The 63551-nt window shown below is 52.2% G+C and overlaps 3 protein-coding genes across 7 annotated transcripts; 2 read left to right on the top strand and 1 right to left on the bottom strand.

Annotated features, from left to right (window-relative positions):
• Nucleotides 1–5898: 5898 nt before the first annotated feature.
• On the top strand, nt 5899–20341 carry HEPACAM (hepatic and glial cell adhesion molecule). 2 transcript variants are annotated; one of them, XM_017342768.3, is made up of 7 exons: nt 5899–6401; nt 14456–14797; nt 16222–16503; nt 16812–16911; nt 17414–17487; nt 17788–17855; nt 18322–20341. In XM_017342768.3, the coding sequence occupies exons 1-7, from the start codon at nt 6317–6319 to the stop codon at nt 18622–18624; spliced, it is 1254 nt and encodes a 417-aa protein (XP_017198257.2). In that variant the 5' UTR covers nt 5899–6316; the 3' UTR covers nt 18625–20341. The 2 variants fall into 2 exon arrangements, with proteins under 2 accessions (XP_017198257.2, XP_008258097.2); XM_008259875.4 differs by having other exon boundaries at nt 5901–6401; nt 17785–17855.
• Nucleotides 20342–31723: 11382 nt separating this feature from the next.
• ROBO4 (roundabout guidance receptor 4) lies at nt 31724–45157 on the top strand. Of its 3 annotated transcripts, none has more exons than XM_070047919.1 (18): nt 31724–31982; nt 32314–32643; nt 32875–33032; nt 33204–33324; nt 33564–33691; nt 33837–33948; nt 34229–34341; nt 34922–35090; nt 35246–35431; nt 35546–35588; nt 36888–37024; nt 37139–37402; nt 42256–42363; nt 42499–42658; nt 42805–43041; nt 43135–43493; nt 44394–44582; nt 44686–45157. In XM_070047919.1, exons 1-18 carry the CDS (start codon nt 31913–31915, stop codon nt 44694–44696), a joined length of 2895 nt encoding a protein of 964 aa, XP_069904020.1. In that variant the 5' UTR covers nt 31724–31912; the 3' UTR covers nt 44697–45157. The 3 variants fall into 3 exon arrangements, with proteins under 3 accessions (XP_069904020.1, XP_008258111.1, XP_008258115.1); XM_008259889.4 differs by having other exon boundaries at nt 31731–31982; nt 33790–34018; XM_008259893.4 differs by having other exon boundaries at nt 31733–31982; nt 33790–34018; nt 42520–42658.
• A 1292-nt stretch (nt 45158–46449) lies between these two features.
• On the bottom strand, nt 46450–63180 carry ROBO3 (roundabout guidance receptor 3). Of its 2 annotated transcripts, none has more exons than XM_070048058.1 (27): nt 62809–63180; nt 59689–60015; nt 59243–59400; nt 58386–58506; nt 58152–58290; nt 57730–57857; nt 57342–57466; nt 54952–55123; nt 54477–54682; nt 54173–54254; nt 53727–53892; nt 53385–53551; nt 52800–52921; nt 52407–52632; nt 52187–52308; nt 51751–51922; nt 51421–51606; nt 50593–50616; nt 50469–50511; nt 50160–50299; nt 49681–49875; nt 49382–49517; nt 49016–49228; nt 48154–48305; nt 47933–48043; nt 47575–47736; nt 46450–47216 (listed from the first exon to the last, which is right to left on the bottom strand). In XM_070048058.1, the coding sequence occupies exons 1-27, from the start codon at nt 62969–62971 to the stop codon at nt 46927–46929; spliced, it is 4248 nt and encodes a 1415-aa protein (XP_069904159.1). In that variant the 5' UTR covers nt 62972–63180; the 3' UTR covers nt 46450–46926. The 2 variants fall into 2 exon arrangements, with proteins under 2 accessions (XP_069904159.1, XP_069904154.1); XM_070048053.1 differs by having other exon boundaries at nt 46450–47192.
• Between the last annotated feature and the right edge of the window lie 371 nt (nt 63181–63551).

Below are 63551 nucleotides of genomic sequence, written 5' to 3'. Positions count from 1 at the left end.
GGAGAGTTGGGGGGATGGGAGTGAATCCTATGGTTGGTGGGTGGACACCATTGAAGATCCAGGAGAAGGGACACAATGGGGCCTTTCATGGGTTGGGGCGTAATGTGAGGCTTCCCCATGAGTTTTGAACCTGTTTGTGTTTGAGCACTGAAGCTTTATAAGAACAAAAGTGCAGAGATGTTTTCTAGAATGTCCTCCTGCATCTTAAGTAGGTCAGCAGAAGCTGGGTCTTTCCAGCCTTTTAATGCCCATTAATTTCTCCTCTTTGTTCTCTGGAGAGTTGCTGAATAGGGCACGTTTAGCAACCATGGACACAGGCCTGAGTTCCTCTCTGTTTCTGAGGGGGTGGGAATTCTATTCAGAAATCAAATATTTACTCTCAGCATAAAAGGCTTTGATGTTTTTCTGTTTTCCAGTATGGAAAAGGGAACGCCTCTCTCTGCCTTTCCAAAATTTACCCAGAGCCCCATGCTGTCCTGAGGTCAGTATTTCTCCCAGCAAGCCCCGCCTCCTTTGGAACACCATATCTCTGCAGAACCCTTCTGTTCCAAGAGGCTCGTGTTTATAGAAATCTAGGGGCAACAAACCCAAAGTTCAGGACAAAGGTTCTGGGAGGCATAGGAGGCACCTTTTGACCCCATCTCCATTTTCTAATTGATGTTTCTCAGAAGAGACCCGGAGTAGGGCCACCTAGGAGAGCTTTAGAAAGAAAAAAAGAAAAGAAAAAAAAAATGTCCTTGGGGAGGGCCATTCCTCACTGTCCAGGACCACAGAAAGCTTGTTTTGTTCGGAAGGGAGCTGGCTAATCTGTCCCTTGTTTGGGCCCTGCCTCCTCCCAGCACAAAGCCTCACACAAATTCCTTGTTTCCCAGGCGATGGGCCACAGCACTACGCATTCCCTGGCTGGCCTTTGCCTCCAGAGTCCTTGCTCCATTGGAGCAAATTGAATTCATGCAGGGATAGCTTCAGCACCATTCGCACATCTATATATGGAACAAAACCCCCAAATTCATTCAGCTATGGTAGAGGGCACCAGGGGAGGGCAGAGGGCCCTGTTCCATCCTGAGCTTAGAGAATAGATCAGGGTGTTCTCCTGGTGAGTTAGGGAGGTGGTCAGAAACCTCAGCTCTGTTGGTGACCACCTGGCTCTCATCCAAGTCTGCCATTTGAGTAGCCGAGTGACCTCAGGAAGTCGTCAGCCTCTTAAAAGTTCAGGTCTTCTTGTTTGTAAAAATGGGATTCTAATCTCTATCTAAAAGATACTGGGAGAATGAAGTGAACAAATATATGGGAAGTGCCTGAGAGTCAAGTGAGGAGAAGATTCCATACACTCAGACACACAGACACACACACGCCAAGAGCAGAGAGAGGGGGAAGAAGGTATGGTGTGAGAATCAGGATAGGAGTCTGGGGAATGAACCTCCCCTGTCCCTTCAGAAGCAGCCCTCGGCCCACATACCTGATGGCAGGTGGCAGGTAAATATCACAGCTCCCTTGCCTCTTTGGTGCCTCCCAGAGTTCCTAACAGGATTAAGCTCTGCCTATATTAGTAATTTACTCAACAGGTTACGTAGGCAGCTTCCTCTTTCTATATTTCCTTCTCCCAATATACTACAGGTTGATGATCCCTAATCCAAAATCTGAATCTTTTTGTGTGCTAATATGACACCACAAGCGGAAAATTCCACACCTGACCTCATGGGACAAGTTGCCATCAAAAAAGCAGGTGCCTTTTTTTTTTTCTTGTCCCAAAATTCTGTTTATTTCTCATGTGGAACAGTGTTTCTTTTTGTTCTTTGATTCTGTAAGCTCAAGGTCTAAACTTCTACTCCGTGTGGCACATCTACATTTTTTTTCTTGCTGAACAAAATGCCTTCCTTCTGAGAATTTGGTACCATCTGTTGGAAGAATGTTTTTTCATTCTACTACCAAGGATCATTTAGAGTTCGGTGGAGGAGACAGATATGACTCAATTAATAACAGGAAGTGAATTAAGGGAAGGAAAGGGAAAGTGCTAAATATAAAAATCACCACCAATGTGACTGCATGAGGGCAATTCGAACATCTCTGTAGCGGGATTATCTCTTCCAGGAGTTTAGTGGCAAAGGAATAGGCCCAGTGTGTGGGGACACTCCCAGCTCAAACTGTACAACTAAAAATGTTGCTTCATTTCTCTGTGTTTCTCTGTATATGTGTGTTTTACCTTTTTTGGCCTCCACTGTTAAATATCTTGATTTTTTTCCCCCTTCTATAACTTCTTCTTGCTGGTTTATTTGTTTTGAAGTAATTTTAGGAGTCCTGGGTCCAATAGTAGACAGCAGTTTAACTGGGCAAATACTCAACCCATCTGCCTGTCCATTTCCTCCTCTGAGTAATGAAGTAGGGACAAGGCCACCTCAGATGTCTCATGCTACAGGATGTGTCCACTGCTCTGTGACTCTCCTGCCACTCCTTCAGTTCTTGGAAGACAGAGCCCATTTTTACAATTCTTCTATCTACTTTTCCATCCACTTGTTTGTTTCCGGTTCCCACCGAGGTATGCATAGGATGGTAACTCAGTTGAAATCACCAGCTTCCTCCTTCCCCCTTCCTTCTGTGCTAGAGACTTCTGAGTGTCAGTTGGCGGATGGGTGGGGGAGCCTGGGTGGGGGGAGTCTGGTCTCAGCTGCAGTGGCCCTGTCTCGGTGCTCTGCGGATAGCCCTGAATACAGCAGGCCCCGGGCTGCCAGGGGTGCAGGAATGAGGACTCTGATCCCAGAGCCCCAGAGGCATTGCCAAACTAGGAAGAGGGGCCTGAAGCAACTGCATGCAGTACAGGGGCCAAAAGAACTGGGCCATGCTGCTTGGAAGAGGATGGCGCCCAGGAAACAAATCTGCTGGAGAGCTCAGAGGAGGAAGGAGCCAGGGCCCTGGCTAGGCAAGGGTGGTACAGCCATCAGTCAGACAGGCAGTCTGCGCCATTGTTGGAGCAGCCACTTTAGGCACAGCCCAAAATTAGGTCCCCTGAGGACACCCAGAGGAAGGAAGGGTTATAATCCCCACTGCTTGGAGAACCTAGTAGGCCAAGGAGGACATGGCCACAGTAACCACAACTTCTGATTGAAAAATCAGACAAGCAGACTAACAAGTATAAATGTATTTCTGACATTAAAGAAATGTAATATTTTAATCAAGAAATTCCCTTAAAAAAAAAAGTCAGCATCACCAACAGTTGGGACACCCACACCCTCAGGGAAAACCCAAAGCATGCAAGTAAGACCCGCTGAGAGCAAAACGACATGTTACACTTAAGAATAAGCTGACTCTGACTGTTGCCCTGTGTCTCTGCAACCCAGCTGCCTATTGGATCAGTGTTCTCCCCTCAAAAGTGAACCCCAGTGATTTCTGCAAATTCCCAAAAGGGTGCCTCATGTGTGTCTACAAACCAGTCCATCATTTGTAGTCATCAGTTGGTGCCCTCGTGGCTCTCACTCCTCCTCCCCAGTGCCCCATCATCCCAGCTGTTCATTATTCTATCACACTGCTTGAGAAGCCCTCTGAAGGAACGGGGGCAAGTGCAATATCCACCAACTGGTTGTTGAACACCTACAATGTGCCCCTATAATAGGCATCAGGGATACAGAGACAAATAAGACCCAGTCCCTAAGTCAGTTATCTGCATATTAGGAGAGAAAGACACACAGTGGCCCATTACAAGCTTCCATAGATCTACTTATCTGAAGCTACCAGAAGCTGGACTGCAAAACTGCTCACTCTACACTGGGACATACAGTTGCTGTGATCTTCCACGTGAATTTCACAGCCTTCCAGAGGAACAGAAAAAAAACTAAGTATCAACCTATTGCAGTAATTCCAGTCTGCCCCAACCATTTTGTTTGAAAGCACAAGTCCATATAGTAATTCACTTCCCCAATGCCCATGAACCTGGGCCAAAGCCAGGAGCTGGAAACTCAATCCAGGTCTCATGTGGATGGCAGGTACTCAATTACATGAACCATCACTTCTGCCTCCCTGGGTGCACATCAGCAGGAAGCTAACATCAAGAACCAGGTATCAAACCCTAGTACTCCAATGTGAGATATGAGGATAACTATATTCCTAAAGTTGTACATATGAAATTTGTATTCCTCAATAAATAATTAAGAAAATTTTAAAGAGAAATTGAACACTGACTTTCTCTTCCTTTCCATACTGCTGTAACAACAGCAACTCTTCCAGAGGCAGGCAGGTACCTTGAGTAGTCTAAGGAAAAGTCAAAGACAGAGATGCAAAGGGAGGAAGAAAACCTCATTTGTATATTCCAGATATTGTTTTGGAATTCCTTCTGTGAAGTTCAAAATCAGCACTTCCCAATTGTTCTCCCCTTGCCTTGGCATAGATGGGATGTGCTGTGATGCTTCAGTGATAGTAACTTGGCCTATTCAGGCTTTCTTTAGGATGGTGTAGTAAGTATTTAGAGAGACAGTTACTATATTTATAAAACTAAGACCAGGGTTAGAGACGACCAAGAGGGGAGTTAAGAACTTTAGTTTCATCAAGAGTGTAAAGATCTGGGGCCGGCGCTGTGGCGTAGCAAGTAAAGCTACCACCTATAGTGCTGGCATCCCATATGGGCATTGGTTCAAGTCCTGGCTCTCCTCTTATGATCCAACTCTCTGCTATGGCCTGGAAAAGCAGTAGAAAATGGCCCAGGTCCTTGGGCCCCTGTGCTCACATAGGGAACCCAGAGGAAACTCCTGGCTCCTGGCTTTGGATTGGCACAACTCCACCACTGTGATTGATTGGGAAGTGAACCAGCAGATGGAGGACCTCTCTGTGTGTGTTTCTACCTCTCTCTGTAACTGCCTTTCAAATAAATCAAATAAATATTTTTAAAAAAATATTATAAAGATCCATGGGACAGGCCGGCGCCGCTGCTCAATAGGCTAATCCTCTACCTAGCGGCGCCGGCACATCGGGTTCTAGTCCCGGTCGGGGTGCCGGATTCTGTCCCGGTTGCTCCTCTTCCAGGCCCGCTCTCTGCTGTGGCCCGGGAGTGCAGTGGAGGATGGCCCAAGTGCTTGGGCCCTGCACCCCATGGGAGACCAGGAGAAGCACCTGGCTCCTGGCTTCGGATCAGCACGGTGCGCCAGCCGCGGCGGCCATTGGAGGGTGAACCAACAGTAAAGAAAGACCTTTCTCTCTTTCTCTCTGTCTCTCTCTCTCACTGTCCACTCTGCCTGTAAAAATAAATAAATAAAAATTTTTTAAAAAAGATCCATGGGACAGATATAAAAAAATAAAAGTTGTAAAGGTCATCTCTTTAAGAAAGAATTTGGTAAGCATGCTCCTATCCCAGAACTTTATCTACCTCCCTATCAGCTCCTCCAAGACAGCAGTTGTTTATCCCATTTTACAGATGTGAAATCAGAGGCTCAAAGAGGTTGTGAGCCAGTCCCAACACCTCAGTGACTAAGGCCACATGCCCCTGGCCACTCTTGCGAGAAGGGGCCAGGGTAGAGATGATTCTCCTCTCTGCAGCCTTGAGAGAGGGGGTCCCTCTGAGCAGTTAAGCTGACAGCCCAGGAAGCTGGCTGTTGGGGCATTCCCTTCACTTTGCTCTGACATGTGCTAGGAAATTGGCTGGAATCAGGGTAGTGAGCAGAGTGGCTCTTGGAAAGAGATTCCCAGCATCTATGATTATGCCATAGCAGACCTTCCCACCAGGACAAAGTCAGGTGTGAAAATCAGATAATTCAAAGCCATTTTCAGGTATTTATCCTTTGGGATGGAATGGGGATTTTGCATTTCTTCAGCTGTTCTCTGGAGTCTCTCCAGCTTTTTAAAAGCTCCTCCCCCTCCCATTGCAAAGCTTATTGGAGGTCTGTCCTGGCACAGACCTTCCTTCCCAGGAATCAGGAGTGTGAGGTGGAGACAGGAGAGGTTGGGACACAAGGGCCAAGTTGAGAGTGTGTCTCAACCCAGTGCCTTCATTGAGCCCGGATCTTCATCTGCCCTGGCAGTGGAGCTTAGCACAGACAAGCCACGAACTGCTGGGCCACCACTGCCCCCCACTCTGGCACCTGCCTTGCAGATTATCTCTTAAGCAGATAGATACCCCCTTCCATACTGGGGATGTAGAGCTTGGAAACTAGAAAATGCTAGGTCTGAGAGAGGGGAAAGAACAAGCCCAGCAACACACAGAGCTCTGTGTATTCAGAGGGAAGTTGGCAGAGCTGTGTTCGGGCAGAGAAACTCCGAGTGGTACAAAGGGACGTGCTCAGAGTGGAGAAATCATGCTAATTGTCTGCACCAGAGCTGGAGAACGCCACCCAAAATGAAGAGAGAAAGGGGAGCCCTGTCCAGAGCCTCCAGGGCCCTGCACCTCGCTCCTTTTGTCTACCTACTTCTGATCCAGACAGGTAGGAGACCAGAAGGGGAAGAAAGGGGCTGGAGAAAGGCCCCAGGGCTTGCAAAGGAGAGGGAGGGGAGGGTGGAGGGCCCGAATGCCTTTGGGGTGGGAGGAGGGAGAGAGCCCAGCTGTCGTGGGAAGAATCTCAGTGAATCCAGGCATTAGCGTTGAATGTATTTTTTCATTCCGTGAGCCTCTGGCCGGGCCCTGGTCCCCCTCCCCTCAAAGGCGGCATGACTTGGGAGCTCCCACGGCATTCACTGCATTAGATGGAGGGCACTGGGCCATGTCTTATGGGATGACTTGCTGGCGTGCGACAATTCGGCATTCTTTCCAAGGGATAATGGTGGGGCTTGGAGGGAGGGGCAGGGGAAATCTTGGTTTTGTGCCTCCCCGGCCCCTACTCTAGCTTCATAGAGTGTCAAACAGATAGGGAGATGAACGATGCCCTGGAGATAATGAGCCTTCTGGTTTGGCGTAGTTCATACCAACCTATCTGCAGGTCACTCTACTATGCCACGGACACGTACCTCCTGTAGCGCCCCCTGCCAACTCTTTGGATAATTGATCTTATTTTAAATGCACTCATGTATTTTTGTGTACACACACACACACACACACACACAATACAGAGAGGCCAGGAATTCACAACTCAATGGGCAGACAGATGCAGCGATTGTTGTGATAAAATGCAGGAGCTACTGTGAGTCATGTTTGCAGAGAATGCATAGGAATCAGGCCATCTACCAGGAAGCTAGATCTGGCCACGCAGGGTGAGGGTGGGGATACCAGGAATGGCTTCATGCTAGAAGGAATGTCTACATGGAATTTTAAAGAATGAGAAAAATAGGTAGGAATGTGAGTGGGCATTATTGTTGGGGAAATGGGCAAAGATCAACAGCTTGAAATGGCACCATGTGTTTAGGCGGAGCCCAAGAGTTCACCATTGCAGGGGAGGAAAACGTGAACTGCGTTAGGCAGCAACCTCAAAAACCATACTCAAGAACCTGTAATATCACCTGTAAATGATGGCAGGGAAAGGGAATCCATTGGTTGTTAGTTTGGGGGTTGGCAAGGTTAAGCTACTCAAGTAGCACCAGTCTGTGGTGACAGGAAACTAGAAGAAAACAAAATAAGAGAGGAAGCTTGCACTGGTCACCCAGTGCTGCTGTGATAAAGCACCAGCAGCTGGGTGGCCTGAACAGCAGATATTCACCATCTGAGTTCTGGAAGCCAGAAGTTGGAGCTGAAGAAGCAGTGGGACCATGTTCCCTCTGAGGGTGCAAGACAAGGGTCTGCTACATGTCTTCTTCCTAGGGTCTGCTAGTTCCTTGGCTTGAGGCAGCTTAACTTCAGTCTTCACATGACACTCTCCCTGGTTGCATATCTGTGTTCACAATTCCCTTTTTATCAGAATGTATGCTGGAGTAAGCCCACCACACTCCAGTATGAGCTGATCTTATTAAATCTGCAATGATCCCATTGCCAAACAAGGTCGTTTTCTGTGGGACGAGGGGTTTAGGACTTCAGCATATGAATTTTGGGTGAACACAATGGAGCCCCTAACAAGGCTATTGCAACAGTATAGGAAAGAAATAACACAGACTGGATTTGAAGTAAGGGTAGGCAATAAGGCCTATTGATATGAAATTTTGGAGGTAAAGTCAGGACCCAGGGATTGATAGGAATTGGGAAGATCCAGAGTGGGTGGTAGGGTTTCTATGTAAAACTGTAAACAAAAAATGAGGTAGGGTTGAGTGACATGGTGGTTAGTATTTTACATATTTAGACTGAAGCCTATGAGGCTTCATATGAAAACATTAAACAACCTGAAGCTCAGTGGCAGAGCAGTCAAGGTTAGGAAGAGGCATTTGGAAGCTGTTAGTGCATAGGTGAGAGTTTAAAAAATGAGAATCGTTATTCCTTAAGAGGAGGGAAAAATGGATTGAAAATGGAACATCAAGTAACCCCAAGATTGTAAAGGATGAAAAGCCCATTGAGGAGACCAAGAAGAAGCTGTTAGAGAAATAGAAGGAGAACCAGAAAGTCAAGAGTTGAGTTTTCAGGAGTAAATCAACACCATAAAATGCATCAAAGAGATCTTGTGTAATAAGAACCTAAAGTTAGGAGGTTACTGTCTCAGTGTAAATTGCATTGAGTTGAGGAAATAATGAGAAGGGAAGTTATGGAGACAGTGAGTAGAGAATGAGACGGGCACAATCAAACATACAAAGTGGAGATACCCATGCAAGGTCTTTTAGGTCATTAAATGGTAAGGAAAACAATTACAGGAAGATCCGGTCATCCAGTGTGACCAGGCAAAAGCAGAGGATGACAAAGGGTCTTCTGTGTGAATAAATATAACTTCATATATACAACAAAAAATCTAAATATAAACTATGCTAAAATACCAGTGGTAGCTTATAATAGGTGAGAGAGAAGTGCAGTCTCAGGTCATTGTACTGGTATGAACTAAAGAATAATAAGAGGTGAGATCCTATAAGGAATCCTTGTCATTCTTAATGTTTTGGTTATGAAAATGCTAGTACACATGACAAATAAATTCTGAAATTTAACTTCTTGGCATAAACTGTGTGATAGTCCAATGTAGTTTCAGACTAGACCTGGAATAAGGAAGGGCCCTGATTCATGATGGTAGAGCCGATGGTGCTCTACCGATTATGACTTTTGACATGTTTATTTCTTTTCTTTAGTTTCATCTCTATTTCTTTTCTTTAGGTTTATTTCTATCTCTTCCATGTAGAAAATTAAAACGATAAAAAGAGGAATGGTAATGTTCAAGGGAGAAAAATCTCCCTTCAACCAAGACTATAAGTGGCACAAATTCCTCTACTAGTTCTATGGTTTGACTTAGTCACACGCTATCCGTAACTGAAAAGGGAACTGGGAAATGTAGTTTTTAAGATGTGGCCCTAAAAAGGGCACTGAACCGTGTGACCCTAGCTCCTGAAGATTTACCTTAATCTTTCGAGCAATGGTAGTGATCACTGAACTGGCCTTAGGTAAACAATTATTCAGTCTTTGATGCTATGACCCGGATGTGGACAAATGAGAATTTCCTAAGTTCATTACATCACAATTCTTGGAACATTCAAAGAAGGCTTTTCCTGTGGCTAGGACATTAACTGAAAGACATAAGCATAGCATGGCATAAACCTAGATCATCTACTTTCAAGGTTTTACTTGCTAGAATCCTATTAGTATTCCATTCTCTAGGGACCCAATAGGAACAAATCCCTTGCCTGGGTTCCACCCCTTTTATTTTGAAATTCATTTCTGTGTAGTAGGTGCTACCTTTTTTTGGTAATTGAAAATTTCACACAGGAAAATGCATTTAGAATGAAGATACAGTATAAACAGCATAGTTCATATACTTTAAAAAGTAAACAAACTCATGTAATCAGTTTCCAGGTCAAGAAATAGAACACTTCAGTAGCCCAGAATCACCCATGTACTATTTCAATTACTACCGTCCTCCCTGCCGAATTATAGTGGAATACTAACTTCCAATAGATTGGTTTTGCCTATCATGAATTTTATATAATTGTAATCATTTGCATGCTTTCAACTGTCTTCCTTTACTGAACACCAAGTTTCATCTATCTTTGGTCTCATTGCTGTGTTATTCCATTGTATGACTACACCACAATTTGTTTGTCTATTTAACTTTCATAGACACTTCAGTCATTTTCAAACCAACTCAGTCAACTCTGCCCCATTGGTGCTTCATGAATTGAGCATTAAGGTTTCAAATACATGACTTTTGGTGAACAGATAGGGACATTTCTTTTACAGATATGCCTACGAGTAGAATTGCTGAGTTGTAGGGTATATATAGTTGTATGTTTATACAACTCATATGTAGTTGTATGTTTAGCTTTAGTGGAAACGACCTAACAGTTTTCATAAGTGTTTGTTGCGATTTATAACCCCACCAAGATGTATGAGAATTCCAGATCATCCACATCTCCACCAACAACTGTATTTTCTCTTTCATTCTGACTCTTATTTCTCTTTCATTCATTTCATTGTATTTATTCTTTCATTCATTTCCACTTAACTATTCTAGTGATTTAATATTGCATTTCCATGATACTTATGCAGTTGGTCTTTTTTCATATTAATCATTTGGATGTCTTTTTGTATCTATTTTAAATATTTTGTCCACTTTCCTATTGTTTACTTTTCTAAGAAATCATTTAGGAGTTTAAATACGTATTTTGTATTTGAGTTCCTTATAGTTTATACAGATTGCCAATATGTCCTCTTGCTCTATGGCTCTCCATTTCGCTCTCTAACTGGTACCTTTTAATGAACAGAAGCTCTTACATTGTGTCTAGCTGATCATTTTCTTCTTTTATAGTTACTACATTTGTGTCTTACCTAAGAGATCTGTGTCTACCCCCAAGTCATGGAGATATTCTCCCATGTTCTCTTTTCTAAATGTCATTGTTACTGTTTTACCTTTAACATTTAGATCTACAGTCCATCAAGAATTGATAATTTTTAAAATTAAGATGTGAGGTAAGGGTCAAGATTCATTTTTTTTGCCCTATGTGGCCTAGTACTGTTTATTGGGGGAAAAAAACACTCCCTACATTACAGTATCACTTTTGTCATACATTGTATGATCATATAAGTCTATTTGGGGATTCTTTGTTCTGTTAATTTATGCTCATGCCAATATCACAAAATAAACTTCCTGGAATTTTGAATAGTATTATTGTATTAAATTATAAATCAGTTTGGAAGAATTGACAGTTTAACGATGATTGTTCCAATCCACAAACATGGTAAATCTCTGCGTCCCCTCTTTTTTTTAATGTTTATTTATTTTCATCTACTTGAAAGGCAGAGCAACAGAGAGTGAGGGACAGAGAGAGAGAGAGAGAGAGGAGAGAATCTTCCATCTGTTGGTTCATTCCCCAAACACCCACAGGAAGGCTGGGCGAGGTCACATCCAGGAGCCCAGAACTCCATCCAGGTCCCCCATGTAGTTGGCAAGGATCTAAGTAAGTATACCATCATCTGCTGTCCCCAGGCTGCATTTGCAGGAGACTGAGTAAGAAGCAGAGTGGCCAGGTCTCCAATATAGGATGCAGGTGCTCTAAGCAGTGGCTGCCCTCTGTATGCCATCTTAATACCTATTAGCTAGGTGAACATCTACATTCCTTAGAATGTAGATAAAAAGTTACCAACCTTTGCTTCCGTTTTATAAGGGCCTTCTTCACGGTTTCTGTGTCCTAGTTTTCTCCTATATCCCTGAGTGATTGCACTGTAAATGATGTCACACTCTCATAGGCCCTTATAGGCCTCAGCAGGATTACAACGTAAGAATACAACATAATAATCCCAGCATGACACAGTAAGTAATGCACCTGTACAGCAACAGCAAGGGAGGGGCACTGTTTTCTCAGAGCATCATTAATTAGGAAGGATATTAAAAATCAAAAGCAGAACCAGCATGTTTTTCCTTTCAGAGAGCCAAGCTGCGGGCTGCCCTTGAATTACTGTATGCAATTCTGGTCACCACACCTCAAAAAGGAAATGATACAGTCAGAGAAAGCTTAGAGAAGGGTATCTCTGATGGCAAAAGGACAGGGGGACTTCTCCATGGAGACAGACAGCAACAAAACAAAACCTTTCAGGTAGAATGGGATAGAAACGCAGTCCTGGGTCATAGAGAATGCGGATAAAGTGACCAAGTATGGCATCCCCTCAGTGACATTTTTTAAAGGTAAACTCAAGGCATATACTGGGAAAGGAAACTTTTGCCCAGCAAAGGGAGCACCTAAAAATGATTAGATGTGGGTGGGCATTTGGCCCAGCAGTTAAAGATGCCCATGTCCCATATCAGAGTGTCTGGGTTTGAAATCTGCCTCTGGCTCCTAACCCCAGCTCCCTGCCAATGCAGACCCTGGCAGGCAGCTGTGATGGCTCAGGAATTGGGTTCCTGCCACTCATGTGGGAGACCTGGACTTCATTACCAGCTCCTGGCCTTGTCTTCATCCTCTGTTCAGGGCTGCTTGTGTGCATCTGGGGAGTAAGCCACTGGATGGGAGCTCTCTGTCTGTCAAACAAAAAATTAAGTACATGATGAGTTCTTTAAGGAAAGAGAGTTACACAAACTAGGGCTACATGTAGGAGTATCCTAACACTTTAAAGCTCTGACAGTCCTTGGCACCACAGCAGGTCAAAATCCCACGTGAGGAGGGGCCACCACCTAACCCAGCACGCATTGTTTAGGTTGACAGGAACATCTTGCTGAGCTGTTTATTTCCTTTTGTTCAGCCTCTGGTGGGAACACAGACTTTCTAAGCAACGATGCCTCAGAGACAATGAGCATGTTAATAGCTTCTCCAGGTTGAATACTCCTGGTCCCCTTTATTTTCACTCTGGGCGGCAGTTAGCCATTTCCTCATTTCTGTGTCCTGCTTTGGCTCCTGTCCCAGGCTTCTGTGTCCTTTGAAAGCTGTGGAACCCTGAACTTAACACAGACCCACAGACCGGGGTTGGCTAGCATTCTTGGGAAATAGCGTTTGCTCAACAAAATGCTCTCTTTGTCAGCCTCTGAGGGACTCCTCCTTTGCTTATGAACTCATATGCATACCATGTTCATGGGCACGAGGAGTGCACCACCTAGACAAGGTGGCAATCCGTAGGCTGCAGCTTCTCCAGTGTTTTCTTCAGAATGAATCGACTTTAAGTTGCCATAAATGGCAGATTTGAGGGGGGGAAGACATCACAACAGGACAACCGGGAGTGGAACCCGGGAAGCTTAAGGTAGGTCAGAGAAGTTGGCAAGCAAGGAAGAATCCCTTCCACCTGACCTTGGAGCTGGGGCTGGCGCTGCCCAGCCCCCTGGAAGAGGGAAAGGAGAACCTTCAATGTTTGCTACTTGGGGGTCACACATAGATTTGCTGAACTCCAAGATGACTCTGCATATATAACCCTCATGCACATTCCCCGCTGCTTCAGATTGGGTCCTGAGAAAGGGGTAGATGTTTCCCCACGTATCTGATCATCGACGTGGCCTTTCATGAAGCACCATGATTTTCTCAGGGCCACCCCACACCATACATACCAAAGCCCATTTGCTGACACAGGGAGATTTGAAAGCTTGCTTTTCTGAGCCAAACCAAGCCTGGGAAGTAGCAGCTGCTAGGCAGGAAATCCCAACTAGCTAAGCACAGAAACTAAGAGTTGGAAGAAACATTGAGGGTCATTCGGCCAGATGAATTTCTGTCTGATGGACCAAGCCATAGGGACTCCAACTCCCTGCCGTCCCACTCCCCAGTCAAGAAGGTCTGACAAATTCACCCTGAGAGCTAATGACCTATGAGTTTTAATGGGTAAGGAGTTTAGTCTGCATTACTCTTGATGCAGCTCAACAACAAATAAAAGTACCTGGAACATAGCAGGTGCTCAACAAATATTGCCTTAAAAAACACTTATTTATTTGAAAGTCAGAGCTAGAGAGAGAGAGAAGGGAAATCTTCCATCCCCTGATTCATTCCCTAGATAGCTTTAATGGCCAGGGCTAAGCCAGACTAAAGCCAGGAGCCAGGAACTTCATCCAGGTCTCCCATGTAGGTGGCAGGGGCCCAAACACTTGGCTTATCTTCTGCTGTTTTTCCCAGGCCACTTCCAGGAAGCTGGATTGGAAGTAGAGCAGCCAGGACATAATCTGGCACCTATCATGGAATGCCAGCATTGCAGGCAGCAGCACAATGCCGGCCCCTCCATTAATATTTCCATGAACAGAGCACATAGAGCACACAGAGGCAATGAAGAAAAGTGCCAGAGAGCCAGAGGACCAGATGGAAGAAGGACTGGGGGGCAGGGATTGGCTGTGAGGGAGACCAGAGGGCAACAGAGCCAGTGGGAGAGGAGATAGCACCGACAGAGAAGAAGCAAGGTCTGGCAGGGAGTGAAGGGCCCAGAGAGGTGGGGCTGTGGGGGAGCAGAGGGCTTAAAGGTGGGAGTGGGCTAAGGAACCAAGGGCCTGACACTGCCCTCTTCCCCATGGGCTCCTGGTCGCAGACCCCCTGGAGGGGGTGAACATCACCAGCCCGGTGCGCCTGATCCATGGCACGGTGGGGAAGTCGGCCCTGCTCTCTGTGCAGTACAGCAGCACCAGCAGTGACAAGCCCGTAGTGAAGTGGCAGCTGAAGCGGGACAAGCCAGTGACCGTGGTGCAGTCCATCGGCACGGAGGTCATTGGCACCCTGCGGCCCGACTATCGAGACCGAATTCGGCTCTTTGAAAATGGCTCCCTGCTTCTCAGCGACCTGCAACTGGCGGACGAGGGCACCTATGAGGTTGAGATCTCCATCACTGATGACACCTTCACTGGGGAGAAGACCATTAACCTCACTGTGGATGGTAAGATGCCCTGGCAGGGAATGAGGCAGGGTAGGCACCTGGGTGGGGGCAGGATCTGCCCAGAACACCAACTAGACCCAGGGCAGAGCAACACAGAAGACACCTGGGAGCTAGGAGTGAGCCAGTTGGGTGTTAGAAGTTGGCAGGGGCCGGTGCCGTGGCTCACTAGGCTAATCCTCCGCCTTGCGGCGCCAGCACACCAGGTTCTAGTTCCGGTCGAGGCGCCGGATTCTGTCCCGGTTGCCCCCCTTCCAGGCCAGCTCTCTGCTGTGGCCCGGGAGTGCAGTGGAGGATGGCCCAAGTCCTTGGGCCCTGTACCCCATAGGAGACCAGGAAAAGCACCTGGCTCCTGCCATCGGATCAGCGCGGTGCGCCGGCCGCAGCGCGCCGGCCGCGGCGGCCATTGGAAGGTGAACCAACGGCAAAGGAAGACCTTTCTCTCTGTCTCTCACACTGTCCACTCTGCCTGTCAAAAAAAAAAAAAAAAGTTGGCAGGTGCAGCTAGCACAGGTAGAATGTTTACTAAGTGGCGGAAACTATTCCAAGTGCTTTGTAGATGTTAACTCATTTAATACTTGAAGTAATCTAGAAATAGTTAATATCATTATCCCCATTTTGTTTTTTAAATTTTTTAAGACATTTATTTATTTGAAAGTCAGAGTTACACAGAGAGAGGAGAGGGAGAGGGAGAGGGAGGGGGAGGGAGGGGGGAAAGGGAGGGGGAGAGGGAGAGGGGGAGAGAGAGAGAGAGAGAGAGGTCTTCCATCTGATAGTTCACTACCCAATTGGCCACAATGGCCAGAGCTGAGCCAATCCGAAGCCAGGAGTCAGGAGCTTCTTCCGGATCTCCCACGGGGGTGCTGGGGCCCAAGGACTTGGGCCATCTTCTACTGCTTTCCCAGGCCATAGCAGAGAGCTAGATCGGAAGTGGAGCAGCCGGGTCTTGAACCAGCAGCCACATAGGATGCCAGTGCTTCAGGCCAGGGCATTAACCCACTGTGCCACAGTGCTGGCCCCATTATCCCCATGTTGCAGATGAGGAAATTGAGGCACAGAAAGGTTGAGTGACTTGCCCAAGGACACACAGCTAGCAAGTAATAGAACCAAGGTTTGAACCCAGACAGTTGGAACTGGGCTGGGTCCAACTAAAATATCTTCGAAGTTGTGTGGTCTGGGGAAGGTATTTGGAAAGAAGGGAATGGGGATAGGCACCACAGTTGTCTGGTTCAGCATTATACTGCCTAGTGTGTACTCAATAACCAGCTGGTGAATAGATGAATGAGTGATGGGAAAGGACCAGATGCAGGATCCCTGGTGGGTCCTAGCCCACAGGTTGCGCTGTGATGTGTTGGGAGCTAGGGAGCTGCAGAGCAGAGGGGAGAAGCTTTGCCTTCCATGACTCACAGTCCCACCCTGGGTCTCAGTGCCCATTTCGAGGCCACAGGTATTAGTGGCTTCGACCACTGTGCTGGAGCTCAGCGAGGCCTTCACCCTGAACTGCTCACATGAGAACGGCACCAAGCCCAGCTACACCTGGCTGAAGGATGGCAAGCCCCTCCTCAACGACTCGCGGATGCTCCTGTCCCCTGACCAAAAGGTGCTCACCATCACCCGCGTGCTCATGGAGGATGACGACCTGTACAGCTGTGTGGTGGAGAACCCCATCAGCCAGGGCCGCAGCCCGCCCGTCAAGATCACAGTGTACAGTGAGTCAGTCTCCTCGCCTGTCCTCCCGTAGGACTCGAGAGCCCCTGAGACGCAGGTGCCTGGGGACTAACGACATCCCAGAATGTGTCACTGGAGAGGGAGTGAGAGGAGGCATAGATGGGCCCACCACCCATGAGGGACAGCCAGGTGGACTCTAAGCAAGTGCTGCCTTCACCTAGCCACGCTGCCTGGCGCGCCTTCGCTCTTCCTTCCACCACAGAAAGCTCTGCTCGCTGCACCTGCTGCCCTCCGCACCTGCTGCACCCTCTGAATGCTCTTCCACCTCTTTGCTTTTCCCTCTCCCCAGGAAGAAGCTCCCTGTACATCATCTTGTCTACAGGAGGCATCTTCCTCCTTGTGACCTTGGTAACAGTCTGTGCCTGCTGGAAACCCTCCAAAAAGTCTAGGTAAATCTACAAGTTCCACATCTGGAGTACCCTAACCCTTCAGTCCGTCCTAACCCCAAGATTGATTCTTTCCTTACATCTCTCTAAATGCCTGTCTTCCCAGGACCCTGCATGTCTTCTTGGGAGATCTGTCTTTGCATTGTGGACTATGCTCACCACCCACCTCCGGTCAACCTCAGTACTATTAAACAATGGTTTCATTTTCCTTGGTCAGGCTATGGTTGTGTACCTTTCAAGTCTGGTTACCTACAGCTTACCGATCATGACTCAGAGATTCAGACTGGGGAAAGTACCTGCCTGCCGGCACAGAGCTAGCGGCAGACTCATGATGCAAAGCTAGATGTGACTCACTCCAAAGTTCATGAACTACCTCCCACTCTGACATACCCAACCCACCTTCCCATCACAAGGCTTCTATTAGACCAAGAGATCCCTCCCTGTCTGTCTCCCCCGATTTTCAGTAAATAGTTCTGTTCCTGAGAGGGGCTGGATTGGTTTGCAGGAAGAAGAGGAAGCTGGAGAAGCAAAACTCCCTGGAATACATGGATCAGAATGAGGACCGCCTGAAATCAGAAGGTGAGCTCCCAGCCGCCCACTCACCCATCCCATCGGCACTCAGGTCAGTGGGCTGCCCGGCAAAGGCAGAACTGGGCCCCAAGGAGCCAGCTCTGCAGGGCTCCTTCCCCCCTCAACTGCCAGGAAGACTGCAGAATAGTGAGAGGTGCTGCCAAGGTAGGACCCCAGGGATTCAGTTATGTCCACGGAGGTTGTGGTGGGGCCTTGAATAGCCACCTGGGGAGCAAAGGGCCTGGGAGCTGGCTGGCAGAGAGGGGCTGTACCCGGGCCAGCCGCCCCACTCTTTCCTCTCTGCAGCAGACACCCTGCCGCGAGGCGGAGAACAAGATCGCAAGAACCCCATGGCATTGTACGTTCTGAAGGACAAGGTGAGCAGTTCTGGGCCCCAACGCCATGGCAGGTGCTAGAGGGCCCACAGTTACAATATCCCTGTATAGTACCCTCAGAATAGACCTGTGAAACATTTTTGTCATCCCCACCTTCGAGATTCGGAAAATAAGGCTGACAGAGATGATGAAATGACCTGCCCAGGAGTAAACAAGTAAATAAGTGGCAGATCTAGGTTTCAATTCCAGGTCTTCGAACACCAACTCTGATTTCCCCGCTATTGCACAACTAACGGTGCCCCAGGTTCTGAGAGACAGGTGGAAAAAGCAGAAATAAAGACACAAAGCACTCAAGAAAATCCACACCTTCGCTGTACTATCAGGAGGTGGGCGCGTGGAGGGAGCTGCGGCTCCTGGGCGTCAGGGTTTCCACTGCCCTCTAACACGACGCGCGCGCCCCCTGACTGCGCCCGCTGTCCACTGACCCCTGCCGCGCGGGTCCTTGCAGGACTCTCCGGAGCCCGAGGAGAACCCCGCGCCGGAGCCTCGGAGCGCGACAGAGCCCGGCCCGCCCGGCTACTCCGTGTCGCCCACAGTGCCGGGCCGCTCGCCCGGGCTGCCCATCCGCTCGGCCCGCCGCTACCCGCGCTCGCCAGCGCGCTCCCCTGCCACCGGCCGGACGCACTCGTCGCCGCCGCGCGCCCCGAGCTCGCCGGGCCGCTCGCGCAGCGCCTCGCGCACACTGCGGACTGCGGGCGTGCACATGATCCGTGAGCAGGACGAGTCGGGCCCGGTGGAGATCAGCGCCTGAGCGCCGCGGGACCCCGGGGGACGCGCCCGCGGGCGAGGGGAGGTCCCGGCAGGGCGCACGCGTCTCGGGCATGGTCGGCAAGAGCATGCGCGGGTGGGCGCAGCGGGGCGTGGATCTGGTGGTGAAAGCCGTTCCCGGCGGTGTTCTCAGCGGGTATGGACTGTGCCCTCTTAGGACCGTATAGAGTTTTAAATCTCCAGCTCAATCCCCAGAAGGGTCTTATGGACACTAACACCAGTAACCTAACCCCCTTGACTGTCCTGGCTCTGCCCAGGGAGCTCCTACGCTTTCCAGCCACCCCATTGGCTCCCAAAAAGCCTTATTCCTGGGCATATTTTTGACAACCCCAAATTAGAGAGGCCACCTGCCCCAAACGCACAACTGTCCTAAACTACGAAGAAGTTTCGCATACTGGCGCTGTTCTGAGCACCCGAGGAATCATTGTGAAGGGAGTGATTTGGGGCCCCTTCGCCGGGCACCTGCTGCCTGGGGATCTGCGTGTTGGTGAAGCGCGGTGGGGGGGGGGGGCACAAGGACATTTTTCCTCCCTGTCCTGACCAAGCCAACTGTGCTTGACCTTGACCTCCTCCCAAAGCCTCCCTTGGCAGCAGGACAAGTCTTTGTGTCTCTGTTCAGGACTAAAAGGGGGGGGGGGGGTGCTTACTCAGACAGGGAGTGCCTTCCCACTCAGTGCCCTGGCAGAGAGAGCCAGAACGAGTAGGGGAACTGCTTTTCACCCCTGGCACTCGAGCCCTCTCCCTAGCTTCCCTCCAAAACAAGCTTTGCAAACAATCATTACACCTGAGAAGGGTGTTGCATTTTTCTCCATCTGTCAGAGAGTAAGGTTCTCATCTCCAGAGACATGGTGGGAGGAGGGGGCGGAGCATTCAAGACCACGTGGCCCAACCCCTGGCCTCCTGCCACCCCCCCCCCAGGACCCCCCCCCCCCCGGCGCTGCTCCCAGATGCTGGCATCCTTAATCACACCACCGTAGAACACAGAGGGACTGGGTTCCTGGGCAGCCAGGCCATGCCCATGCCATACCTCTTGAACAATTAGTAGGAGAGGCAGTATTCTGCATGAGGAGAGAGGCGATTTAAAAGCTGGAAGAGGAGGGAGGCTCTCTGGGTGTTCTGTCCTCTCCCTCCTGGTGCCTCCAAGGTCTTCCCACCCCTAACCCTTCCCCATCCTCCCGAGGTCCAGCTCTGAGTCTCCACCATCCCACAGAGCAATCCCAAGGCCCCAGCTACCCACCACCTCCACTGGTGCAAGTTTTGTCCCAGCCCCAAGGGCCCCCTCGGCCCCACCCTGGTAGCACACCCCTCTTGGCTCCCCTCCACACTTCCCCAGCCCCACTTGAGCAGTAGTCTTCCTTAGCCAGAACCAACCCTGGCCCGTAATGAGATAGCGCATGTAGGGGAAAGTTGCTCAGATGGGTGGAAGAGGCAGGAGCTGGAGAAAGGGTACCTGCTGGTCAGCCTTGAAATGCAGGGGTGAAGGTTGGGGTGAGATGAGAGCACGCCGCACCCTGGTGCTGAGTCCCTGAAGGGCAGCTTCCCAGGCTCAAGCCAAATCTGCCTGAAATCTGTGGGGGTATGGAAGGAAGTGGTTTCTCTGTTTTGTTTTGTTTTGCTCTTCATCTTTGTATTACTAGCATCTAGTGGGTGCCTAGCACACCCTGGGTGCTCAATAAACTTTTGATGAAATGAAAGGACAACTTTATTCCACTTAAGTGAGGAGAAAAGCAGCTTGAACATGCCAGTCGTTCCCCTTTTCTCTTTTCTTCTTCTCCCTGCTTCCCAAACTCCAAAACCATCACTCACTCACCCATTCATTCATTCATTCATTCATAAGTTCTTTCATTTATTCAACAAACATGTGTTTCTGTACCATGGACCACTTCCTGTGCTGGATGTTAGCATGCAGTGTAGGTATACCCTGACCTCCGGTAGAAGGCAGCCTCTTGGAAGAGAGGTAAGTAAGCACCAGCACTTCCCCAGGCTCCTTTGCCCGGGTGCCCCTTAGTTAGCTGGTTACATATGCTGTGTAAGAAGCAATGGCAGAGATAGATGCAGTTTGCTCTGGAAGCATGTCGGAGATTAGAGGGTAGTCGGCAAAGGCATCTTGGAGAACAACCCTGAGCTTAGTCTATTTGTGTTTTATTAAGATTTATTTAATTATTTGAAAGTCAGAGTTACACAGAGAGAGGAGAGGCTGAGAGAGAGAGGCCTTCCATTTGCTGGTTCACTTCCCAATTGGCCGCAACAGCCACAACTGGGCTGATCTGAAGCCAGGAGCCAGGAGCTTCTTCTGGGTCTCCCATGCCGGTGAGACATGTAGGGACCCAAGGGCTTGGGCCATCTTCCACTGCTTTCCCAGGCCATAGCAGAGAGCTGGATCGGAAGAAGAGCAGCCAGGACTTGAACCGGCGCCCATATGGGATGCCAGCACTGCAGGCGGCGGCTTCCCTCACTGTGCCACAGTGCTGGCCCTGAGCTTAGTCTTACATTAGTTATCAGGCTTAAAAAGAAAAAAGATGGAGGATGCTTTACAAGCACGTGTGAGATGCATGAGAAATTTAGGGTCCGGAGTTATGTCGGTGAGTGATTATTTCAGTGCAGTATACAGAGGGAAAGTGAAGAAGGCTGAAGATAGATTTCAGTTATGTGACGATAGGGTCAATGGTGCCCACCAAGGAGGCTAAAATGATGCAGCCAGTGAAATAGGAGAATATAAGGGAACTGATGATGTCACGTAATCACAGAGGGTTTCAAGAAAAGAGAGCATGCCGGAAGGGTAGACGGGGTTACGCCGGAAAAGGAACTCCCACGCACATCGCACTTGGCAATAAGGGGATCAGCTTTCCCTAAGCGGTTTCGGTTGTGTAGTGGGGGTGAGGGCTGGACTGCAATAGGGGACGCTCGAGAGATCTTCCTGTTTCCAAACAACTAGGTCTTACTTAAATTAAATTGATTTGGTATCACTGACCTCTGAGAGATGGGGAAAATTTCAAGAGGCCAGAAACAAAACAATTTAAAAGTATAATGAGTGCAGGGACCAGCGCCGTGGCACAGTAGGTTAATCCTCCACCTGTGGCACCAGCATCCCACATGGGTGCCGGTTCTAGTCCCGGCTGCTCCATTTCTGATCCAGCTCTCTGCTGTGGCCTGGGAGAGCTGTCTGTAACTTTACCTCTCAAATAAAATAAATAAAATATTTTTTAAAAAAGTATAATGAGTGCAGAGTACTCACACAGTGTGGAATTACCCAGGGGCAAATGTTTATATTGCGTTGTAACGGGATTCTGGGCTTGGGTCAGTGGCAAGGTGGGGAGAACTAAACCTGAGACTTCTGGATGAAGTTGGTATCCAAGAAGGGATTCTGTAGGTAGCACCCTAGGCTCCTCACAAATAAAAGTGCAAATCTCCCTGGAGAAAAAAAAAAAAAAAAACACCTAAAATTTTCAGGGATTAAGACCAACCAAAGATGAGTTAATGAAAGATCATTGAACACACAAACAATGAATGAAAGCCAGCAGATACATGAAGAAATAGATTTAAATCCCCAGAAGCCTTGAGGTATTTTAACTATGAGCTATAAGATACTTTTTCTGGGAGGCAGAAAGAAGTACAAAATAAAAATTCCAAAAATGAAAAAGCAACAAGAGACTATTAAAAAGCTACCAAATTGGAAAAGGAACAAAACAGAACTTTTTTGTTTTTGCTTTTGTTTTTGACGGGCAGAGTTAGACAGTGAGAGAGAGGCAGAGAGAAAGGTCTTCCTTCTGTTGGTTCACCCCTCAAATGGCCGCTACGGCCGGTGCGCCACGCAGATCTGAAGCCAGGAGCCAGGTGCTTCTGCTGGTCTCCCATGGGGTGCAGGGCCCAAGGACCTGGGCCATCCTCCACTGCACTCCTGGGCCACAGCAGAGAGCTGGACTGGAAGAAGAGCAACTGGGACAGAATCCAGCGCCCTGACGGGAATAGAACCCAGGGTGCTGGCGCCACAGGCAGAGAATTAGCCTAATGAGCCGCGGTACCGGCCACAAAACAGAACTTTTAGAAAGAAAAACATAACATAATGAACGAAAATAAATGAAAGTGTTAAACAACACATTAATTATAGTGAAGAGAAGGTTAACGAATGGAAAGATGGAGCTGAATACATTTTTCAGAATAAAGCACAGAGAGACAAGGAGATGGAAAATTTGAATAAGAGAGGTTAAAGGACATGGGGTGGGGCTGGAATGAAAAGATATAACATAGGGGCCAGTGCTGTGGTATAGCAGATAAAGCCGCCACCTGCAGTGCTGGCATCCCATATGGGCATCAGTTAGAGTCCCAGCTGCTCCACTTCGATCCAGCTCTCTGCTATGGCCTGGGAAAGCAGTGGACTTGGGCCCCTGCACCCATGTGGGAAACCTGGAGGAAGCTCCTGGCTCCTGGCTTCAGATCAGCCCAGTTCTGGCCATTGTAGCCTTTTGGGGAGTGAACCAGTGAATGTCTCTCTCTCTCTCTCTCTGCCTCTCCTTCTCTCTCTGTATAATTCTAACTTTCAGATAAATAAATAAATAAATAAATCTTTTTTAAAAAAAGATATAACATTTAACAAACAGCTTGGAGGAGATGCTGGACAATGGGGGGGAAGCCATATTATAAGAGTTAATGACAAAAAATTTCCTGGAACTCATGATACAGACATACACATTGAGGAAGGTTAAAAATTAAATACATTAAAAGATTTGCACACCTTTACAAAATGTAGTAAAACTAGAGTATATGAAGGACAGAGAAAAAAATCTTAAAAGCCAAGACCAAAAAAAAATGAATCTTGTACATTTACACACCATTAATGGTAGAAATCATTAGAAAGTGGAATAATATCTTCAAAGTAATGAGCAGAAATTAACTATTAAGTCATAATGTCTAGTAAAATGAACTTTCAAATATGAGAATAAAATATATTTTAGAATTATTAAAAACTGGGACTTTATCATCAACAATAAAGGATCTTCTAAAAGACATTACAGGAAAAGGAAAAAGTATTCCAAAACAAATATTTCATTTATATTTTGTTTTATTTTAGATGTAAGAAAGAATGATAAGTGAATAAATTAGTAGATAGGTAGGCAAATCTAAATAATGCTTATAAAATGATAATGACAATATCTAATTTGTGGTTTTCAAAATCTAACAAATAAAATGCAGAAGAATAATAGAACATGAATTGTGAGGATAATTATCATAAGCTATTCCAAGATCCTTGAATTGTGTAAAAAAGAGAGAAGTTGTTCAGATTTTGTATGTATTCAGGGGAAATTACTAGGGTAACACTAAAAAAATAGAGTGCACATGTATAGGTTCCAAACCAATAAAGGGGACAACTAGAAAAAGGAAACAAACACAAATACAATTATTTAAAAAATGCTATTTAAAGAGATTATAAATTCAACACAATCATCCATCAAAATACCTTTACCACTCTTCAAAGAAATAGAAAAAAAAAACCTGAAATTAATATGAACCACAAAAGAGTTTAAATAAGCAAAGCAATCTTGGACAAAAAGAAAAAAGCTGGTGGCATCACAATGCCTAATCTCAAGAAATACTACAGGACTACTATCAAAAAAACAGGGGCTGGCGCTGTGGCACAGTGGGTTAAATTGCCATCTACAGCACCGGCATACCATATGACTGTTGGTTCAAATCCCGGCTGTTCCACTTCCAATCCAGCTTCCTGACAATGTGCCTGGGAAAGTGGCAGAAAATGTCCCAAGTACTTGGGCACCTGCACGCATGTGGGAAACTCAGATGAAACTCCTGGCTTCAGCCTGGCTCAGCCCCAGCTATTGCAGTCATCTGGGGAGTGAACCAGCAGATGGAGGATCTCTCTCTGTCTCTCCTTCTCTCTCTGTAACTCTGGCTTTTAAATAAATAAGTATTTTTTAAAATGCTACTACTTTAATAATAATAAAAAAAGAATCAAGACAGCATGGTAATGCCCGAGACAGTCCTAGTTTATTCCTATTACCTTGCAGTGTTAACATACCTTTTAACTCCTCAAAAATAACCCAAACATATGGTGACCTTCATTACTGGGAAACAATAGGGTGTCTTGCATTTGTGTGCAAATTAAGTATTTCAGGAAATACAAGCAAGTTAGTAGGAAAGTGGATCAGGAAAGGGATTGCAGGGAATAAAGGATATGTTATCAAACCAGTGACTCTGGGAAACTCGAGCTCAGTCATATGGGGAACCCCAGGAGACAGTGTTAAACAGACCGAGAGGCAAAGAAGCTGGGGTGTTGATCCACCAGCAATTATCCATCATTAGTTTAGAGTTTCTTCTGGGGCCTCAGCAGCTCACCAGCACTTGTAGCTTTTCCTGAGTTTGTGCCACATGTGTTCCCCAAATAAAGTTGCAGATATTCACAGAAAGCAACCTTGAGTGCAGAGATCAATCCTGAGCAGCTCTAAGTGGGGTTGCAAGCCTTCTACAGAGGACACCTCCTACTGTGTAATATTAAAAGAGCTACAACTATCTTACCCAAACATATTGAAACTGAATTGTGTGCATCTAATTAATTAACCTCAAAATATATGAACTAAAGATTGATAGCAATTTCTCAGAGAGAAATCTACAACTTTGCTTTGCAGTAGAAGATCTCAACACACCTCTCTTGATTACCTTTGTCACACAGACTTATAAAGATAGTAAATCCATAAGATGTGGGGGCTGGCGTTGTGGCTTGGCAGATTGAGCCACCATCTGCAATGCTGGCATCCACGTTGGAGGGCAAGTTCAAGTCCCAGCTGCTCCACTTCCTTTTCAGCTCCCCGCTGATGCACATGGAGGGCAGCAAAGGATTGCCCACATGCTGCCACCCACATGAGAAACTCCAACAGAGTTCCCCTTTGGCCTGGCCCAGCTCCAGGATTTGCAGCCATTTGGCAAGTGAACCGGCAAATAGAAGACCTCTTTTTTTTTTTTTTTTTTTTTTTTTTTTTTTTTAATTTGAAAGCCAGAGTTAGAGACAGAGAGAGAAGGAGAGGCAGAGAGAGAGAGAGGTCTTCCATCCTCTGGTTCACTCCCCAATTGGCTACAATGGCTGGAGCTGCGCTGATCCAAATACAGGAGCCAGGAACTTCTTCTGGGTTTCCCATATGGGTGCAAGGGACAAAGGACTTGGGCTATCTTCCACTGCTTTCCCAGGCCATAGCAGAGAGCTGGATCCAAAGTGGAGCAGCCAGGACTTCAACCGGTGGCCATATGGGATGATGTCAGCACTACAGGCAGCGGCTTTACCCGTTACACCACATTGCCAGCCGCCCCCCCTTTTTAAAGATTTTTATTTATTTAATTGAGAGAGTTACAGACAGTGAGAGGGAGAGACAGAGAGACGCACATGCAAGGAGTTTACTTGGGGAAGAGGACTATCAGTAGGAGAAAAGATGTGTGACGAGAGGAAAGAAAGTTCTGACATTTGACCAATAAAGGGTGAGTTGTGAGTGGTTAGAAATTGGTGTAATAAGCACCTGAGTTATCCTGCTTGAGGGCTGAAGAAGCTGAGATATTTATCTGCAGTCCTCTATCTGTCATTTGTTGATTGGCTTCAGGAAGCATTAACTGCTGCCTGCAGGCATGGTCTGGCAACAGAACCCTGGAGGTCTCTACTGCAACTTTCCTAATGGAGTTTTCAAGAGACTCCAGGTAGCATGTACATCTACCATTAATACATTTAGGGGATGGTGACGTGGCGACGTGGCGTAACGGGTAAAGCCACAGCCTGCAGTGCAGGCATCCAATATGGGCGCTGGTTCAAGTCCTGGCTGCTCCATTTCCGATCCAGCTCTCTGCTATGGCCTGGGAAAGCAGTGGAGGATGTCCCAAGTCTTTGGGCCCCTGCACCCTCATGGGAGACCCAGAAGAAGCTCCTGGCTCCTGGCTTCGGATTGGCAGATCTCTGTGCTATTATGGCCAATTGGAGAGTGAACCAGCAGATGGAAGATCTCTTTCTCTGCCTCTCCTTCTCTCTCTGTGTAACTCTGACTTTTTTTTTTTTTTTTTTTTTTTTTTGACAGGCAGAGTTAGACAGTGAGAGAGAGACAGACAGAGAGAAAGGTCTTCCTTTTCCGTTGGTTCACCCTCCAATGGCCGCTACGGCCGGCACGCTGCGCCGATCCAAAGCCAGGAGCCAGGTGCTTCCTCCTGGTCTCCCATGCGGGTGCAGGGCCCAAGGACCTGGGCCATCCTCCACTGTACTCCCGGGCCACAGCAGAGAGCTGGCCTGGAAGAGGAGCAACCAGGACAGAATCCGGCGCCCCGACCAGGACTAGAACCTGGGGTGCCAGCGCCACAGCAGAGGATTAGCCTAGTGAGCCACAGCGCCGGCTAACTCTGACTTTCGAGTAATTAAGTAAGTAAGTAAGTAAATAAATAAATAAATAAAAGAATGCACTAAGCCTAAAATAAATATTTATAAATTAATAGACATTAAAGCTTAAAATTATATGATGAAGAAAACATAAGATGAAACTCGCTTTTGTAATATCTGTAATCCATAGAGAAATAATAATTCTCTATCCATACAAGGGGACATCAAAATGTTAATGGAAATATAGAATTAAGGTAAGTTTATTTTGGTTCAAAAAATTGAAATCTATGGATAGTTTTTTCACAACACACCTTTTTCCATAAGTTTTTGGAAGATGACTTGTATGAAAAAAAACACCCTGAAAATCACTGAGAAAAAGACAAACAATAGAAAGATGGGCAAAAAAAAAAAATAGAAACATATTTTCCAAAAGAGAAAACAGGGATGGTAAGTAAACACGTTGAAAAGATGCTCAACTTCATGAATTTTTTTAAAGATTTTATTTATTTATTTGACAGGTAGAGTTACAGACAGTGAGAGAGAGAGAGAGACAGAGAGAAAAGTCTTCCTTCCGTTGGTTCACTCTCCAAATGGCTGCAGCGGCCGGAGCTGCGCCGATCTGAAGCCAGGAGCCAGGTGCTTCTTCCTGGTCTCCCATACGGGTGCAGGGGCCCAGGCACTTGGGCCATCTTCTACTGCCTTCCCGGGCCACAGCAGAGAGCTGGACTGGAAGAGGAGCAACCTGGACTAGAACCGGGGCCCATATGGGATGCTGGCACCACAGGCGGAGGATTAACCAAGTGAGCCACAGCGCCAGCCCCCCGCTTCATAATTTTTTAACTAGGCAAATATAAATTAAGACAACTATAAAATACCACTTCCACATGCTCTACTGGCAAAAATTGAGAAGTGGATCAGTTGCTCTAGGACATTAGTATAACGGATTTGGATCATCTTGGGTTGAATATTTGTGTATCTCAAGACCCAGACATTCTCCCAGGTTTAGCCCACAGAGAAACTGTAAGACACACTAGAAGACATAAAATAAAGAATCAGAGCAGCACTGCTCACAAAAGAAAAAAAATAACCACTTGATCCAGTGCATAGCAAGGAAATTATTAAAGAACTGTTTCCACCAAGAATCACGGAATGTCCTTCCTTCCTGACAGCACCGAATATAAAGCAGACCCTCACTTCCCTTGACCCTCCTCAAAATCACCTGCTCCATGGTTCCCCGTAGCATGCATTCTCCTCACTGCAAGGAGGAAGACTCCCAACTTGTTGGATGGCATGAGGTCCAGTGGTCCTAAGCTGGAGAGCATCGACAAGCTGAACTGGGGTACAGTAGCTGATCTCCCCCTCTTCCTGGACTCCCTGAGCAGTTGGTCAAATACTGATGTCAGTCACCTTTGAAATCTCCATGGGGGAATGCTTCTTCTATGTGTAACCCCTCATCGTCAGTGGTGAAGACAAGACAATGTGGGCTTGAGAGTATGGCAGGCACTTTCAGGTCCCAGGGACCCTGAAATTACCCATGATGATGTGGGTGGACCAGGTGCTAGGGAATAGAAGCTGTGTTGTGGAAGTGGCATTGAAGCAACTTTTCTGACCAGCAAGGCAGAGGTCATCACAGTCTCCTCTCTTGACTCAATTTCCCTGCTGCTGTTGCCCTACTTAGAACAAAGATGTGGGGCCGGCACTGTGGTGTAGTGAATAAAGCTGCCGCCTGCAGTGCTGGCATCCCATATTAGTGCTGGTTCGAGTCCCAGCTGCTCCACCTCCGAACCAGCTCTCTGCTATGGCCTGGGAAACAATGGAGGATGGACCAAGTCCTTGGGCCCCTGTACCCATGTAGGAGACCCAGAAGAAGCTCCTGGCTCCTGGCTTCAGATTGGCATAGCAGCAGTCATTGCGGCCATCTGGGGCGTGAACCAGAGGATGGAAGACCTCTCTCTCTCTGTCTCTGCTGCAAACTTAAAGAATAGACTGAGCAGACTCAAGCAAAGAGGTTTAAAAAAAAAAAGGGCAAAAAAGGTGAGATCCAGATGTCAAAAAAAAGGAGTTCCTGGGGGCTAGCTGTGGCTGTGTGGGTCAGAACATTCAAGGGACCGTGAACACATATCAAGAGTGGTCAAAGCACTTCCAAACTCACCATGCTCAGTGCCCTGCAGACATTCTGCAGATGGCAAAAGTGGGGCTCAGAGAGGAGACAGGACCCATTCAAGGTCTCTCTGCCAATTAAGGGTGGAAGGAGGATTTCAGCTTGTGCATGCATCACTTCAAATCCCACCTCAACTCATCCCTTCTACCCTACCAGCATGGCCACCAGGACCCTGGCTGCCTCTTCAGAGGACACAGACTAGGAAGCAGAGATGCCAGAAGCTGGAGGTGAAAAGACATTCTACCTGGAGGACAGCACAGAGGGGCGCCCAGTCTTTCTCCTCTCTCCCTCCTCCTACTGGCAACTTGGAGGAGTTACAAAGCACGAGGGGCGGAGGGCAGTCCTTGCTAACCTGGCCACTGTGTCTGCACATCACCAGGGCCCCGGAAAAGTTTCCCTGAATTAACAACGGGAGGCAGCTCCCATGCAGTCACATCACCCCCGTGACTCATGTGGTCGGCTCTTCCTTTGTTTGTGGAAGAGAGACAATCAGGGTGCTGAGTGGCCAGGTTGCTGGAAATGAGTCCTGTGGTCTCTGGGAGCCATCCAGACATGCCTCACCATTGGGAAGTCCCTTTGGCCATCACTCCATGTATCCCTGGGTGCCCTGGTGGGTTGTACTGGGAGGAGATGGAGTCGTCACATCCTGCAGGAGCAGCTCAGAGTAACTGGTCCCTTTGGTGCCTTCAGTCCTCAGCACTGGGCTTTCCAGTCTGTGCTGCAGGCAATCTGCACCAGGTATCACGATCGCCAGGCATGCAACAGCCCTCTGGCTGCTGTAGCCTCCTGGGCTCCAACCCCTCTGTATGTCACCAGCAGCTCCCTTCATCTCTCACCTGTCCATTCTCACTCAGCTGAGGACAAGGCCAGAGATGGCTCTGGATGCCTTTGAGACTTGCCTTCTTTTTTTCTTATGGGCAAATGCAAAATCAAAATTAAATGTAAGTGTAATGAAAGCCTTAGCAAAGATCCTGGTTACTCTCCCCAAGTCTGATGTGGAAGCAGAAGAGGCTGCAAGAGGACAGCAGGGCAGTAACATTCTTGGGAAGCAGTCGGGGGCTTAGACATACCTGGAGGCTCTGTGCCTGGGAAGCCTCAAGTTGGCCCTATGTGCTGTAAATCCACCTGTCCCGCCACAGCCTCTCCAGTCTGGCCCTTGGCTGACTTCAGGGTCCCTGTGAAGAGCCCCAGACCCCTGCCCCATAAACCCTGCTCCTGTCTGCCTGCCACACCTACACCCTCACTTAAGTCATGGCCTTGCTCCCCACTCATGGCAATTTCCCTCCTGAAGTCCCAGACTCCATCCTCTGACCGCGATTGCTATCCTTCTAGCTCTGCCAGCCCATTGCTTTCTTCCTGTCTCCCCTCCACTCTCTGGTGCGTACAGACCGCGGTGTCCTCTTGCTCTGATTCTTAATCAGCCCTGGTCTGGATTTGAGTAGAAAGAGGAGTGAAGGCTGCGAGAGCTGGGGCTGGCACTGAAGCCAAGCTGGGAGGAGGAGGAAGGGAGGGAGTCAGCCCGGTTAGGGGCCCTGCAGAGAAGCTGGCCGAGAACTATTGGGAACAAAGCCTGAACACTCTTCCGCTGAGCCCCGGAGCCTGGCCTTGGCCTTCCGGAACAGCTCCAGGAAATGGCTGACATTCCAGGTTTGGAAGGAAGAGACCTGTAAACAGGACTGGGCTCTGAGAGGGGAGGGAGGCCCGGGTCCAGGTCTGTGTGTGTGGAGGCGGAGGGGGTGGGGGCGGGGGCGGGGGCGGGGGCTGACAGGGCAAGCTCAGCAGCGGCCTAGCCCGCCGCAGATGCAGGGTCTCAGGGCTGGAAAGGCTCATATGGTCATTCATCAACTCCAGCCACCTTCCCAGGGCCTGAAAACCATCCCTGCCACCGAGGTTCCGATGGTCTCAGTCGCGGGGTGTGCATAAAAATAAGTCACACGGGCCAACTTTACTGCTCACTTATAGTGGCTGGGGCACTGCCTAGACCAAGTGGTTTTTTTTTACCTCCTTTCATTCTTGCTGTAGCCCTCCAGGTAGGATCTGCAGTTCATACTCCCGTTTTACAGAGAGTGAAACTGATTGCAGGGTTAAGCAGAATGCCCAGGGTCTCGCAGGAGCTTCTTCTTCCCTCTCTGAGCTGAAGCAGGACACACTCTTTGAGAATCTCCCAGCTTATCCAGAGGCTCTAAAGTCCGCCCTGTCTTCTGTCCCACTCACCCTGGCACCGTCTATCCCTAAGGAAGTGGGCAGCGGCATGGCCACTCCCACTCCCTGCACTTAGCTTCCTCAGCCCACAGCTCCCTGCGTCCTCGGCTTCTCACTGCCAGGCCCTGAGAGTGTCCCTTCCACGCGGGCGGGTGGGCATCAGGAAGCCCCGGGGTAAGAAGTAAGATTCAAGGTGGAGAGACAGTTTTAGCATTAAAGGCTCGAGGCCGTGGTGGTGGGGAGCATGGTTAGTGTGAGAAACCCCCTTTAAGAAGCCCCAGGCTAGATCAGGAGGTGATCCTGAAGGCAGAGTCAGGGCTACAGCCACGGGGTCCAGGTCAGAGAGTTTCTCGCCTCTGGGCCCCTCCCAGTTCCCCAAGGCACTGAGGGCCAGGCAGGAAGCATCGGTTTCCTCAAAGCCGCTTCCCTCCTGGGGCAGAGTCTCCGTCACAAACAACCAGGGCCACCCCACCCACCGCCCCTCCTTCCCCGCTGTGAGCTCAGAGCAACAGGACAAAGTGCTTGGGACAAGGACGGGGCCTGGGAGCGGCCATGCGCTCTGGAGGAGTGGGCCTCCCTGGGGCCGGCTGGCCTCTGCCTCTCCTGCTGCGGCTCATCCTGGGTGAGTGTGGCTCTCCCTCTCCTAGCTCCGGCTCCCTGACCCAGGGCCCGGCGGGGGCAGAAGAGGTTTCCTGGCTCCTTTGTGTCCTTTCCCCCGTGGGAGTGCCGGAGCTGATGATAAGATGGTGGTGGTGGATGTGATGGAGAGAGAGCTGTACCAGTGCGGGCCTAGCCGCTACGCCCTGTCCCGCCCCAGAGCTTGTGATTTCGGGGTGGACCTTCTGTAAACACAGGCGAACTGGGGCACAAGAGAAGGCAGAGGAGGTGGGGTGCAGGGGTCTGGGGGCCTTGTTTGGTAGTCATCCTGGGCTCTGCCTCCCTTTCCCTCCCAGGAGGCATGGCTCAGGACTTCCCGCCCCAGATCCTGGTCCACCCTGAGGACCAACTATTCGAGGGCCCTGGCCCTGCCACAATGAGCTGCCGAGCGTCTGGCCAGCCGCCTCCCACCATCCGCTGGCTGCTGAATGGGCAGCCATTGAGCATGGTGCCCCCAGACCTACACCACCTGCTACCGGATGGAACCCTCCAGCTGCTGCGGCCCCCTGCCCGGGGACGAGCCCACGATGACCAGGCCCTGTCCACCGCCCTGGGTGTCTACACTTGTGAAGCCAGCAATCGGCTGGGCACTGCAGTCAGTCGGGGCGCTCTGCTGTCTGTGGCTGGTGAGCTCTGGGAGGGACATCCCGGGGAAGGGCACGCCTGGGGCCCAGATGCCTGTGTTGAGAGGAGGCCTGAACTGGAGACTTGAGGGGCAGAGCTGGGTTGGGGTTGGTCCTAGAAGAGGGACCCGGGAGGTGGGCCAAATGGTACCAGTGAGTGCAGTGGGAGACGTGGTGGGGAGAAGAGGGGTGGCCTGGGCCACACTCCCTGCAGACAAGCTGTCCTCCCCCTAGTGCTCCGTGAGGATTTTCAGATCCAGCCTCGGGACACGGTGGCCGTGGTGGGTGAGCAGGTGATTCTGGAGTGTGGGCCCCCGTGGGGCTACCCAGAGCCCATCGTCTCATGGTGGAAAGATGGGAAACCCTTGGCCCTCCGGCCGGGGCAACACATGGTGAGTATCAGCCCCCTTCCCCACTCTTCATCCTGTCCTGGGCCCACCCCGAGAGGCTGGCCTGCCCCCACTCCCATAACCCCTGGTGGAATCTGAGGAGGGGAGGGAAGGGGACCCCAGAGCCCCTCCCTCCGTGAGAGGCTTCACAGTGCACCTGGCCTTGACATCCAGGTTTCCAGGGGCTCCCTGCTGATGGTGAGAGCAGAGAGGAGCGACGCAGGGATCTACATGTGTGTGGCCACCAACAGTGCAGGAAAAAGGGAGAGCCGGGCAGCCAGGGTGTCCATACAGGGTAAGGCAGGGGAGGTCACCTGATGCCCAGGGCATGGTGGGGGGCTCCAGTTAGGGTGGTGTGGTCTGCTTTGGGCTGGCATCAAGGACAGAGTGGTGAGGGCCCATGCTGGGGGAAGTTCCCTCTGCTAAAGTAGAATTAGGAGTGCTCTAGGATCCGGGATCTCTGGGAGATTTCCAACCCCTTGGCCCCTGTCCTCTGGCCTGTAGACCCCAGCCCCAGCTCCATGTTCCCCACAGAGTCCCAGGACCACAAGGAGCCTCTGCAGCTTCTAGCTGTGCGCATTCAGCTGGAAAACGTGACACTGCTGACCCCAGACCCTACAAAGCGCCCTGAACCTGGGCCTGTTGTGTGGCTCAGCTGGAAGGTGAGGCCCAGGACCTACACACGAGAGCCAGTCCAGAGCTCGGGGAGGAGCTGCCCTGAGTCCCCTGACCCCTTCCCTTCCTCCCAATGACTTCCCAGGTGAGCGGCCCTGCTGCACCTGCTCAGTCCTACACGGCCTTGTTCAGGACCCAGACAGCCCCAGGAGGCCAGGGAGCGGCATGGGCGGAGGCACTGCTGGCCGGATGGCAGAGCGCAGAGCTTGGGGGCCTCCGGTGGGGCCAAGACTACGAGTTCAAGGTGAGACCGTCCTCCGGCCGGGCTCGAGGCCCCGACAGCAACGTGCTGCTCCTGAGGCTGCCAGAACGAGGTCAGAGACAGAGGCCCTGAGGATGCATCAACAAACCCTCTGGCTCCTCCTCACGGGGCTCCCTGGGAGGGCCCTGGCCAGGCATCCGAGCTGTGAAAAGCTTCTATTCTCGGGGGTGGGGGGGTTCTGACTCTCTATCTCCCATTCCAGCTCCTTTCCCCAGAGCCCACGCCCTCAGCACCACTGATGGCCTCTCTTCTTCCCCTCCAGTGCCCAGTGCTCCACCCCAGGAGGTGACTCTGAAACCTGGCAATGGCAGTGTCCTTGTGAGCTGGGTCCCACCACCTGCTGAAAACCACAACGGCATCATCCGTGGCTACCAGGTAGCCCTGCAAGCTGACACAGCTTTGCCTCCTGGGCCCTGCACACCCTTGTCCTGGGCACTGAGAAACCATCCCTGTGCAGAGGAGCAAGGACTGGCTTTTGTCAGACCCTGCCCAGCACTGTACCTCCATGATCTCGTTTTTAATCTCACAGTCCACCCTGGGCTATAATATCCAATGTCCAGGCTTAGAAAGCAAGGCCAAGCTCACAGGTGTGAGAAACAAAGCAGGACTCAAAGCACGCTGTGCCTGTCTGACTCTTAATCTCCTGAGTCCTTTCCCAGGTCGGCTGAATCCAGTCTCAGGGAACCTGTATTTGCGCAAACCCTGCTGGTACCTCTGAATGAGAACCACCGTCTTGTGCATATTTTAGCAGAGGATTTTACCCTTCTGTGGTCTAGAGAGAAGTCACTCTCGTTTCATAGAGAGGGGAATAAGAAGTGTGGGAGCCTGTTGGGTAGAGAGGGTCCCCAGCTGGAAGGTAGGGCAGGATGATCACAGCCCCAGAGCGTTCCACAGAGGGAAGGCTCAGCTGCTGGGATGGTGCCTGGAAAGCTGCTCACCTTTGCTTGTGCCTCAGATCTGGAGCCTGGGCAACACCTCATTGCCCCCAGCTAACTGGACCGTAGTGGGCGAGCAGACGCAGCTGGAGATTGCCACCCGATCATCAGGCTTCTACTGTGTGCAAGTGGCCGCGGTCACTGGGGCTGGGGCTGGGAAGCCCAGTAGCCCTGTCTGCCTCCTTTTGGGTGAGTGCACTGGCCGCAAGCCTCACCCATACCTTTCGGCTGCCTTCCTCTCTTCCTTTTCTTCCTGCTCCTGCCTCTCACTTCTGGCTCCTCCCGCTTACCTGACAGACCCTTGCTGCCTCACCTGCCCCCGCTGAGCTCCACTTCCCATACAGAGCAGACCATGGAGCAAGCCGCCTGGGAACCCAGTGAGCATAGTTTTTGGACCCTGGAGCAACTGAAGGCCACCTTCACGCGACCAGAGGTCATCGCCACTGGGGCTGTTGTGTTGTGGTTCCTGCTGCTGGGCATTGCTGTGTGTATCCACCGCCGGCGCCGAGCGGGGGTGCACCTGGGCCCAGGTGAGAGGGTTGGGGTGACGCCCAGATGTACCGGCCTCCAGAATGCCGCGGGGGGTTAGAAACCTGGCCAGGTGATGGAACCTCGCACTAAGCCTTCCTCTTGCCTACTCCTAGGTCTGTACAGATATACCAGTGAGGATGCTATCCTAAAACACAGGTGAGAGGCAAAAGGAGACACCTGAGGTGGGAGAGGAGCAGAGAGGGAAAGGGATAATGGAGCTGGCCCAGAGAGTTGCATGGTGTAATGGTCTACCCTACTGCCAGGCAGCTTGGAATCCTAGCTCCGGTATCTCGCCAAATGACACTTATCTTCCCTTTCAGTGATGTTCCTATCACACCACTTGACAAGTGCATAAACTGAAATTCACAAAATTTAAGCATTTGCCAAAGGTTTTGCCACTAGTAGCTGGCTCTAGGCCAGGGCTCGTGCCACCCGCCTCTCACTGGCACACTCGGCACTCTTCCGGTGTCTCATTCTGCTGCGTGGGGAGTAACTGGCTGAGACGATCTGCTCTGACATCTAATCTCTCGGCGTCGGCGTCTACCTAGTGGTGCCTGTGCGTTCGGTGAATCGCCTGTGGAGTAACTGTTCCTGAACCCTCACCACCCACAGTTCCAGCAGAGGGCGTGCAACCCCTGCATCACAGATTCTTGCTCATTGTTCTGATCCAGGGCCAGCCTGCAGGTAGTTCTGCTCCAAGTATGTTAGGTCATCAGACTAAGTCTGCAGTTGGTTGTGAGACAAGATACTAAGAAAGAGAAACAAATATTTTTCCCCATTGGTTAAGGTTTTTTTTTTTTTAAAGAGATTGTATTTATTTATTTGAGAGGTAGAGTTGCAAACAGTGAGAAGGAGAGACAGAGAGAAAGGTCTTCCATCCTCTGGTTCACTCTCCAAAAGGCCACAGTGGCTGGAGTTGGGCCGATTGGAAGCCAGGAACCAGGAACCAGGAGCTTCTTCCAGGTCTCCCACATGCGTTCAGGGGTCCAAGCCCATGAACCATCTTCCACTGCTTTCCCAGGCTGTGGCAGAGAGCTGGATCAGAAGAGGAGCAGCCGGCACTAGAACTGGCGCCCATTTGGGATGCTGGTGCTGCAGGTGGAGGATTAACCTATTGCGCCACAGTGCCATCCCCCCATTGGCTGAGTTTTACACTGAATAACTATTTTACTTCTCTGCATTTTTAAAGATTTATTTATTTATTTGAAATTCAGAGTTACATACAGAGAAAGAAAGACAGAGAATGGAAGGTTTCTTTCTCTCTCCACCCCCCCGTCTTTCTCTCTATATATAATTCAGTTTTTCAAATAAATAAAATAGATCTTAAAAAATAGATAAAGCCAATACCACCATCTCCTGGATCCTTCAGCTCCCCGCTGAGCCGGAAATCTTGGCCGATTGGGTTTTCACTTCTTGCTGTTTCTCCCTGCCTCACCCCACCCTCAACGGCTCCAGGATGGACCACAGTGACTCCCCTTGGTTGGCAGACACCTGGAGATCCACCTCTGGCTCTCGGGACCTCAGTAGCAGCAGCAGCCTCAACAGCCGGTTGGGAGTGGACCCACGGGACCCACTAGACTGTCGCCGCTCCTGTGAGCATGCCTGGGGGGGCAGGGTCCAGCCGGGGGCAAGGAGCCAAGGGACGGAGACCAGGGTGGCCAGGCATGGTGTGTGCATCATAATTCCTCCTGTCGTTTCTATCACAGTGATCTCCTGGGACCCCCGAAGCCCCGGGGTGCCCCTGCTTCCTGACACCAGCACGTTTTATGGCTCCCTCATCGCTGAGATGCCCTCCAGTCCCCCGGCCCGGCCAAGCCCCCAGACCCCAGCTGCCAGGCGCCTCCCACCCCAGCTGGCCCGGCTCTCCAGCCCCTGGCCCAGCTCAGACAGCCTCTGCAGCCGTAGGGGACTCTCTTCTCCGCGTTTGTCTTTGGCCCCTGCAGAGGTTTGGAAGACCAAAAAGAAGCAGGGTAAGGATGAGGAGGGAGGACATAGTGGGGAGCAGGTGGCCAGAGGGCCCGGGGTGAGGATGTGGTAGGAACGTGTCCTGCTAAATACCTGCACCAGAGTCTCAGCTGGCAGTGCGCCCACCTCAGCTTTTCCTTCCAGCAGTGGGCCCTGTTTCTGCAGCCAGTTCAACTCAGCGAACATTTAATAGGCACCACTGCATGTCACACATGGGAGGCACAAAAGAAGCCAGACACAGCCCTTGCCCTCTAGGGCTCAGAAACTGTGTGATTAAAGTGCTGATGGGCATTAGGCCTAGCAGTTAACATACAACTTAGGTCACTGGCATGCCATTTTGAAGTGCGTGGGCTTGAGTTCCAGTCTGTTCCAATTCCCAGCTCCCTGCTAATGGGCACCCTAGAAGGCAGCAGGTAATGATTCCAGTAGTTAGGTCCCTGCCACCCATGTGGGAGGCCAGGACTGAGTTTTGGCTCCAGGCTCCAGCCCTGGCCTAGCCCAGTACCGGCCATTGTGGGCATTTAGGGAGTAAGTGGGAGCTCTCTATTTCTCTCTCTCTCTGCATCTCTCTCTCGCTCCCTCTCTTGCTCTCCTCTCTCTCTCTCTGTCTTTTCCCTTTGCAAACAACATACAACAACATACAACATACAAGCAGTGCACATATGCCAGAGCCTGGCAGTGCTCCAGCATATGTCAGTGCTGCGCCGGCTTGAAGCCTCAGGCCTGCGTGACTTCCTCTCCTGGGGCACTGTACACGGTGACCTGACTGACCCCAGACTCCCCCCTCAGACAGGACAAAGTCCAGTTGGCCCTTTGAATATGCATGTTCTGCATTTGTGGATTCAACTGCCCATGGATGGAAAATATACAGAAAAAAATTGCATCTCTATTGAACATGTGCAGACTTTTTTCTTGTCATTAGTTCCTAACCACTACAAGCAGTGTAACAACCATTTACACAACATTTACATCGGATTAAGCATTATAAGTCATCTAGAGATGGAAAGTGTGTGGTTAGGTTATGTGCAAGCACTATTCCATTTTGATATAAAGCACTCAAGCATCCATGGATTCTGGTATCTCAGGAGGGTCCTGGAACCTGTGCCCCAGTCACTTTTTAAAAGATTTATTTATTTATTTATTTGAAGGTCAGAGCTACAGAGAGAGAGGGAGAGACACAGAGACAAACAGATCTTCTATTTGCCAGTTTACTCCCCAGATGGCTGCAATGGGCAGGCCAAAGCCAGAAGCTGGGAGCCAGGAGCTTCATCCACATGGGTGTAGTGGCATAAGCTCTTGGGCCATCATATGCTGCTTTTCCCAGGCCATTAGCAGGGAAGTAATGGAAAATGGAGCAGCTGGAACTGATCCCATATAGGAATGCTGGTGTCTCATGCAGTGGCTTTATCAGCTAAACCACAGTGCCGGGCCCTCCCCAATCATTCTTTTTTATTTTCCATCCCAGTCATTCTGAGAGTCCACTGTATTTACTCTCTGGACAGATTTCTCTCCTGACTTCTAGCTGTCTGCTTTGATTTTCCAGAGAGAATCACTGTAGTCTCCATTTCTTGAGCAGCTACTCTAAACTAGATGCTTTACTTATATTTGTCAGTTCATTTAATCCTCACAATAGACTGGTTGGGCATTATTTCTTTAATAGGTAGGAAGAGAGTCAGAATGATTAAGTAACTTGTTCAAAACTCCTGCTCTTGCTTCTTCATGAGTCTTCTGTTAAGATGTCCAATTCCTTGTTTCTAAGTGCTTTCAGTGCAATGCTTAGTAAGTCAAAGACAGATTATGAGCAATTAAGAGCTTGTTCAATATCCTGAATTCTGTGACTGGCAATGTTAGCAAAGCTGACATTCTTTCTCGCCTTGCCTTGGAGCTATTACATTGTAATACCAGCCAAAAAGAGGTGGAATAACTCTCCCTTGAAAACCAGCCTTCCCATGGAGAACTGCACCAACTGTGGTGGAATGTATGGCCCCTCTTAGAACACTAGCACTACTAGAAAAAAGCAATATTTTACAGCATATTATTTTTTAAAAAAGAAAAAGATTTATTTATTTTCTTTGAAAATCAGTTATAGAGAGAGAGGGAGAGGCAGAGAGAAGGAGAGAGAACTTCCATTCCCCAGTTCACTCTCAAGATGACTGCCACAGCCGGTGCTCGGCCAGGCTGAAGCCAGGAGCTTCATCCCAGTCTCCCATGTGGGTGACAATTGCCCAAACACTTGGGCCATCTTTGGTTGCTTTTTCCAAGGGCATTATCAGGTAGCTGGATCAGAAGTGGAACAGCTGGGACTCAAATCAGAGCCCTTATGGGATGCTAGTGTCATAGGTGGCAGCTTAACCCCCTGTGTCACAATGCCAGCCCCTGTAGCCAGTTCTTTTTTTAAGATTTATTTATTTATTTGAAAGTCAGAGTTATACACAGAGAGGAGAGGCAGGGAGAGAGAGAGAGAGAGAGAGAGAGAGAGAGAGAGAGAGAGGTCTTCCATCTGCTGATTCACTCCCCAATTGGCTGCAATGGCTGGAGATGAGCCTATCTGAAGCCAGGAGCTGGGAGCTTCCTCTGGGTCTCCCATGTGGATTCAGGGGCCCAAGGTTTTGGGCCATCCTCCACTGCTTTCCCAGGCCACAGCAGAGAGCTGGATCGGAAGTAGAGTAGCTGGATCTCGAACCGGCGCCCATATGGGATGCTGGCATTGCAGGCAGCAGCTTTACCCACTACGCCACAGCACCAGCCCCTATAACCAGTTCTTAAGATGGGACCCAGAGAGACTCCCTAAACTTTAATTGGGTCCTCACTTCACCCCCTGTTCATTCTCATCCCAACCCCATCTCCTCACTGCCTTAGGTTAGATCAACTTCAGTTCTCCCCTTGGCTGGTGGGATCTGCTTCCACCTGTGGCTCCCAGGACCTCAGCAATAGCATCGAGATCATGCTGTGGTCTTGTACAGAGCCATGGAGTTGATTCTACTGTTGTTATCCAAATATGATGTTCCTTCTTCTGCAATTGACTGTGTCCATCAGTGGCCCCTCCTCTCCTTGACCTACTTGTTCATTTGTATTGTTATTTGACCTCAGTTGTACTTTTTCTTTACTGATAGTTTTTACTGTACTCTCCTGTTTCTCATGCATTGTACCAGGTTCTTCTGCTCACTGAATGCACTATCATTCATTATTTCATTCAAACAAAAAATTATTGCAACACAGATATGCCCAAGGAGATTCAGCCTTTCAGCTTGATGTTGTTGTTATTGTATAGTTTACTCAAATAGCATTGAAGCTCAAATCCAAGTAACTCCAAGCAAGGTATTAGGAGCCTGTTGTTTTTAATTAAAAAAAAAAATTCATTTGAGAGACAGAAAGAGCAAGCTCTTTTCCATTATTAGTTCATTCCCCAAACACCCACAATGCAAAGCAGGGGCCAACACTAGGAGTCAGGAACTCAATCTAGATTTCCCATGTGAGTGGCAGGAAACCAATTTCTTGAGACGTCAGTGCAGCTTTCTAGGGTCTGCATTAGCAGGAATCTGGAGTCAGGAGCCAGAGCAGGAATCTAACCTGGGTACTGTGATGTGAGATGCTGGCATCCTAACCAGTGTTTTAAACACTAGGTCCTGCTGGACCCTGTCAGGGTCTCTTAGAGAAAATCAAATGGGCTGAGATACACATGGCCTTTTCCAGGACTGGCTTTTTCCCTTCTTATTTCACTCAAACAGCCCAACCAACATTTCTCACATTTCTGAGCCTAATCAAGAAGACTAAGCCAGTGACACCAGAGTCGGAGCATGAGCTCTGAAGCTGGTCTCCAGGCCTCTCTGCAACATAGCAAAACTGAATAAAAACCAAACCATCCCAAATACAAAAGGAAACTTTGTAGGAAGAAGTCTAACCATTGTGCGGGTCTTCATCCCAGGGGAGAAGAGGACCAGGCCTAGGTCTTGGGGTCTTGCCAATGCCTCAATTTCTTTCTTGCCCAGGGCGCCCCTCCCCAATCTCTGGGATTAGAATGACGATGTTGCTCCACCCAGAAGACCCTGCTAGGTTTCTGGTCTGCCAAAGAGGGAAACCTTGTCCTAGCGGGACTTCTCCCTAGTCTTCCTCCCTTGCTTGATGTTCTCCTGGTTTCTGACCCTGGGGAAATCTCATCCCTGTTCCGAGACCAATGCATTGTCTTATTCTGAAGTCCCTCTTCTTGCCTCACCCGGCATTGTCTAGGGCTCCCTGTTCCTTACCTTGCCTACTTCATTCCCCTAAACCATCCAACCCATCTCCATAAATGAGACCGTCAAGAGAGATACTCTAGAGTGCAGCGGCAGGATTCTTCAGAACCATGTGAGATGCTTGCAACATAAAACATGGAAATGAACAGATCGTCTCCAAGAAACAGAGTATTTGTCTTCACAGAGCCAACATGCATGAAGACAACAGAAATGAGAGGGTATAGACACCCAGAAGTTTGAGATGATCACAGTCAAGGAGAAAAAAATGTTTTTTTTAAAGAACCCATTAACGTGCCAAGAACTTTGCAACCTGTTTTTATTTAATCATCAAAACCACCATTTGAAGTGGTTGTTTATAAGTGAAACAGGCTCAGAAAAGGCTAGTGGGCTTCTCTGAGGTTGCACAGCTGGGCCAGCCTCTGAAGGCAGAACATTCGGCTCTGAGCCTGGTGCTCCTTCCCCAGCTGCCTGGATGAAGATGGGGTGCAGCGGGCTGAGGAGCCTCTGCCCTCTCATCTGATTTCAGGGTTGCATAGGCTGAGCCGAATAGCAAGGCTGGAGGGAAAGCCTGGTGTGGCCGTCTGGAAGGCCCCCTGCTCATCCCACCGCCACTGACTCTCTTGCAGAGCTGCACCAAGCTAACAGCTCCCCGCTGCTCCGGGCCAGCCACCCCACAGAGCGCTGGGCCTGGGAGTTGGGAAACAGGGGCTCCAAGAACCTTTCCCAAAGTCCAGGTGAGAGGCTGTCCCTGAGGGGGAAGTGAGGAGGTAAGGCCTGGGCCCCTGTGCCTGGCTGCTCCCCCATTGCTGAGGGTACTGGGGGGCAGAGAGGCCAGGGTGTGGGGCTGACCTGGACTCCACCATCCTCAGGCCCAGGCCCCTGTTCCCCAGGAGCTGTGCCCCGAGCTCTGGTTGCCTGGCGGGCCCTGGGACCGCAGCTCCTCAGCTCCTCAAATGAGGTGGCCACTCGGCCTCTCCCTCCAGCACCCCTCTCTCCACGCGGAACCCCTCCTCAGAGTCAACAGAGACAGTAAGAGGGCACGGGATGGGGAGGCAGGGCCAGAAGCCGGGGGGTATGGGGAGCAGAAGCTGGGACTGGGCTTGGGCTGGGAGGCGGGGACAGGGACCTTAGGAACCACACTCAGCACCCTGTGTCCCCCTTCTTGCCCTATTCAGGCACTTGTTGGAGCCCCAAGCCCCCTCCTCCGTCCCATTGCCAACAGCCCCCAGCCCCATCCTTGACTCCTCCAGGCCCACCAGCCCCCAGGCCTCTTCCCTCTCTGGTCCCAGCCCAGCTTCCAGCCGTCTGTCCAGCTCTTCATTGTCATCGCTGGGGGAGGATCAGGACAGTGTGCTGACCCCTGAGGAGGTGGCCCTGTGCCTCGAGCTCAGTGAGGGTGAGGAGACCCCCAGGTAAGTAGCTTGAGAGATTTGCAAAGAACTCTCCAGTAGTCACACCCACCCCCACACTAACCACTCCCTGTCTCCCACCTTGCCTCTTCCTAGGAACAGTGTCTCGCCTATGCCAAGGGCTCCTTCGCCCCCTACCACCTATGGCTACATCGGCGTTCCGACAGCCTCAGGGCTGACAGACATGGGCAGGGCCAGAGAAGGGATGGGGTCTGAGGTAGGGGGCTTGTTGTGCCCACCTCGGGCCTGCCTCACACCCACCCCCAGCGAGGGCTCTCTGGCCAATGGTTGGGGCTCAGCCTCTGAGGACAACGCCCCCAGCGCCAGAGCCAGTTTGGTCAGCTCCTCCGATGGCTCCTTCCTTGCTGATGCCCACTTTGCCCGCACCCTGGCAATGGCTGTGGAAAGCTTTGGTTTTGGTCTGGAGCCCAGGGAGGCAGACTGCGTCTTCACAGGTATGTGGGGGTCCTCCCTTCTGACTCCTCAGCCCCACCCCTAGAGCAAATTCCCTTCTCCCCAACCCAGGGGCAAGGCTCCCTAGCTGTCATCCTCATCGTTGAAATGGTTGGTTTGTATTGAGTGATTACTATGTCCCAGGTGCCATGAGAAGTGCTTCATATACACTCAATGTTAACAACTCCTTACGGGGAATATTCTTCACCTCTCATTTTCAAACGAGAGCACTCTAAGTCTTACAGGCTTAACCTGCCCAAGGGCACCCACAGAACAAGGGCAAATTGTTCAGTTTTGTAGCCTTGCAGGAGCCAACTGCAGGGCCCATTCCTTTCCCTCCCCCTGCCCAGACAAGGCTGCCAACATTCATCTGCTTCCCTATCAGGGGGAGCTCTCTCTCTCTCTCTCTCTCTCTCCCTCCTCCTCCTGCTCCTCCTGGCTGTGCCTCCAACCCTTCCCCTTGCCCTGCCCAGAGCAGGGAGTGGAGAATTAGCATCAGTGTTTACCCTCTGACTTGTCTCCAGCATGAGCTCCTTATCCTCATGACAGCAGACGTGGCTCCCAGCTCCCCGGCCTCTTGGGCATTTGTTCTCTTCCCCCAGACTCCCCAAACCTATCTTACTAGCCACAATCCTACCTTTTGCTCCCAGGAAAACCCTCCAGGCTTATGATAAATGAGGGAAAAGGAGACACCCAGGGGAAGGGGGAGTATGGATAGACCGGGAGGAAAGAGTTCAAGATATTTTCTCCAGGGATGTGCCACCGGCCCTGGTGGGCTGAGTTGGAGTAGGTTATATTTAGGGCTGGGTGTGTGCCCTAAGCTGGCCCTAAGCTTTATGCCCCAAACTGCTCCCTTGGGGCTGGAGGTCAACCCTTACAGACTCTTCTACCCTCCCCGACAGATGTCTCCTTGCCTCCCTCCCCCCGGGGTGATCTCTCCCTTCCCGGGTGGGAGTGGAGGCCAGACTGGTTGGAGGACGTGGAAATCAACCACAGCCAACGGCTGGGAAGGGGTCTGCCTCCCTGGCCCCCTGACTCCAGGCTCGCCTCCCGGAGAAGTCAGCTCAGCTGCCCTGTGCCCACGCCTGGCGGTGAGTGTGGGTCGGCCTGAGCAGAGCCACCAGGGAGCCTGGGGTCTGGCAGGAGAGGTGAGGAGCAGGGGGTAACTCCTCTCTCCTACATTTTCTCCCTTAGACTCCTCCTGACTTGTGTCCCTGCGACTGCCAAGCAGAATCAGAACCTCCTCTGCAGTCGGCTCCCAAGCTGGGCGTGGGGGTCTTGGGCTATGCATCTCTGCACATGGAATCTACCTTCCCCGGCCTCCAGGGAGCTCTCCCTCTGGGACTGTGAAAGCAAATGAAAGCAAAACAAGATAAGAACAAAGCTGAACTGGAGTTCTCTGCACCTGACTCCCAGCCACTGCTGTCTCCCCTGGCCCAACCACTCCCTTGACCAGGGCATTTCAGGCTTGGCCCTGTTTCCTACTCTCCCCACTGACTTGGGTCACAGGAAATGGGGGAGCCAGAGGGTCTTCGTGGAGGACAATAGCGCCTGGTAGAGGGCTGTGGAGGTAGGGGTTGAAGGAAGGGAGCTGAGAGAATGCGGGATCAAAGCACTCCCGCTGACCATTGTACACTTAGGGAACTATAAATCTGTAAAGACTTGAGTTGTGCTAGATCATTCCCTGGGGCACGGTTGTGGGGAGGACACCTGGGAGGCCACATCAGTTACTCAGGCAGGGGTGAAGTGCTGGTCGCACTCAGGGAATGCCCCTTGTTTCTGCTCTGCAGTTGAAGGGAGAATGATGTGCATCCACCAGATTTGGGGCGACAAAATGGAGCCAAGAGAGGCATGGGGGAGTTTCAGGGTCTGCTGCACCTGGCAGTTTATCCTGCAAAGCAACTCCTGCTTTCGGCGGCCCGGCTCCCCTCCCCAAAGTCCAGACCCAGATGGTTTCTTAAAATAGACCAGGAAGCTCAATTCCAGAAAAGGCATAGCTGCCTGTGATGGTCAGCTGCTGAACAAACACGCCTTAGACAAAACAGCAGGACGGAGAGATGGGCCTTGGAGCAGGACTTCCGGGGCCCGAGTCTGGGAAAGCTCCTGGAGGGCGGGCAGGTCTGTGTCTTCCTGGCTTAGTGTGAAACATCAGAGGCAGAACCCGTAAGCTGGGGGGTGCTGTGGTGCATGGCAGGGGCCACAGGGAGGTAACCCCAGGGAGTGCGGATTCAGGAGCAGGCCCTGAAAGGGGTGCTTGTCCCCCCAAAGCCTCAGCTCTACCTGGAGGCCAAGTGAAGGGGCTCAGGGGGGCTGGGCGCTTCTAGGAGCTATGACGTCAAGCTCCGGGCCAGGCTGGCTGGGACGTGCACCAGCTCAGCAGGAGGACTCACTGCTCCGGATACATATCCGTTCCTCTTAGGGATTTTGTTTTCCTTTTAGCTTCCTGGTAAAATTCCTTTTGAAAACATTCCAGGTCTGTTTGGCAGACTGAAGGGAAAGAGGAATTTGTGCGCACGGAGGTCACAGGGGCAGGCGAGGTCAGGACTGGGGATTGGAGGGCGGTAGCCCTGCCTTGGGATCCAGGGCAGTCACTGGGCAGAGGGTGCACCAGTGACAAGGAATCCGCTGAGTGCATGGGCTGTGGGGAGGGGGCAATGGAGAGGCCACCATTGGTGGCCACACGTTTAAGAGGTCTGTGCCAGCCAAGCCAATCGCCTGCTTGCCTACACCCTCTGTGTACAAACATGTTCTTCCCACCCGCCTGGGGTTCCCCGGAGACCCCCTCCTTTCTTCAGGTTTTTAAAAATCATTATTGTGAGAAGCAGGTTTCCTGAAGGGAGGACAGCTCCCTCCTCCATGGTCCAAGCTCACAGGAAGTAGGAGCTACTAGTGTGTCTGCATACATGGCCCCTCCCAGCACCCCACCCAGAGCCAGACACACCAGGCCCAGGGTGTGGGTCAGATGCTCTTTATTCTTCAAAAGCTGGTCTCCGATGGAAAGAGATGGAAAGGGAAGAGCCGGCCCTGGGCTTCCGAGCCACTGGAAGTCATGGAGGCCACAAGCATCACTGCCAGGAGAAAGGCGGCCCCATCCCGGCTCCTCTTGGCCCCCAGCCTCCCTCTCCGGAGGAGGCTCTCCCCTCCCCTCCCCTGCATGTGGAACTCCCCATGTTCTCATCGCCGCCTCCAGGCTCATCTCCGCCTCCAGGCTCATCTCGGTTCCTGGAGGAGAGAGGGGCTCTGTTTTCCAAAGCCTGGGACCAGGACAAACAGGCTGCAGGGCAGGAGGAGCCTGTTCCCGGCGGAAGCCCCCGCTCCTCTGTTCTGTGTCTTCTTGCCACCCCCACACCCACCCCCCATTACTTCTTCCCCAGGGTTCCTCCCTTCCCTGTCACTCACAGACGCCATCCACTCCACGTCCCTCCTCCAGAAGCCCTATTGTACCTTCTTGTTTCCAGACACCCCCACCCACCTCCCTAGCCCACTGCTCCTCTGTCTGGGATCTCCAGCCCCCACCTCTCGGCGTTTCTGTACAGGCCTTTGGCTCTGGCTCCGGCTCCGGCTCCGGCTCCGGCCAGGGCCCCGGGAGCCCCGAGAGCTGCCGGAGCCTCTGGAAGAGGTGCTGCCAGCTGTGGAACAGGTGCTGGCACCCTGGCCCCGGGACAGGAAGCTCGGTCTGCTGTACGGGAGCCAGCCCTCCTCTGCAGTGCAGGAGAGAAGCAAAGCTGGGCCCAGGTAGGGAGTGCATGTCACCACTCGCCCACCGACCACCACCACGGCTCAGGAGAAGACTGCGGGCCAAGGCTCAGCCCACCCGCGGCCGAGAAGCAGCAGAGTGCCCAGCACAGGAGCTTAACATATCAGGGGTTCGGAAACATGGAACTTCCTGGAAGAGAGACCCTTGAGGAAGGGAGGGGACCCCACCCCTCTCACATCCAGGCTTCAGGGAGTTTGCTCAGAGTCCGTAAATACACAGTCTCTGATTTGATCAAATGCGTAATATGATGTTGATAGATACATGGACGCAAGTGAGGGGTGAGCTGGGCCCTGTCTGTATTCCCAGCAGCCTCTGGTCCCCCTTACCATCTGGCTGGGGCCCCCGCTGGGCACCCAGGGGCGCTGCCTGTACCGCTCTCCTCTCTCCACTGCGTTCCCGCTCCAGGGAGGACACACTGCCTGCTGCTCTCAGCTCTAGGGCCCAGCTTGCCTCTCCCTCGGGTGGGGGCAGGGGGGGTGGGGGCAGGTCTGGAGAGAAACACAACAGAGTCCCCTGCATCTCTTGACAATAATCTTTCTTCCACCTCCACTCCCTGGCACGGGGAGGCCGTGGAGGAACAGCCCAAGATCTGGGCTCACCCTCACCTGCTCCCTCCTCCCAGCCCCTAGAGCTCACTTTTGCTTTCTTGCCTGTCCCCTCCCCAACTTTCTGCCACCAGCTCACCCCCAGGACTATGCTCCTTCCTGTAGGGGAGAGCCTTGAGTTTCTTCCGGATGCGGGCACGGGGTCCTTGAAGTGGGGGAGTCATCTCCCCTGGCACCTGCCGGGTTCTCCCTGTGGCAGCAGGAGACGGGAGAGGATCAGCAAGGGGCCTGAGAGTGGAGCAAAAGCCCGCTTCGGCGGGGAGGTGGGGAGGGGAGTGAGTTGAGGATCTTGAGACTCACCTGGGGTACTGCTGGCTGTACTAGGGGCAGGGCTGGGGTTCAGGTGGTGGGAGGTTGTGGGGTCAGGCCCCAGGCCAGCAGGACTCCCTTCATGGCTACTCAGAGCAGGCTGGGATACACTGAGAGGGGAGCTGGGCCCCAGGGGTACCCTCCTGCAATGATATGAGGCCTCAGTATTTGCTCACTCTACACAAATTAAGTGCCTACTAGACACTGGGCACTGCACTAGACACTCAGCCTAACATTCAGACAAACAGGCAGCCCAAGCTGGAGGAGCATGAGCAGGACTGAGTTTGAAATGCCCCAGAGGGGACCGTTGCTGTGGCATAGTGGGTAAAGCCGCCGCCTGCAGTGCTGGCATCCCATATGGTCGCCAGTTCAAGTCCTGGCTGCTCCACTTCCAATCCAGCTCTCTGCTATGGCCTGGGAAAGCAGTGGAAGATGGCCCAAGTCCTTGGCCCCCTGCACCCACATGGGAGACCTGGAAGACGCTCCTGGCTCCTGGCTTTGGATCGGAGCTGCGCCGACCATTGCAGCCATCTGGGGAGTGAATGGATGGAAGACCTCTCTCTCTCTCTGCCTCTCCTTCTCTCTGTGTAACTGTGACTTTCAAGTAAAATAAATAAATCTTAGAAAAAAAAAAAAAGGAAAGAAAGAAATGCCCGCAGGAAGCTCCTAGTCATTCTGACAAGAGGGACATTCAGACAGGGACAGGAGGCCTGGTCAGCCTTTGTCCTGACCTCCACCCTGACATAGCCCTGAGATCTCGCACCCCAGATTCCCCTACACACCCTGCATCCATCTCTACTAACAGATAAGTACCAAGGGCTTAAAGTGTGCCAGGTACTCTATACCTGCCTACCTTGGTGTCTGGTGGAGATGGGGAATATGGGTGGGGGCCTGGGGTGGGTCAGGAGGTGAAGGGGTAAGAGTGGCTGTGGACTGCTCTCCATAGGAGGGTGTGGGAGAGGGAGTTTCTCCTTGGGGTGGAGCAACCAGGCTCCCTCCACTGGCACTGGGCTCAGCCAGGTGGCTTCTCTCGGGCATGGGTGGGCACCACTCTTCGGGCTCTGAGCTGGGGGCAAAGCAACAGGAGAGAGAAGACAAGGACCAAGTCACCTCTGTTCCTTCTCCCTTCCCTTTCTCTGCCAGCATCTTGGTCCCCCACCGCTGGGCTGGTCCCCTGTGTGTGTGGGGAGGGGGCAGCTGTAGCAGGCAGCATCCTTACCCATCCAGCCCCTCATCGGGCTCCTCCGGGCAGCTCAGTTCACAGGAAGGGGGAGGTGGAGGCAGGGCTTCTGGCCAGTTCAGAGATGGCATCTGCACAGGTCTGCCCAGAAGTTTCCCTTTGCCTCCCCTGGCTCCTGAAGAATGCAGGGTGGGACACCCCGTTAGCAAACAAAAAGGGGCCAGAGACAACACAGCAGATGGGAAGGAAGTGCCAAGTTAGATGCCAGAGACTGGGGTGCAGGCCACCCTGTGGGGACACTCTGGCTGGAATGGGGATGTCAACAATTGGAGTCATACCTCTGTCCCCCTGGCTCCATTCAGGGGGGGCATACTGGCTCCAGGTGCCTGGATCCCCCGAGGGATGCTGGGGGAACCCCCCGTGGAAGGTCTGCAGCTCCTCCCCAGCTGGGTCAATGGTGCTGTAGACAGGCCCCTCGCCGGTGGCACCAGTGCCCCGAGCCATCTGAGCCAGGTATAAGGAGATTCCCGCTTCTGGGGAGGAGAAAAAGGAGGCCCAGGGGCGGAGACAGGGAACAGAGACAGAAAAATGGAGGGCAACAGAGAATGGAGGGCAAAAAGACATCTCACAGGATCAACTTCTTCCTCCACCCCAAACTAGGGGAAAGGAGGGGTCTAAGAGAGCCTCCCCCAACCCACATCCTCCCCCAAGTACTGACCAGATGGCCAGGATGCCCAGACTCCCCACAGTTTGGCCCAGAATGTTGGGAGAGCTGTGTGGGCCCAGCTGTGCCCCTGAGGGGATCAGAACTCCTCACCATTGTAATATCTGTCGTCAGGGTTGGGATTGCTGGGGCAGCAGCTTCCCCTGGGTTCCTGGGCTGAGGGGCTTCGAGATGGGTGAGGCCAAGAGTCTGCCAGCCATGGGTAGGTGCCTGGGCCAAGGCCCATTGTGGGCCTGAGGGACAGCAGGTGAACGTTGGGGATGGAGAGCCCCAAGGGGCAAGGTTCAGGAGCAGCATGCAACCATGGTGGTGCCGGGGTGGGAGGCACAGTGGAGCGTGGCTAGGCCATGAGGTTTGCAGTGGTGGAAGAGTCGATCCTCCAAGGTGGCCTAAGAGAATTACCTGGAACTGGCTCCAGAGAGGCCCTCTGAGTGTGGGAAGGACACTGGGGAAGATGAGGGGGGACAGTGAGCGAATGAAGAGCCCGGACAGGGTCTGAGCCCCCAAGGGGGCCGGGACGGCTTACCTGCAGGTGTGTAGGCAAAAGAAGCTTCCAGAAAGGAACCCGTGAGAGAGAGAGAGAAGAAGGGAAGGAGGAGAGGGTCAGGAATACTCATGTGCTTGTCCACGCTTCGGCCCCGTTCCAACTGCACCACGCATGCTGCACCCCAGGCCAATTTCATCTGAATTTCTGGGGTATCAGTATTTTTCCAACACTCCTCAATCATATATGTAGCCAAGATTGGAAACCACTGACTTCTGAGGCCCCCAGAGGTGCCCCTGACTAGGGGGCAGCTTATTCCCGGCGCCACCTGTCAGTGCCTCTCCATCCAGAGCCTGCCTCACAATTTACTGTCTGCGGTCTTGGTCCCGCTCCCCCCATCATCCCGCCAGTCCCCACCCCTTCCCCTGCAGGAAGTGGGCTTTCCTGCTTTACTGAGAGCTGCAAAATCTGCTCTCTTTAAAAAAAAAATTTAATTTATTTGAAAGACAGAGATCTCCCGTCTGGTTATCACTCCCTAAAATGCCCGCAAACAGTGGGGGGGCTAGGCCCAGCGAAAGCAGGAGCCCTGACCTCCCTCTCCCTGGATCTCCATGTGGGTGGCTGGGACCTAGGTAACTGAGCCATCACCTGTGGAACCCAAGTGCTTTAATATGGAAGGCGGGCGTCCCAAGCCTGGCCTCTCCTCCAGGACTCTTGGGCGCAAATCTCACCCCTCTGCTCTGGGGGTGGGGGGACGCCCTTCTGGGCTGGCCCTAGTCCTGTCCTGACAGCTCCTGGCGCCACCGCGCGTACCCTGTCCCTTCCCCACCACTTGCGCCTGGGTCGGGCTGGCTTGGCCTCTGCTCTCACCCGTGTAGTGACTGAGCTCTTTGCGCTGCTTCCGGCGCCGGTAGAGGGCGGCACAGAGGCCGAGCAGCAGCGCCCCGCAGGCCGCGCCACTGCCGGCCAGAAAGGCCGGCTCCCGCAGCATCTTAGCCAGCCGCTCCGCCAGCCCCGGGCCCATCTCGAGTCCCGGCTCCAGTCCCGGCGGGGACGCTGTGGGAGTCAGAAAGGGGAGGGGAGCAGGAGTCCCGAAATCCAGCAGCAGGAAAGGACAGTTCCTGGCCCGGTAGGCACAGCTACCCCAGGACTCCCACTACGTTCCCAGGCCTGGCCCTCCCACGCCCACTTCGGACTCACGCAGCTGCACCAACACCGGGGCGCTGGCCACGCCCACGCCAGCGCTGGTGGCCGCCGCGACCCGGGTCCGGTAGAGGAGCCCGGGCAGTAGTCCCCCGAGCACCGCGGAGCGCGCCCAGCCTGCCGCAGACCGGTTAAGGTGGAAGCGGCTCTCGTTGCCCAGGCACCAGATCTGGGGAGGCCAAGACCCGGGTTGAGAGAGTCAGAAGTGGGATTCTGATCCCAGTGGGTAAGGAGGGGCCAAACGGTAGAGGGGCCAAACGGTAGAATTGGCCAGGCGCAATTCAGCCTGCAGACAACCTAGGCTCTGAATCCTCTCGCCTCTCCCCAGCGCCAAAGCCAAGACTAGATTCCCACCACCGCTGTCCTAGCCCCGGGTCCTCCCTCACCCTCCCCTCCTCCACCCTCCCAACCAGGCACTTCTCAAACCTTGTACCTGATACTCTGTGATGACCCCATTTTGCTGGGAGGGGAGTGGAGGTTCCCAGGACACAATGATACTGCTGTTGCCATCACCCCCCAAGGCCACTGCCACTGCCTGGGGGGGACCACTGGGGGCTGGGCCAGAGTGGAACACGACGGAAAGACACAGACAGTCAATGCAAGCTGCCTGCCTGCCCCTCCCTCCCCCTCACCAGCTCTGCTGCCGTCCTTACCCTCCTCAGGAATGTTCTTTGTCACAAAGGGGCTCTCAGCACCCAGCCCCTCCTGGCTTTGAGCTTGCACCTTGATCTGGATGCGGGACCCTGGGGGGAGTCCTCTTAACACAGCACTCTGCTGGGTTGGGGACTGAAGATCCAGCACTGTCCAGCTTCCCCCAGCAGAGCCTGCTATCCTCCAAGACACCCGGAAACCTTGCACCAGCTGGACTGGGCCATCCACCTGTCAGCGACAAGATGTACCAGAGAGGGAGGCTGGGGCCTCACGGGGCCTCCAGGCCCACCCCTCCTCTACTCTCACCATCTTCCATTTTCCCATTCTCATTGTTGGAGGGCCACATGTTTCCCACAGTTGTCCCGCTCTTAACTTCATCCCTGTGCCACACTCACAGTCCAGGACACCTGCAGGGTCCGCGGCTCAAGAACTATGGGCTCCTGCATGCGCACAGCCACTTCAGCCAGCCCCTGCTGGCCTCCCCATGGGTCCTCCGATGGCCTGGATGGGTTGCTGTCTGTCGACAGAAGAGCCCGCTCAGCAGGGGCCACCAGGGGGCAGGAAGATAAGACTGAGAGCATGTGTGTGTTCTATCTCTACCTGCCCCACAGAATGCTATTCTGAACTCCAGGTCACACCCCCAGAATCAAGGGGGGCTGGTCAGGGGAAGAGTTTCCAGAGGTGGGCCCCGGTGTGACTATCCAGCTAACTTGGATGTTCTTTCTGCATGACTACAAATGCATCTTATCATGATCTTGGGTTCGCGGTTGCTTAATTATTCCAAGTCTCTCTCTGCCTCTACCTCTCTCCTTTCCTCTCATGTCCCCTTTACGACAGGCAAGCTCCTGTTTCAGACCTGACCACCAGTACAGACAGGACCTAGCAGGGTAGAACTCCAGGAACCGCCATGCTGCCATGCTTGAAGGAGAACTCTGTGACGTTCCAGGCCGTACCCCAGAGCCCAGGGACGCCGCCCTTACCCTGGGTGAGGACAGGCTCAGAGACAGGGCTGGGATCGCTGAGGCCCCAGGCTCCCACGGCTCGCACCAGGAACAGATAGAGGGTATTGGGCCTCAGGCCACTGACAGTGTGTGTTTCCAGCTGCACACCATCGGCCACTGTCCGCCACGTGCTGCCGGCTGCTTGGCTACAAGATTGAAGTGACAGGTTTGTCTACACCAGAAACCCCCGACCCGTCTGCTCCATCTCATCCATTCTCTATGGACCCCTTCTACCCCTGCACCTCAGGAGAGGGGGCTGGAGAATCCCTCCCCCACAACAGCAAAGACTCCCCAGGTTTGCATTCAAAATTTTCTCCATACCTGAAGGCCTCTATCACGTAAGAGGTGGCTGTGGCCCCAGCCTGCTGGCTGGGCTTCCAGGTCAAGGTAATGCTGTTCTTGGTGATCTCAGTGACCACTGGCTGAGAGGGAGGTCCTGGAGGGGTACTGGGTTCTATAGGGGGACCTGGCGATACTCCCCAGTCTTCTGCAGTGGGAGATAAACTTTAAGTATGAAGATAAGAGAAGGACATCCCCACTGTCACCTGCCTCTTTTCCAGAGGAGCTGTGGAGCTCCTCTGATGGGTCCGAGGAGGACCTGGTATACTAACCTCTACTCACAGGTGCCTCCCAAGGGCACCACTTCTGTCCTCCTCATCCCCACCACCATGGTCATGGCAATAGGAAGACAGAATTAGTCCTGGGGCTTGGGGAAGCAGGACTGAAGAAAAGCGCTGGCAAGACAAAGGGTCAAAGCAAAAACTCACCCCGCTTCCTAAGCCAGCCACTCCACGTGGCCTCCCCTATGGAACTCTTGGCCACACAACTGTAGAAACCCATGTCCATCTCCTGCAGGAGAGGGTAGGCACTGGCACAATGGGAGTGGAGCAAGGCAGGGTGAGAGGGTAGAACAGGTAACAGAAGATGGGGAGGGCACAGGGGACATTTTGGGTGGTCTGAGAGCAGAGGAATACAGGGGGGCTGGAAGCCCATGAGAGGGTGTACTTACTAGAGTTGGGAATGGGGACCAGATAGCTAGCCTCGGTTATCAGGTCCACTAGTAACACTCACCTGCAAGTCGGCAATGTACAGGGTGCCATTGGCCAGCAGGTTGAGCTGGAGGTCATCTCCCTGCAGCCACTGTCCATCCTTCTTCCACTGGACACTGGGCTGAGGGCTCCCAGTGACTCTGCATGGCAGCCACACGGAGGAGCCAAGTGCCAGCGTCTGGTTGGCCGGTCCCTGGAGGATGACGGGAGGCAGCCCGTCCAAGGAGGCTAAGAGAAGAAGAACTTGAGCACCTCAGGGGAGGAGCACGGGGTCAGGCAACCAGCCTCTCATTCTCATTCGCTGTTCCTTCCCTCTCCCTCCAACCCCCAACCGGGGCCATCAGAGGGGCCTTTGATAATCATCTTCAGTCTCTGTCTGGGACCGACCAGCTCTCAGTGGTTTCTGCTACTGGTTCCAAGGGGCCCCTCCCTTTGCACACATACTGCATAGAATCCAAGAAAAACCTGGGTCCAACCTTATCTCCATGGGCATGTACCTCCTTTAATCTCCAACAGGGCCTTGGCCAGGATGCTGCCAGCCACACTGACAGCCTGGCACACGTAATAGCCAGCATCCCCACTCTGCACTTGAGTGATGTTGAGCTGGCCTCTTGGAGAGACGGAGAAGCGCCCTGTGGGCTGAAGTGATTGACTGGGGAAGAGCAGGACCTGGGACAGAGCAAGGAACCCCGGTAGGGAATGAATGAGCAAGCAGCTAGGCAGAGTTTCCTACTCCCATCAGTCCCAGAATCCAGAGAATTCCTAAAGTTTCACACTTTGTCAACAGTCAGTAATATGATCTTGGCCAAACAAGTTCAAACTACGCAGAAAAAGATGAAGGATTTTCAACCCTTGGGACATTCGGATCTGGCTAAAAGGTCCATGAGAGTCTCACAGGCGTGGAAAGCCATGACACGGTGGCAAAAAACAATCTAAATGAAAGATGCTGGTGAACAAGACCCCAGCAGAAGGAACAGGCCATCAAGGAGAGAGGTGCCTTTCTCTGAAGGGAGGAAGGAACCTCCACTGTGACACGGCCTTGACTAAACAAGTTCAGAGTCGGTGAACTCAAGGGGCTTCCATAGCCTAGACAGCTCATGGCAAGAGTCTCGGGTGATTGCTGACGCCATAAATAAGAGTGCCAATTGTTAAATCAACAACGGGAGTCACCGGGTACAAGCTCCCCATGCAGGATCTTTGTCCTTAATGTGTTCTACTATGAAACTTAAAAACAACACTACTAGTCAAACAATACCCTATACCTTTTGCGATTGTGTGAGTACAGCCTGTTGAAATCCTTGCTTAGTATATACTAAGTTGATCTTCAGTATATGAAGGTAATTGAAAATGAAACTCGATGAAGGGTGGGATGGGAGAGGGAGTGGGAGAGGGGAGGGCCACGGGAGGGAGGGAGGTTGGGGGGGGAAGCCACAACAATACAAAAGTTGCACTTTCTAAATTCACATTTATTAAATAAAAAAAAAACTATATAACAAACAAAAAAGAAAAAGAAAAAAAAAAGAACTTAATACTTTACCCTTTTAGTATTTTTATGTTCTACTTAAAACTATTGGTTGAACTCTGTAATTAATACACAATTACTCTTAGGTGTTTAATTAATGCTATAACTAGTACTCAAATAGTATTTTACACTTTGTGTTTCTGTGTGGGTGCAAACTGTTGAAATCTTTACTTAGTATATGCTAAATTGACCTTCTGTATATAAAGATAATTGAAAATTAATCTTTATGTGAATGGAAGGGGAGAGGAAGTGGGAGAGGGGAGTGTTGTGGGTGGGAGGGAAATTATGGGGGGGGGGAGCTATTGTAATCCATAAGCTGTACTTTGGAAATTTATGTTCATTAAATAAAATAAAATATTAAAAAAATGAAGGATTTTTATTAGAAGGTTTTGAGATCCACTTCCTGCCTATCCAAGCTTCCCAGAACCCCAATTTCCCCAAATTTTACTTAGAGGGTTACTTAGGGGGATTAAATGAAGCAATCACTTGAAAGTCTTCAAGTACCTTATATGATAAATGTTAAATGTTTACTCTTCCCCCTTCCTCTGACTTTAACATTGTATATTAGAGACACATGGAAGACAGAGAAGCAGGTTTGGGTCTCGGGATAAATGGGTCCCATGCTGAGCCCCTGCCTACTACCTGTTTCCATCACTGTTTATTCATGTGAAAATCCAGTTAAAATGCAGCAGTCCCAGGTGCTGGAGAGGATGCTGGGAAATTGTGGCTGTGGATTTTGAATGGAGAGGTGGGCTGCCTGTTTTCCCAGTGGAGTGGAGTTGATCAGACTCATTATACTGACCCTGTTTCTTAGTAGCAAAATTCCCAGCCCTGCCTTAGAGGGAGTTCCTTATGTGGTAACTTCTGGCTGTGTGTTGTGGAATTTGTTTGCCAGGTTATGGGGGGATGATTGAGAGCTCCCCCTGGTATAAGTCCCTTGGTAGCTGTTACTATTAAATAAAAGCGCAAGAGAGTTTCTACCCTTAGTGTCTTTGGTTCAATACTTGATTTCCAGAGCAGTTTATTATGTCCCCATGCCAAGGTCCAAGGGGTTCAGGGGAAAGGGGAGTCTAATTAGATTCCCTGTACTCTCTGGACAGCTTTGCCCAAAATAGAAAGATTTCCGCCAAGGAACTACCATCCAGGATTTTTCCCCTCCACTGAAACATTTTATTGTCATTGATTTAAAAGTGTCCAATATGTTCCAGTCCTTTAGTATTCAAGACCTTAGTTTATCCCCGCCGAGTAACCTGCAAGGGCTTTGGGAGGTACCAGAGGTACATGGAAGCCTCAGAGAGAAGTTTGCAGAGTGCGAGAGGCAGCCAAGTCCAAGAGGAAGAGCAGGAGATGGAGATGGCCACCTACCTGACTCCCTTCCTTCTGCCAGAAGACAGCAGGTGGCGGGTTTCCTCTGGTCTCACACTGGAAAGTCACACTGTCCCCAAGAGCCACCATCTGGTCCCTGGGCTGGGTCACAAATTGGGGGGGAACTAGGAAGGGGAAGTGAGATAAAGGATCAGGGACTCAGTGGCACTATGACGGGACGCCAAGGAGACGGGGAGAGAACCACAAGCCTGGCTTAAGCAGGTGCGGGCATCATGTCTTGTTCATGCCTGTTTAGCTTTCTCTTCCTCTATCTCCTTCCCAAAGTCTCAGGTGACCCACCCGCACCCCCCACCCCCCTCCACTCTGACCCAACCTCCATCTTCCCTCAGATGTTCCTCCTTCAAGAAATCACGGGGGGAGCCCTCACCGTGGACACTGAGGGAGCCAGATGCTTCCACGCGGCCCACGCTGTTCTCTGCCACACAGGTGTAAGTCCCCTCATCTTCAGCACTCACGTGCCCAATCCAAAGGCTGTAGTCACTCCGGATCTCATACCTGCCCCACTCCCCACCCCCAGGCTGGGTTGGCCACGGCTACAGACCCCTTCTCTATCCCCCAGGACAGAAACCAGGGTCAGGGTGCACAAAGACAAGACAGAACTCAACAAGGACAGAAGCTGGTAACCACAGACCCGCAGTTGGGGGTGGGGAAGGAGAGCCCAGGGGCTGGGGGCCCTGGGAAAAAGACTTCTCTGTCTTCAAGTGACAAGGTGCCTGCCTTCCCATTTTCTGTGGCGGGGTAGGCTCTTGAACTGGTTGCACCTCCTTATGGCAGGAGGGGGGTTCTCACCTGCCTGTGGGCAGTTCTCCTTCCTCCTTGCGCCAGCGTAGCTGAGGCTGGGGGTCCCCCTGCACCTCACACAGGAAAGTCACAGGGGCATCAGCCAGGACCACCTGATTCACTGGTCTGCGCAGGAATGAGGGACGCTCTGTGGAGTGGGGGTGAGTGAACAGCCAGGGGGTCACGGGGCTACTTGCTTTAAGGGATACCCACTCCCCACACCCCAATACTGCCCATGCCTACCCAGTACCACCAGCTCAGCGCCCCCACTCTCCCGTTCTCCTGCCATGTTGGAGGCCACGCACACATATGTCCCCGCATCACTCTTGAATGTGTGTGACATCATCAGCTTCCCTCCACGAATCTGCAGAGTCACAAGGGGTAATTGTGGTCCTTCACAGCCACAAGTGTGTGGAGATTTAGAACGTAGTTATGCCTTAAAGTCCATGAATAAAGTGAACTATGAAAAAAACTAGGAGCCGGCGCTGTGGCATAGTAGGCTAGGCCTCCACCTGAGGCCCCTGCATCCTATATGTGCACTGGTTCGAGTTCCAGCTGCCCTTCTTCCAATCCAGCCCTCTGCTATGTCCCGGGAGGGCAGTGGAAGATGGCCCAAATGCTTGGGCCCCTGCATTTGCGTGGGAGACCCAGAGGAAGCTCCTGAATGCTGGCCTTGGATTGGCTGAGCTCCAGCCATTGTGGCCATCTAAGGAGTGAACCAGCGGATGGAAGACCTTTCTCTCTCTCCCTCTCACTGTCTGCAACTCTGTCTCTCAAATAAATAAATAAATAAAATCTTAAAAAAAAAAAAAAAAAAAAAAAACGAGGCATGGATTTCAAACTTCCTTGCACCAAAATAAACTAACCTCTGAATTACAATCTCAAGCTTATGTGTGTGGGTCAAGTTTATTCCATCCTCACAACAACCAATGAAGTTGACCCACACGTCAGATAAGGAACCCCTGTTGCCAGTTCCAGCCTGTCCTCCATGTGCCCCCGTCAGGAGCCGACTCTCAGCTTCTGGTCATCTCAACATTATCCCCAGCCCCTCTAAGCCTCTCCTTTGCAGAGGATCCCCAGCCTAGGCTGCTGCTCCTCACCGTAATTCTTCCCTCCTCCTCTCTGAGCCTTGCACTGTCCTTCTTCCAGCTCACGGAAGGCTCTGGGTGGCCGCGCGGTGGCACGCATTCCATCACGGCTGGCTCCCCGACGGCCACCACCACGTTCGCAGGAGACTGTCGGAAGTCGTCGCGTAGGACTGCGGGGCGAGAGCAGGGGGTAGAACACACAGGGTGTGGGGTGACACAACCACGCGAGAACACAGGAAAGGGTTGTCCTGGGGAGGCGCGAACCACCGCAGACCGGCCGACTTCCCCAGGTGGGAAAACAGGAGAACCTGGGAACCCCACCTCCCCCGCTGTCCACGGCGCTGGCACGTGGCATTGGAGACCTATGGGTTGAGGTCCCTAGAGCTGGTTCTGGTTGCCTGATGCCCAGCAGCCTCCCCCAGGCTCCTGAAGCGCCTAGCTGACCACGGGACTCTCACCTGCCACTTCCAGCGAGGCATTTCTGCTAGCCGCCGCCCCCAAGTAGTTGCGCGCCACGCACGTGTAGACGCCCTCGTCGGGCCGCGCGCGGCGTCCGTGCACGATGCGCGGGAAGAAGAGGGCGCCGCTGGGCAGCAGTAGGCGGTGCGCGCGGGGGTCCTCGCGCGCAGTGGCCACGCGAGCCCCGTTCTTGTACCACTCGATGTTGGGTCGTGGGCGGCCCTCGGCGCGGCAGGGCAGCGTGGCTGGCTCGCCGCGGGAGACCAGCAGATCTGGAGGCTGCTCCACGATGCGCGGCATGGCGTCCTCCGGCCCCACCCTTGTCCCTGGGGGCAGGGAGGGCGCAGGGCGTTCAGATTCGGAAACTGGCGGGAGAAATTGAAGGCTCCAGTCCTGGGTTGTGTCCCTTCTCCCGAGCTCGGTCCGCTGCAGCACGCCGTCCCCGCCTGCCTGCCCCACCACCATCAACTACCAACTCAGGCCTTGTCCTTCCCCTCCCCCTGGAGGCTCCAATGCCTCCTTATAACAGACGCTCCCCTGTTCTTAACGTCTGCCCACAGACAAGGCAGGCCCCGCGGACCGCCTAAGAACCCCTGCGCCCTCCTGCCGCGCGGAGTGCGTGCGTGGAGGGAGCTGGCCAGCAGCCCCCGTCTCTAGCCGACTGGTTTTCAGTCCCCCGTCCTCCCTGGCTCGCGCATGGTCCTTGCTCGGGGAACAACCCTGAGCAGCGCATGGCTCTGGGCGGCTGAAATGGGAAATGTGGACCGGCCTGGGGTCCCTTATGCAAGCGAAGAGGTAAGTGACAGGGCTGGGGTCTCAGCTCTGTGAACGGTCACAGGGCCCTTCTTACTGACTCTCCGGACAACCACGCTGCACTTCGGGGGCGGGGGGGGGGGGGGTCGCGTGAACGCAGGTGGCCATGGAGATGTCAGGAATGCTGCTTTTCTTGGGAAGTGCATGGCTTTCAACAGATTAGTATTCCAAAGGTTGGTACACCCCAGAGCGGTTGAGAACCATCCTGGCAAAGCCATTCTCGGCCTCCCTAGTTCACTCGGGTCAGTTTCTGCACCTGCCTCTCACTTGGCCTACAGAGTTGGTTTCCCCTCGGCGGCCCCCAGCCACCCGGAGAGGAGCTGTCTTCGGTGACGGCCAGTAGGGGTCGCCGCAGCCCGCGTGTTCCAAGTGTTCTTATCTAACCAGCGACTGCTCCGGCGCCTCTGTGAGTTCCCCGCCCACCCTATTCCCAAATCCCCGGGGACCCCTGGCTTCCACCCCGGGAGTAGAACTGGGTCTCGTTTCCGCCCCGCCTCTTAGAAGTTCTGCTTTAGACAAAGCTGGAGCGGACGCCGTATACCGGCGCTTGTCCTGGGCAGGGTTTATTTAATCTGGTTAGGGACGAGAATATGGATTTCTCTCCCGGGTGGGCAAGGGGGCGACTTTCCCAGCCTCTCGCCTCCCACATGGAACTCTGCTGCTCGAACGTCTCTTCTCCTCCTTTCCCTCCCGGTCCCCATCTGGGTACAGCCCCACGACAACCACCCAGGGTGTAGGTAAGGGCTCAGGCTCTGCAGTCCAACCAGCCAGACCTGGGATCTCAAACTCTCAGGCTACTCTGCAAGTTACTTCACTTCCGAGGCTCCGGGTCTTCATGTGCAATACGGGAGCCATCAGATGCTAGCGCATGCAGTGCACTCGGGGGAGGGCGTTGTGCCATCCTGTTAAGGACTCCTCCTCCCCAGGACACCCTAACCTCATCTTGGCACCTGCAGCCTCGACAGTAATCAGAGCTTCCCAGGCCTCAATATCTTTTCGCGCCTTGGCGCTCAGGTGCAGTGGAAGCGACCTTAGCCTTGCTATGGGGGAGGTTTTGCTTTTCAGGCTCCTTTTGTGACCATCGGAGTACTGGTCATCCTCATCGGTGTCTTCCCTCCATGTCTTCCCTATAACCCTCACTAGATTTTCGAGCTGAAACGGGACACGCGGGACGAAGCCGTTGTATAAAGGAGCTAGGTGCGTAGAGGTGTAACTCTAGAGGGGTGGGGGAGGTCGGCAAAGAGGGCTCAGTGCTCATTCCCCGCCCCTCCCTAGGAAGCTTCACATCGGAGAATCCCGGCTCGCTCCCCAGGGCCTTCCTCCCAACTCGGCCTACGCATAGCACACCCTAATTCCTGCAGACACAGCTGCGGGCGCTGTGTCCCTGGAATTCCTTCCCTGTCTCAAGAGATGCTTCCACCGCTGCATAATGAATAGCTAATGGCCGCGCTGATGAGGCTCTGGGGCTCCTCCTCCAGCACCTGCAGCACCCCGCATGCAAACACGCGCAAGCGTTGCCTGCGTGGCCTTCCCCGGCACAGCGCTGGCCACTTGGCTCCCGTGGGTCGAAGAGTGCGTGGGCACGGGGGCGTGGAGCTCCCCACGGAAGTCACGTTTGGGAAGTCGAGAGAAGCGGGAGTTCCCGATGCAACCGGCAGGGGGCGCGCTCGGGCATCGCCCCTGGCCCGCGGCCGCCCACTCGCGCGGGCTCCCTGCGGCGCTCCGAGAGAGCGCACTGTCTTAGTCACTTATTAATCACCGTAATTAGCGGTAACGAGCCGCCGGCGGCGCTGCCCTCTCGCCACGGCTCTGCCGGGGTGGGCCGGCTGTGAGCCTCACCGCTGGAAGACAAACTTTTCGGTTTCCTTGAAATGACCCCCACCACTGTCCCCACCAGTGCAAACACATGCAGTCTTTTGGTTTTCTCGCCCTCGTCCTGGGTGAGTTCTTGGGAAACTCTGGATCCCTAAGTCAGAAGACCTGCTGCTGCCTGGGTCCGTCACCAAGAGGCCGAGACTGGCAGTGACCGCGCCCCCATTTACGCCCTGCCGGCAGTGGGCGGGGGCCTTTCACCCCGGGTGGGCGTCGGGGGCAGTTGGGGTCTTCTCCATCTTCTCCCTCCCGCCCTCCCGCCGATACCCCCCATCCTGCTCGAAACTCCGTCTTCCCTCGGCGCCCACTCGCACAGAGGCACACTGCGTCCTGGACTTCGGGCAGGAGTGCGTCTGACTTCCCCTCCAAGTCGCCCTGTCCCCTCACCCCGTCCCAGGATCCCAGGTGCCCCCCTCCCCCGGGCAGGAGCTTACCGTTGAGAGAGGGGTCGCCAGAAGGCAGCAGGCTGTGGTTGAGCGCCGCCAGCGAGGAGTTGAAGCCGCCCAAGAGCAGCTCGCTGGAGTTGGAGATGTCGGCGCCCAGCGAGTCGGCGAACAAGTTCATTTGCAGCAGCGTTTTGAGCAGGTAGCGCAGCATGACGCGGCCAGGCTGGGACCGGGGCGGGGGGCTTGGGGCCCAGCCCCTGGGTCTGAGACCCGCGGGCTGGGAGCCGTAAGCCCCTCCACGGCCTCTGCGCGCTGCCGCAGCCACGGTGCCGCTGTCCCGCCGGCGCGCCTGGGTACCGCCGGTGCCTCCGCGCGCCCTCCTCCTCCGCGCGTCCTTCTCTCCACCCCCCAGTGCCGGCGTCCCCTGGGAGCTGGGCGGGCGGAAGGCAGGTGCCACGCCGATCACGGCGTAATTAAGGGATTAATCCGCTCCTTCTACCCTCCCACCCTTACCCCGACGGCCACTAGCAGGGCAGGAGACGCAAGTGTCCTAGCGCGCGAAGTGGAGTCCCCGCCCCGCGCCCCGCGTCCTGTTCTGGACTCTGCCGGGGGTTAGGATAAGGGGGTAGTTCCCCTCCTTTCTCTAAGCACCCAAGATGCCGGGTGAGACTCTGCGCGTCTGCCTAAAGTTGGAAAGCGAACGTGTCCTCTCCTTTCCCGGGGCGAAGCAGAAGCAGATGCTTCTTTGGCTGCCAAAATCCAGGCTTTCATTCGCTCCCAAGACCTGGGGC

This window comes from Oryctolagus cuniculus, chromosome 1 (genome assembly GCF_964237555.1).
Source record: "Oryctolagus cuniculus chromosome 1, mOryCun1.1, whole genome shotgun sequence".
Classification (NCBI taxonomy): Eukaryota; Metazoa; Chordata; class Mammalia; order Lagomorpha; family Leporidae; genus Oryctolagus; species Oryctolagus cuniculus.
Note: the sequence above shows the minus strand (reverse complement) of the source record. Positions and strands in the feature narration are given on the sequence as shown.

Excerpts from the sequence above, each read along its gene's own strand:
- HEPACAM (XM_008259875.4), top strand. The coding sequence starts at position 6,317 with ATGAAGAGAGAAAGGGGAGCCCTGTCCAGAGCCTCCAGGGCCCTGCAC. Across the intron at positions 14,798-16,221 it reads CATTAACCTCACTGTGGATG|TGCCCATTTCGAGGCCACAG; the intron begins GTAAGATGCCCT and ends CCTGGGTCTCAG. Across the intron at positions 17,488-17,784 it reads GGACCGCCTGAAATCAGAAG|CAGACACCCTGCCGCGAGGC; the intron begins GTGAGCTCCCAG and ends TCCTCTCTGCAG.
- ROBO4 (XM_008259889.4), top strand. The coding sequence starts at position 31,913 with ATGCGCTCTGGAGGAGTGGGCCTCCCTGGGGCCGGCTGGCCTCTGCCT. Across the intron at positions 35,091-35,245 it reads CCCTGTCTGCCTCCTTTTGG|AGCAGACCATGGAGCAAGCC; the intron begins GTGAGTGCACTG and ends CTTCCCATACAG. Across the intron at positions 42,659-42,804 it reads CCTCAGAGTCAACAGAGACA|GCACTTGTTGGAGCCCCAAG; the intron begins GTAAGAGGGCAC and ends TGCCCTATTCAG.
- ROBO3 (XM_070048058.1), bottom strand. The coding sequence starts at position 62,971 with ATGCTGCGCTACCTGCTCAAAACGCTGCTGCAAATGAACTTGTTCGCC. Across the intron at positions 59,401-59,688 it reads TGCCTCGCTGGAAGTGGCAG|TCCTACGCGACGACTTCCGA; the intron begins GTGAGAGTCCCG and ends CTCGCCCCGCAG. Across the intron at positions 48,306-49,015 it reads CATCTCCACCAGACACCAAG|GAGGGTACCCCTGGGGCCCA; the intron begins GTAGGCAGGTAT and ends ATATCATTGCAG.